A 72,089-nucleotide genomic window follows, 5' to 3' on the forward strand; every position below is an offset into this window, starting at 1 on the left:
CGCTCAAAGCACAAACTCGTAGAGGACTCACTCTTCTTATACTTAAGTCGGCATTGTGGGTTTTGTATTCAATCCCGATGCAATATCTGTGTTTCATGGTCAATGTGAAGGTCCAAGGGATACAGTAAACCTGCACTGGGGCATCGGAATCTAATACTGGTCTCCTAGGAGCCGCTCAAACCACAAACTCTTAGAAAATTCTCTCTTCTTGTACTTAAGTCGGCATTGTCCCTTCTGTATTCAATCCCGATGTAATTTCCCTGTTTCATGGTCAAAGTGAAGGTCAAACGTATACAGAAAACCTGCACTGGTGCGTCGGATTCTAATACTGGTCTCTCATGAGCCGCTCAAAGCACAAATTCTTCGAAGATTCACTCTTATTGTACCTAAGTCGGCATTGTGCATTTTGTATTCAATCCCGATGCTATATCTGTGTCTCATGGTCAATTTGAAGGTCCAAGGGATGCAGTAAACCTGCACTGGTTCATCGGAATCTAATACTGGTCTCCCTGGACCCGCTGAAAACACCAAATCTTGGGAGATTCACTCATCTTGAACATAGGTCGACATTGTGCCTTATGTGTTCAATCCCGATGCAATTTCTATGTTTCATGGTCGATGTGAAGGTCCAGGGGATAAGTGAAACCTGCACTGGTGCATCGGAATCTAATACTGGTATCCCAGGAGCCGCTCAAAGCACAAACTAACAGATGAGTCACTCTTCTTGTACTTAAGTGGGCATTGTCCCTTTTGGTTTCAATCCCGATGCAATTTCCGTCTTTCGTGGTCAATGTGAAGGTCCAAGGGATACAGTAAACCTGGACTGGTGCATCGGAATCTAATACTGGTCTCCTAGGAGCCGCTCGAAGCACAAACTCTTAGAAGATTATCTCTTCTTGTACTTCTGTCGGCATTGTGCATTTTGTATTCAATCCCGATGCAATTTCTGTGTTTCATCGTCAATGTGACTGTTCAAGGGATACAGAAAACCTGCACTGGTGCATCGGAATCTAATACTGAACTCCCAGGAGCCGCTCAATACACAAACTCTTGGAAGATTCACTCTTCTTGTACTTAGGTCGGCGTTGTCCTTTTCGTAATCAATCCCGATGCAATTTCTGTGTTTCATGGTCAATGTGAAGGACAAACTTACACAGAAAACCCGCACTGGTGCATATGAATCTAATACTGGTCTCCCATGACCCGCTCAAAGTAAAAACTCTTAGAAGATTCACTCTTCCTGTAGTTAAGTCGTCATTGTGACTTTAGTATTCAATCCCGATGCAATTTCTACACTACATGGTCAAAGTGAAGGTCAAACGGATGCAGAAAACCTGCACTGGTGTGTCTGAATCTAATACTGGTCTCCCATGACCCGATCAAAGCACAAATTATAAACAGATTCACTCTTCTTGTACTTCAGTCGGCATTGTGCATTTTGTATTCAATCCCGATGCAATTTCTGTATTTCATCGTCAATGTGACGGTTCAAGGGATACAGAAAACCTGCAATGGTGCATCGGAATCTAATACTGGTCTCCCTATAGCCGCTCAAACCACAAACTCTTAGAAGATTCACTTTTCCTGTACTTAAGTCGGCATTGTCCATTTTGTATTCCATCCCGATGCAATTTCTGTGTTTCATGGTCAATGTGAAGGTCCAGGGGATACAGTAAATCTGCACTGGTGCATCGGAATCTAATACTGGTCTCCCAGGAGTCGCTCAAATCACAAAATCTTAGAAGATTCACTCATCTTGTATTTAAGTTGGAATTGTCCCTCTTGTATTTAATCCCGATGCAATATCTGTGTTTTATGGTCAATGTGAAGGTCTAAGAGATACAGTAAACCTGCACTCGTGCATCTGAATTTAATACTGGTCTCCCAGGAGCCGCTCAAAGCACAAACCCTTAGAAGATTCACTCTTCTTGTAATTAAGCCGGATTTGTGCCTCTTGTATTCAACCCCAATGCAATTTCTGTTCTTCATGGTCAATGTGCAAGTCCAAGGGATACAATAAACCTGCACTGGTGCATCGGAATCTAATACTGGTCTCCCAAGGAGCCGCTCAAAACACAAAATCTTAGAAGATTCACTCTTCTTGAACTTATGTCGCCATTGTGCCTTTTGTATTCAATGACGATGCAATTTCTATGTTTCATGGTCGATGTGAACGTCCAAGGGATACGTTAAATATGCACTGGTGCATCGAAATCTATTACTGGTATCCCAAAAGCCGCTCAAAGCACAAATTCTCAGAAGATTCGCTCTTCTTGTACTTAAGCCGGCATTGTCCCTTTTGATTTCAATCCCGATGCAATATCTGTCTTTCATGGTCAATGTGAAAGTCCAAGGGATACTGTAAACCTGCACTGCTGCATCGGAATGAATTACTAGTCTCCCAGGAGATGCTCAAAGCACAATCTCTTAGAAGATTCACTCTTCTTGTACTTCAGTCGGCATTGTGCATTTTGTATTCAATCCGAATGCAATTTCTGTGTTTCATGGTCAATGTGATGATCCAAGGGTTACAGTAAACTTGCACTGGTGCATCGGGATCTAATACTGGTCTCCCTGGACCCGCTCAAAACACAAAATCTTGGGTGATTCACTCATCTTGTACTTAGTTCGTCATTGTGCCTTTTGTGTTCAATCCTGATGCAATTTCTGTGTTTCATTGTCAATGTGAAGGTCCATGGGATACAGTAAACGTGCACTGGTGCTTCGGAATCTAATACTGATCTCTCAGGAGCCACTCAACGCACAAACTCGTAGAAGACTCACTCTTCTTATACTTAAGTCGGCATTGTGCGTTTTGTATTCAATCCCGATGCAATATCTGTGTTTCATGGTCAATGTGAAGGTGCAAGGGATACAGTAAACCTGCACTGGTGCATCGGAATCTAATACTGGTCTCCCATGAGCCGCTCAAAGCACAAACTCTTAGAAGATTCACTCTTCTTGTACGTAAGTCGGCATTGTGCCTTTTATATTTAATCCCGATGCGATTTCTGTGTTTCATGGTCAATGTGAAGGTCCAAGGGATACAGTAAACCTGCACTGGTGCATTGGAATCTAATACAGGTCTCCTAGGAGCCGCTCAAACCACAAACTCTTAGAAAATTCGCTCTTCTTGTACTTAAGTCGGCATTGTCCCTTCTGTATTCAATCCCGATGCAATTTCCGTGTTTCATGGTCAAAGTGAAGGTCAAACGTATACAGAAAACCTGCACTGGTGCGCCGGATTCTAATACTGGTCTCTCATGATCCGCTCAAAGCACAATTTCTTAGTAGATTCACTCTTCTTGTACCTAAGTCGGCATTGTGCATTTTGTATTCAATCCCGATGCAATTTTTGTACTTCATGGTCAAAGTGAAGGTCAAACGTATGCAGAAAACCTGCACTGGTGTGTCTGAATCTAGTACTAGTCTCCCATGACCCGCTTAAAGCACAAATTATAAATAGATTCACTCTTCTTGTACTTCAGTCGGCATTGTGCATTTTGTATTCAATCCCGATGCAATATCTGTATTTCATCGTCAATTTGACGGTTCAAGGGGTACAGAAAACTGCCATTGGTGCATCGAAATAATACTGGTCTCCTTGTTGCCGCTCAGACCACAAACTCTTAGAAGATTCACTTTTCTTGTACTTAAGTCGGCATTGTCCATTTTGTATTCCATCCCGATGCAATTTCTGTGTTTCATGGTCAATGTGAAGGATCAAGGGATACAGTAAACCTGCACTGGTGCATCAGAATCAAATACTCGTCTCCCAGGAGCCGCTCTAAGCACAAAGTCGTAGAAGACTCTCTCTTCTAGTACTTAAGTCGGCATTGTGCGTTTTGTATTCAATCCCGATGCAATATCTGTGTTTCATGGTCAATGTGAAGGTGATAGGGATACAGAAACAATGCACTGCTGCATCGGAATCTAATACTGGTCTCCCATGAGCCGCTGAAAGCACAACCCCTTAGAAGATTCAGTTTTCTTGTACTTAAGTCGGCATTGTGCCTTTGTTATTCAATCCCGATTCAATTTCTGTGTTTCATGGTCAATGTGAGGGTCCAAGGGATACTGAAAACCTGCACTGCTGCATCGTAATCAAATACTGGTGTCCCAGGAACCGCTCAAAGCACAAACTCTTAGAAGATACACTCTTCTTGTAATTAAGCCGGATTTGTGCCTTTTGTATTCAACCCCAATGCAATTTCTGTGTTTCATGGTCAATGTGAAAGTCCAAGGGATACAGTAAACCTGCACTGGTGCATCGGAATCTAATACTGGTCTCCCAAGGAGCCGCTCAAAACACAAAATCTTAGAAGATTCACTCTTCTTGTACTTATGTCGCCATTGTGCCTTTTGTATTCAATCCCGATGCAATTTCTATGTTTCATAGTCGATGTGAAGGTCCAAGGTATACGTTAAATATCCCTGGTGCATCGAAATCTATTACTGGTATCCCAAAAGCCGCTCAAAGCACAAATTCTCAGAAGATTCACTCTTCTTGTACTTAAGCCGGCATTGTCCTTTTTGATTTCAATCCCGATGCAATATCTGTCTTTCATGGTCAATGTAAAAGTCCAAGGGATACTGTAAACATGCACTGCTGCGTCGGAATCAAATACTGGTCTCCCAGGAGCCGCTCAAAGCACAATCTCTTAGAAGATTCACTCTTCTTGTACTTCGGTCGGCATTGAGCATTTTGTATTCAATCCGAATGCAATTTCTGTGTTTCATGGTCAATGTGATGGTCCAAGGGTTACAGTAAACCTGCACTGGTGCACCGGAATCTAATACTGGTCTCTCAGGAGCCACTCAAAACACAAACTCAAAGAAGACTCACTCTTCTTATACTCAAGTCGGCATTGTGCGTTTTGTATTCAATCCCGATGCAATATCTGTGTTGCATGGTCAATGTGAAGGTGCAAGGGATACAGTAAACCTGCACTGGTGCATCGGAATCTAATACTCGTCTCCCATGAGCCGCTCAAAGCACAAACTCTTAGAATATTCACTCTTCTTGTACTTAAGTAGGCATTGTGCCTTTTCTATTTAATCCCGATGCGATTTCTGTGTTTCACGGTCAATGTGAAGGTCCAAGGGATGCAGTAAACCTGCACATCTGCATAGGAATCAAATTCTGGTCTCCCAGGAGCCGCTCAAAGAACAAACTCTTAGAACATTCTTTCTTCTTGTAAGTAAGCCGGATTTGTGCCTTTTGTATTCAACCCCAATGCAATCTCTGTGCTTCATGGTCAATGTGAAAGTCCAAGGGTTACAATAAACCTGCACTGGTGCATCGGAATCTAATACTGGTCTCAGAAGGAGCCGCTCAAAGCAAAAACTCTTAGAAGATTCACTCTTCTTGTGCTTGAGTCGCTATTGTGCCTTTTGTATTCAATCCCGATGCAATTTCTATGTTTCGTGGTCGATGTGAAGGTCCAAGGGATACGTTAAATATGCACTCGTGCATCGGAATCTAATACTGGTATCCCAAAAGCCGCTCAAAGCACAAATTCTCAGAAGATTCACTCTTCTTGTACATAAGTCGGCATTGTCCCTTTTGATTTCAATCCCGATGCAATATCTGTCTTTCATGGTCAATGTGAAAGTCCAAGGGATACTGTAAACCTGCACTGCTGCATCGGAATCAAATACTGGTCTCCCAGGAGCCGCTAAGAGCACAATCTGTTAGAAGATTCACTCTTCTTGTACTTCAGTCGGCATTGTGCCTTTTTTGTCCAATCCAGATGCAATTTCTGCGTTTAATTGTCAATGTGTAGGTCCATGGGATGCAGTAAACATGCACTGGTGCATGGGAATCTAATACTGTACTCTCAAAAGCCGCTCAAAGCACAAACTCTTAGAAGAATCACGCTTCTCTTAACTAAGTCGGCAATGTGCTTTTTGTATTCAAATTCCGAAGCAATTTCTTTCTTTCATGGTCAATGCGAAGGTCCAAAAGATACAGCAAACCTGCACTGGTGCATCGGAATGTAACACTCGTCTCCCAGGAGACGCTCAAAGCACAAACTCGTAGAAGACTCACTCTTCTTATACTTAAGTCGGCATTGTCCCTTCTGTATTCAATCCCGATGCAATTTCCGTGTTTCACGGTCAAAGTGAAGGTCAAACGGATACAGAAAACCTGCACTGGTGCGTCGGAATGTAATACTGGTCTCTCATGAGCCGCTCAAAGCACAAATTCTTAGAAGATTCACTCTTCTTGTACCTAAGTCCACATTGTGCATTTTGTATTCAATCCCGATGCAATTTCTGTGTTTCATGGTCAATGTGAAGAACCAAGGGATACAGTAAACCTGCACTGGTGCATCGGAATCTAATACTGGGCTCCCAGGAGCCACTCAAACCACAACATCTTAGAAAAGTCACTCTTCTTGTTATTAAGTCGGCTTTGTGCTTTTTGTATTCTAATCCGATGCAAGTTCTGTGCTTCATGGTCAATGTGAAAGTCGAAGGGACACAGTAAACCTGCACTGGTGCATCGGAATCTAATATTGGTCTCACAATTATCCGCTCAAAGCAAAAACTCTTAGAAGATTCACTCTTCTTGTACTTAAGTCGCCATTGTGCCTTTTGTATTCAATCCCGATGCAATTTCTATGTTTCATGGTCGATGTGAAGGTCCAGGGGATAAGTGAATCCTGCACTGGTGCATCGGAATCTAATACTGGTATCCCAGGAGCCGCTCAAAGCAGAAACCCTCAGAAGATTCACTCTTGTTGTACTCAAGTCGGCATAGTCCCTTTTGATTTATATCCCGATGCAAGTTCTGTCTTTCATGGTCAATGTGAGGGTTCAAGGGATGCAGTAAACCTGCACAGCTGCATAGGAATCATATACTGGTCTCCCAGGAGATGCTCGAAGCACAAACTTTCAGATGATTCACTCTCCTTGTACTTAAGTCGGCCTTGTGCCTTTTGTATTCAACCCCGATGCAATTTCTTTGTATCATGGTCAATGTGAAGGTCCAAGGGATACAGTAAACCTGCACTGGTGCATCGGAATCTAATACTGGTCTCCCAGGAGCCGCCCAAAGCACAAACTCTTAGAAGATTCACTCTTCTTGTAATTAAGCCGGATTTGTGCCTTTTGTATTCAACCCCAATGCGATTTCTGTGCTTCATGGTCAATGTGAAAGTCCAAGGGATACAGTAAACTTGCACTGGTGCATTGGAATCTAATACTGGTCTCCCAAGGAGCCGCTCAAACCACAACATCTTAGAAAAGTCACTCTTCTTGTTATTAAGTCGGCTTTGTGCTTTTTGTATTCTAATCCGATGCAAGTTCTGTGCTTCATGGTCAATGTGAAAGTCGAAGGGACACAGTAAACCTGCACTGGTGCATCGGAATCTAATACTGGTCTCACAATTATCCGCTCAAAGCAAAAACTCTTAGAAGATTCACTCTTCTTGTACTTATGTCGCCATTGTGCCTTTTGTATTTAATCCCGATGCAATATCTGTCTTTCATGGTCGATGTGAAGGTCCAAGGGATACGTTAAATATGCACTGGTGCATCGGAATCAAATACTGGTATCCCAAAAGCCGCTCAAAGCACAAATTCTCAGAAGATTCACTCTTCTTGTACTTATGTCGGCATTGTCCCTTTTGATTTCAATCCCGATGCAATATCTGTCTTTCATGGTCAATGTGAAAGTCCAAGGGATAGTGTAAACCTGCACTGCTGCATCGGAATCAAATACTGGTCTCCCAGGAGCCGCTCAAAGCACAATCTCTTAAAAGATTCACTCTTCTTGTACATCAGTCGGCATTGTGCATTTTGTATTCAATCCGAATGCAATTTCTGTGTTTCATGGTCAATGCGATGGTCCAAGGGTTACAGTAAACCTGCACTGATGCATCGGAATCTAATACTGGTCTCCCTGGACCCGCTCAAAAAACAAAATCTTGGGAGATTCACTGAAATGGCTGTGAGGACTATGGGACTCAACATCTTAGTCATGTCCCCTGGAACTTAGAACTACTTAAACCTAACTAACCTAAGGACATCACACACACCCATGCCCGAGGCAGGATTCGAACCTGCGACCGTAGCAGTGCCGCGGTTCCGGACTGCAGCGCCAGAACCGCTAGACCAACGCGGCCGGCCGGGAGATTCACTCATCTTGTACAGGTCGTCATTGTGCCATTTGTATTCAATCCTGATGTAATTTCTGTGTTTCATTGTCAATGTGAAGGTCCATGGGATACAGTAAACATGCAATGGTGCATCGGAATCTAATACCGATCTCCCAGGAGCCGCTCAAAGCACAAACTCTTAGAAGAATCACTCTTCTCTTAAATAAGTGGGCAATGTGCTTTTTGTATTCAAATTCCGAAGCAATTTCTTTCTTTTATGCTCAATGTGAAGGTCCAAGGGATACAGTAAACCTGCACTGGTGCATCGGAATCTAATACTCGTCTCCCATGAGCCGCTCAAAGCACATACTCTTAGAAGATTCACTCTTCTTGTACGTAAGTCGGCATTGTGCCTTTTATATTTAATCCCGATGCGATTTCTGTGTTTCATGGTCAATGTGAAGGTCCAAGGGATACAGTAAACCTGCACTGGTGCATTGGAATCTAATACAGGTCTCCTAGGAGCCGCTCAAACCACAAACTCTTAGAAAATTCGCTCTTCTTGTACTTAAGTCGGCATTGTCCCTTCTGTATTCAATCCCGATGCAATTTCCGTGTTTCATGGTCAAAGTGAAGGTCAAACGTATACAGAAAACCTGCACTGATGCGCCGGATTCTAATACTGGTCTCTCATGATCCGCTCAAAGCACAATTTCTTAGTAGATTCACTCTTCTTGTACCTAAGTCGGCATTGTGCATTTTGTATTCAATCCCGATGCAATTTTTGTACTTCATGGTCAAAGTGAAGGTCAAACGTATGCAGAAAACCTGCACTGGTGTGTCTGAATCTAGTACTAGTCTCCCATGACCCGCTTAAAGCACAAATTATAAATAGATTCACTCTTCTTGTACTTCAGTCGGCATTGTGCATTTTGTATTCAATCCCGATGCAATATCTGTATTTCATCGTCAATTTGACGGTTCAAGGGGTACAGAAAACTGCCATTGGTGCATCGAAATAATACTGGTCTCCTTGTTGCCGCTCAAACCACAAACTCTTAGAAGATTCACTTTTCTTGTACTTAAGTCGGCATTGTCCATTTTGTATTCCATCCCGATGCAATTTCTGTGTTTCATGGTCAATGTGAAGGATCAAGGGATACAGTAAACCTGCACTGGTGCATCAGAATCAAATACTCGTCTCCCAGGAGCCGCTCTAAGCACAAAGTCGTAGAATACTCTCTCTTCTAGTACATAAGTCGGCATTGTGCCTTTTGTATTCAATCCCGATGCAATATCTGTGTTTCATGGTCAATGTGAAGGTGATAGGGATACAGAAACAATGCACTGCTGCATCGGAATCTAATACTGGTCTCCCATGAGCCGCTGAAAGCACAACCCCTTAGAAGATTCAGTTTTCTTGTACTTAAGTCGGCATTGTGCATTTGTTATTCAATCCCGATTCAATATCTGTGTTTCATGGTCAATGTGAGGGTCCAAGGGATACTGAAAACCTGCACTGCTGCATCGTAATCAAATACTGGTGTCCCAGGAGCCGCTCAAAGCACAAACTCTTAGAAGATACACTCTTCTTGTAATTAAGCCGGATTTGTGCCTTTTGTATTCAACCCCAATGCAATTTCTGTGTTTCATGGTCAATGTGAAAGTCCAAGGGATACAGTAACCTGCACTGGTGCATCGGAATCTAATACTGGTCTCCAAAGGAGCCGCTCAAAACACAAAATCTTAGAAGATTCACTCTTCTTGTACTTATGTCGCCATTGTGCCTTTTGTATTCAATCCCGATGCAATTTCTATGTTTCATAGTCGATGTGAAGGTCCAAGGGATACGTTAAATATCCCTGGTGCATCGAAATCTATTACTGGTATCCCAAAAGCCGCTCAAAGCACAAATTCTCAGAAGATTCACTCTTCTTGTACTTAAGCCGGCATTGTCCATTTTGATTTCAATCCCGATGCAATATCTGTCTTTCATGGTCAATGTAAAAGTCCAAGGGATACTGTAAACATGCACTGCTGCGTCGGAATCAAATACTGGTCTCCCAGGAGCCGCTCAAAGCACAATCTCTTAGAAGATTCACTCTTCTTGTACTTCGGTCGGCATTGAGCATTTTGTATTCAATCCGAATGCAATTTCTGTGTTTCATGGTCAATGTGATGGTCCAAGGGTTACAGTAAACCTGCACTGGTGCACCGGAATCTAATACTGGTCTCTCAGGAGCCACTCAAAACACAAACTCAAAGAAGACTCACTCTTCTTATACTCAAGTCGGCATTGTGCGTTTTGTATTCAATCCCGATGCAATATCTGTGTTGCATGGTCAATGTGAAGGTGCAAGGGATACAGTAAACCTGCACTGGTGCATCGGAATCTAATACTCGTCTCCCATGAGCCGCTCAAAGCACAAACTCTTAGAATATTCACTCTTCTTGTACTTAAGTAGGAATTGTGCCTTTTCTATTGAATCCCGATGCGATTTCTGTGTTTCATGGTCAATGTGAAGGTCCAAGGGATGCAGTAAACCTGCACAGCTGCATAGGAATCAAATTCTGGTCTCCCAGGAGCCGCTCAAAGCACAAACTCTTAGAAGATTCACTCTTCTTGTAAGTAAGCCGGATTTGTGCCTTTTGTATTCAACCCCAATGCAATCTCTGTGCTTCATGGTCAATGTGAAAGTCCAAGGGTTACAATAAACCTGCACTGGTGCATCGGAATCTAATACTGGTCTCAGAAGGAGCCGCTCAAAGCAAAAACTCTTAGAAGATTCACTCTTCTTGTACTTGAGTCGCTATTGTGCCTTTTGTATTCAATCCCGATGCAATTTCTATGTTTCGTGGTCGATGTGAAGGTCCAAGGGATACGTTAAATATGCACTCGTGCATCGGAATCTAATACTGGTATCCCAAAAGCCGCTCAAAGCACAAATTCTCAGAAGATTCACTCTTCTTGTACATAAGTCGGCATCGTCCTTTTTGATTTCAATCCCGATGCAATATCTGTCTTTCATGGTCAATGTGAAAGTCCAAGGGATACTGTAAACCTGCACTGCTGCATCGGAATCAAATACTGGTCTCCCAGGAGCCGCTAAAAGCACAATCTGTTAGAAGATTCACTCTTCTTGTACTTCAGTCGGCATTGTGCATTTTGTATTCAATCCGAATGCAATTTCTGTGTTTCATGGTAAATGTGATGGTCCAAGGGTTACAGTAAACCTGCACTGGTGCATCGGAATCTTATACTGGTCTCCCTGCACCCGCTCAAAGCACAAAATCTTGGGAGATTCACTCATCTTGTACTTAGGTCGTCATTGTGCCTTTTGTGCCCAATCCAGATGCAATTTCTGCGTTTCATTGTCAATGTGTAGGTCCATGGGATGCAGTAAACATGCACTGGTGCATCGGAATCTAATACTGTACTCTCAAAAGCCGCTCAAAGCACAAACTCTTAGAAGAATCACGCTTCTCTTAACTAAGTCGGCAATGTGCTTTTTGTATTCAAATTCCGAAGCAATTTCTTTCTTTCATGGTCAATGCGAAGGTCCAAAAGATACAGCAAACCTGCACTGGTGCATCGGAATGTAACACTCGTCTCCCAGGAGACGCTCAAAGCACAAACTCGTAGAAGACTCACTCTTCTTGTACTTAAGTCGGCATTGTGCGTTTTGTATTCAATCCCGATGCAATATCTGTGTTTCATGGTCAATGCGAAGGTGCAATGGATACAGTAAACCTGCACTGGTGCATCGGAATCTAATACTGGTCTCCCATGAGCCGCTCAAAGCACAAACTCTTAGAAGATTCACTCTTCTTGTACTTAAGTCGGCATTGTGCCTTTTCTATTTAATCCCGATGTGATTTCTGTGTTTCACGGTCAATGTGAAGGTCCAATTGATACAGTAAACCTGCACTGGTGCATTGGAATCTAATACAGGTCTCCTAGGAGCCGCTCAAAACACAAACTCTTAGAAAATTCACTCTTCCTTTACCTAAGTCGGCATTGTCCCTTCTGTATTCAATCCCGATGCAATTTCTATGTTTCATGGTCGATGTGAAGGTCCAGGGGATAAGTGAATCCTGCACTGGTGCATCGGAATCTAATACTGGTCTCTCATGAGCCGCTCAAAGCACAAATTCTTAGAAGATTCACTCTTCTTGTACCTAAGTCCACATTGTGCATTTTGTATTCAATCCCGATGCAATTTCTGTGATTCATGGTCAATGTGAAGGTCCAAGGGATACAGTAAACCTGCACTGGTGCATCGGAATCTAATACTGGGCTCCCAGGAGCCGCTCAAACCACAACATCTTAGAAAAGTCACTCTTCTTGTTAATAAGTCGGCTTTGTGCTTTTTGTACTCTAATCCGATGCAAGTTCTGTGCTTCATGGTCAATGTGAAAGTCGAAGGGACACAGTAAACCTGCACTGGTGCATCGGAATCTAATACTGGTCTCACAATTATCCGCTCAAAGCAAAAACTCTTAGAAGATTCACTCTTCTTGTACTTAAGTCGCCATTGTGCCTTTTGTATTCAATCCCGATGCAATTTCTATGTTTCATGGTCGATGTGAAGGTCCAGGGGATAAGTGAATCCTGCACTGGTGCATCGGAATCTAATACTGCTATCCCAGGAGCCGCTCAAAGCAGAAACCCTCAGAAGATTCACTCTTGTTGTACTCAAGTCGGCATTGTCCCTTTTGATTTATATCCCGATGCAAGTTCTGTCTTTCATGGTCAATGTGAAGGTTCAAGGGATGCAGTAAACCTGCACAGCTGCATAGGAATCATATACTGGTCTCCCAGGAGCCGCTCGAAGCACAAACTTTCAGATGATTCACTCTTCTTGTACTAAAGTCCGCCTTGTGCCTTTTGTATTCAACCCCGATGCAATTTCTTTGTATCATGGTCAATGTGAAGGTCCAAGGGATACAGTAAACCTGCACTGGTGCATCGGAATCTAATACTGGTCTCCCAGGAGCCGCCCAAAGCACAACTCTTAGAAGATTCACTCTTCTTGTAATTAAGCCGGATTTGTGCCTTTTGTATTCAACCCCAATGCGATTTCTGTGCTTCATGGTCAATGTGAAAGTCCAAGGGATACAGTAAACTTGCACTGGTGCATCGGAATCTAATACTGGTCTCCCAAGGAGCCGCTCAAAACACAAAATCTTAGACGATTCACTCTTCTTGTACTTATGTCGCCATTGTGCCTTTTGTATTTAATCCCGATGCAATATCTGTCTTTCATGGTCGATGTGAAGGTCCAAGGGATACGTTAAATATGCACTGGTGCATCGGAATCTAATACTGGTATCCCAAAAGCCGCTCAAAGCACAAATTCTCAGAAGATTCACTCTTCTTGTACTTAAGTCGGCATTGTCCCTTTTGATTTCAATCCCGATGCAATGTCTGTCTTTCATGGTCAATGTGATAGTCCAAGGGATAGTGTAAACCTGCACTGCTGCATCGGAATCAAATACTGGTCTCCCAGGAGCCGCTCAAAGCACAAATTCTCAGAAGATTCACTCTTCTTGTACTTAAGTCGGCATTGTCCCTTTTGATTTCAATCCCGATGCAATATCTGTCTTTCATGGTCAATGTGAAAGTCCAAGGGATAGTGTAAACCTGCACTGATGCATCGGAATCTAATACTGGTCTCCCTGGACCCGCTCAAAGAACAAAATCTTGGGAGAATCACTCAAATGGCTCTGAGCACTATGGGACTCAACATCTTAGGTCATGTCCCCTGGAACTTAGAACTACTTAAACCTAACTAACCTAAGGACATCACACACACCCATGCCCGAGGCAGGATTCGAACCTGCGACCGTAGACGTCCCGCGGTTCCGGACTGCAGCGCCAGAACCGCTAGACCAACGCGGCCGGCCGGGAAATTCACTCATCTTGTACTTAGGTCGTCATTGTGCCATTTGTATTCAATCCTGATGTAATTTCTGTGTTTCATTGTCAATGTGAAGGTCCATGGGATACAGTAAACATGCAATGGTGCATCGGAATCTAATACCAATCTCCCAGGTGCCGCTCAAAGCACAAACTCTTAGAAGAATCACTCTTCTCTTAAATAAGTGGGCAATGTGCTTTTTGTATTCAAATTCCGAAGCAATTTCTTTCTTTTATGCTCAATGTGAAGGTCCAAGGGATACAGGAAACCTGCACTGGTGCATCGGAATCTAATACTCGTCTCCCATGAGCCGCTCAAAGCACAAACTCTTAGAAGATTCACTCTTCTTGTACGTAAGTCGGCATTGTGCCTTTTATATTTAATCCCGATGCGATTTCTGTGTTTCATGGTCAATGTGAAGGTCCAAGGGATACAGTAAACCTGCTCTGGTGCATTGGAATCTAATACAGGTCTCCTAGGAGCCGCTCAAACCACAAACTCTTAGAAAATTCGCTCTTCTTGTACTTAAGTCGGCATTGTCCCTTCTGTATTCAATCCCGATGCAATTTCCGTGTTTCATGGTCAAAGTGAAGGTCAAACGTATACAGAAAACCTGCACTGGTGCGCCGGATTCTAATACTGGTCTCTCATGATCCGCTCAAAGCACAATTTCTTAGTAGATTCACTCTTCTTGTACCTAAGTCGGCATTGTGCATTTTGTATTCAACCCCGATGCAATTTTTGTACTTCATGGTCAAAGTGAAGGTCAAACGTATGCAGAAAACCTGCACTGGTGTGTCTGAATCTAGTACTAGTCTCCCATGACCCGCTCAAAGCACAAATTATAAATAGATTCACTCTTCTTGTACTTCAGTCGGCATTGTGCATTTTGTATTCAATCCCGATGCAATGTCTGTATTTCATCGTCAATTTGACGGTTCAAGGGGTACAGAAAACTGCCATTGGTGCATCGAAATAATACTGGTCTCCTTGTAGCCGCTCAAACCACAAACTCTTAGAAGATTCACTTTTCTTGTACTTAAGTCGGCATTGTCCATTTTGTATTCCATCCAGATGCAATTTCTGTGTTTCATGGTCAATGTGAAGGATCAAGGGATACAGTAAACCTGCACTGGTGCATCAGAATCAAATACTCGTCTCCCAGGAGCCGCTCTAAGCACAAAGTCGTAGAAGACTCTCTCTTCTAGTACTTAAGTCGGCATTGTGCCTTTTGTATTCAATCCCGATGCAATATCTGTGTTTCATGGTCAATGTGAAGGTGATAGGGATACAGAAACAATGCACTGCTGCATCGGAATCTAATACTGGTCTCCCATGAGCCGCTGTAAGCACAACCCCTTAGAAGATTCAGTTTTCTTGTACTTAAGTCGGCATTGTGCCTTTGTTATTCAATCACGATGCAATTTCTGTGTTTCATGGTCAATGTGAGGGTCCAAGGGATACTGAAAACCTGCACTGCTGCATCGTAATCAAATACTGGTGTCCCAGGAGCCGCTCAAAGCACAAACTCTTAGAAGATACACTCTTCTTGTAATTAAGCCGGATTTGTGCCTTTTGTATTCAACCCCAATGCAATTTCTGTGTTTCATGGTCAATGTGAAAGTCCAAGGGATACAGTAAACCTGCACTGGTGCATCGGAATCTAATACTGGTCTCCCAAGGAGCCGCTCAAAACACAAAATTTTAGAAGATTCACTCATCTTGTACTTATGTCGCCATTGTGCCTTTTGTATTCAATCCCGATGCAATTTCTATGTTTCATGGTCAATGTGAAGGGCCAAGGATTACAGTAAACCTGCTCTGATGCATCGGAATCTAATTCTGGTATCCCAGCATCCGCTCAAAGCACAAACTCTTACAAGATTCCTCTTCTTGTACTTAAGCCGGCATTGTGCCATTTATATTCAATCCCGATGCAATTTCTGTATTCCATGGTGAATGTGAAGGCCTAAGGGATACGGTAAACCTGCACTGCTGGATCGGAATCTAATACTGGTCTCCCAGGAGCCGCTGAAATCACAAACTCATGGAAGATTCACTCTACTTGTACTTAAGTCGGCATTGGGCCTTTAGTATTCAATCCCGATACAATTTCTGTGTTTCATGGTCAATGTGAAGGTCCGTGGGATGCAGTAAACCAGCACTGGTGCATCGGATTCTAATACTGGTCTCCCAGGAGCCGCTCAAAGCACACAGTCTTACAAGATTCACTCTTCTTGTACTTAAGTCGGCAATGTGCTTTGTATTCAATCCCAATGAAATTTCTGGGTTTTTATGGTCAATGTGACGGTCCAAGGGATGCAGTAAACCAGCACTGGTGCATCGGAATCTGATACTGGTCTCCCAGGAGCCGCTCAGAGCACACACTACTAGTAGATTCACTCTTCTTGTACTTAACTCATCATTGTGCCTTTTGTATTCAATCCCGATGCAATTTCTGTGTTTCATGGTCAATGTGATGGTCCAAGGGTTTCAGTAAACCAGCACTGGTGCATCGGAATCTAATTTTGGTCTCCCAGGAGCCGCTCAAAGCACAAATTCTTAGAAGATTCACTATTCTTGTACTTAAGACAGCATTGTGCCTCTTGTATTCAATCCCAATGCAACTTATGTGTTTCATGGTCAATGTGAAGTTCGAGGGGATACAGTAAACCTGCACTTATGCATCGGAATCTATTACTGGTCTCCGAGGAGACGCTCAAAGCACAAACTCTTAGAAGATTCACTCTTGTTGTACTTCAGAGAGCAATTAGCATTATGTATTCATTCTCGTTGCCATTCCTGTGATTCATGGTCAATGTGACGGTCCAAGGGATACAGTAAACCTGCACTCGTGCATCGGAATCTAATACTGGCCTCCCAGGAGCCGCTCAAAGCACAAATTCTTGGAAGATTCACTCTACTTGTACTTAAGTCGGCATTGTGCCATTAGTATTCAATCCCGAAAAATTTCAGTGTTTCATGGGCAATGTGAAGGTCCATGGGATGCAGTAAACCAGCACTGGTGCATCGGATTCTAATACTGGTGTCCCAGGAGCCGCTCAAAGGACACACTCTAACGAGATTCACTCTTCTTGTACTTAAGTCGGTATTGTGTTTTGTATTCAATCCCGATGCAATTTCTGGGTTCTTATGGTCAATGTGAAGGTCTAAGGGATACAGTATACATACACTGGTGCATCGGAATCTAATACTGGTCTCCCAGGAACCGCTCAAAGCACAAACCCTTAGAAGATTCACTCTTCTTGTACTTAAGTCGGCATTGTGAATATTGTATTCAATCCCGATGCGATTTCTGTGCTTCACGGCGTATGTGAAGATCCATGGGATGCAGTAAACGAGGACTGGTGCATCGGTTTCTAATTCTGGTCTCCCAGGAGCCGCTCAAAGCACACTTTCTTAGATGATTCACTTTCTTGTACTTAAGTCGGCATTGTGCATTTTGTATTCAACCCAGATGCAATTTCTGTGGTTCATGGTCAATGTGAAGGTCCATGGGATGCTGTAAACCTGCACTGGTGCATCGGAATCTAATACTGGTCTCCCAGGAGATGCTCAAACACAAACTCTTAGAAGATTCACTCTTCTTGTACTTATGTCGGCATTGTGCCTTTTGTACTCAATCCCGATACAATTTCTGTGTTTCATGGTCAATGTGAACTACCATGGGAAGTAGTAAACAAGCACTGGTGCATCGGAATCTGATACTGGTCTCCCAGGAGCCGTTCAAAGCACACACTCTTAGATGATTCAATCTTCTTGTACTTAAGTCAGCATTGTGGCTTTTGTATTCCATCCCGATGCAGTTTCTGTGTTTCATGGTCAATGTGAAGGTCCATGGGATGCAGTAAACGTGGACTGGTGCATCGGTATCTAATTATGGTCTCCCAGGAGCCGCTCAAAACACACTTTCTTAGATGATTAACTCTTCTTGTACTTAAGTCAGTATCGTGCATTTTGTATACAATCCCGACACGATTTTTGTGTGTCATGGTCAATGTGAAGGTGCAAGGGATGCAGTAAACCTGTACTGGTGCATCGGAATCTAATACTGGTCTCCCAGGATCCGCTCAAAGCACAAACGCTTGGTAGATTCACTCTTCTTATACTTAAGTCGGCACTGTGCCTTTTGTATTCAATCCCGATGCGATTTCTGTGTTCCATGGTCAATGTGAATGTCCAAGGGATAAAGTAAACCTGCACTGGTGCATCGGAATCTAGTACTGGGCTCCCAGGAGCCGCTCAGATCATAAACGCTTAGAAGATTCACTCTTCTTGTACTTAAGTCGGCATTGTGCTTTTTGTATTCAATCCCGATGCAATTTCTGTGTTTCATGCTCAATGTGAAGGTCCAAGGGATACAGTAAACCTCCACTGGTGCATCGGAATCTACTACTGGTCTCCCGGCAGCCGCTCAAACCACAAACTCTTATAAGATTCTCTCCTCTTGTACTTTAAACGTCATGGTCCTTTTGTATTCAATCCAAATGAAATATCTGTGTTTCATGGTCATTGTGAAGGTCCAAGGGAAACAGAAATCCTGCACTGGGGCATGGGAATCTAATACTAGTCTCCCAGGAGCCGCTCAAACCACAAACTCTACGAAGATACACTCTTCTTGTACTTAAGTCGGTATTGTGACTTTAATATTGAATCACGATGCAATTTCTGTGTTTCATGGTCAATGTGAATGTCCAAGTGACACGGTAAACTTGCTCTGGTGCATCGGAATCTAATACTGGTCTCCCAGGAGCGGCTCTAAGAACAAAGTCTAAGAAGTTTAACTCTTCTTGTACTTAAGTCGGTATTGTGACTAATATTGAATCACGATGCAATTTCTGTGTTTCATGGTCTATGTGAAGGTCCAAGGGACACGGTAAACTTGCAGTGGTGCATCGGAATCTAATACTGGTCTCCCAGAAGCCGCTCAAAACACAAACTCTTAGAAGATTCACTCTTCTTGTACTTAAGTCGGCATTGTCCCTTATGTATTCCATCCCGATGCAATTTCTGTGTTTCATGATCAATGTGAAGGTCCAAGGGATACAGTAAACCTGCACTGGTGCATCGGAGTCTAATACTGGTCTCGCAGCAGACGCACATAGCACAAATTCTTAGAAGATACACTCTTCTTGTACTTAAATCGGCATTGTACTATTTGTATGTAATCCCTATTCAATTTCTGTGTTTCATGATCAATGTGAAGGTCCAAGGGAAACAGTAAACCTGCAGCTGTGCATCGGAACATAATACTGGTCTCCCAGGAGCAGCTCTAAGCTCAAACTCTTAGAAGATTCACTCTTCTTGTACTTAAGTCAGCATTGTGCCTTTTGTATTGAATCCCGATGCAATTTCTGTGTTTCATGGCCAATGTGAAGGTCCAACGGATACAATAAAATTGCACTGGTGCATCGGAATCTAATGCTGGTCTCCCGGCAGCCACACAAACCACAAACTCTTAGAAGATTCACTCTTCTTGTACTTAAGTCGGCATTGTCCCATTGGTATTCAATCCCGATGCAATTTCTGTGTTTCATGGTCAATGTGAAGGTCCACATGACACGGTAAACTTGCATTGGTGCATCGGAATCTAGTACTGGTCTCCCGGCGGCCGCTCAATCCACAAACTCTTATAAGATTCTCTCCTCTTGTACTTAAGTCGGCATTGTCTCTTTTGTATTCAATCCCGATGCAATTTCTGTGTTTCATGGTCAATGTGAAGGTCCAAGGGATACAGTAAACCTGCACTGGTGCATCGGAATCTACTACTGGTCTCCCGGCAGCCGCTCAAACCACAAACTCTTATAAGATTCTCTCCTCTTGCACTTAAGTCGGCATTGTCCCTTTTGTAATCAATGCCGATGCAATTTCTGTGACTCATGGTCAATGTGAAGGTCCAAGGGATACAGTAAACCTGCACTGGCGCATCGGAATCTAATACTGGTCTCCCAGGAGCCGCTCTAAAAACAAACTCTAAGAAGTTTCACTCTTCTTGTACTTAAGTCGGTATTGGGACTTTAATATTGAATCACGATGCAATTTATGTGTTTCATCGTCAATGTGAAGGTCCAAGGGACACGGTAAACTTGCTGTGGTGCATCGGAATCTAATGCTGGTCTCCCAGGAGCCGCTCAAAACACAAACTCTTAGAAGATTCACTCTTCTTGCACTTAAGTCGGCATTGTCCATTTTGTATTCAGTCCCGATGCATTTTCTGTGTTTCATGGTCAATGTGATGGTCCAAGGGATACAGTTAACCTGCACTGGTGCATCGGAATCGAATACTGGTCTCCCGGCAGCCACTCAAATCATAAACTCTTAGAAGATTCACTCTTCTTGTACTTAAGTCGGCATTGTCACTTTTGTATTCAATCTTTATGCAATTTCTGTGTTTCATGGTCAATGTGAAGGTCCAAGGGATTCAGTAAACCTGCACTTGTGCATCGGAATGCAATAGTGGTCTCCTAGGTCACGCTCAAAGCACGAACTCTTAGAAGATTCACTCTTTTTGTACTTACGTTGGCATTGTGCCGTTTGTATTCAATCCCGATGCAATTTCTGTGATTCATGATCAATGTGAAGGTCCAAGGGATACAGTAAACCTGCACTGGTGCATCGGAATCTAATACTGGTCTCCCAGGAGCCGCTCAGATCATAAACGCTTAGAAGATTCACTCTTCTTGTGTTTAAGTCGGCATTGTGCTTTTTGTATTCAATCCAGATGCAATTTCTGTGTTTCATGGTCATCGTGAAGGTCCAAGGGATACAGTAAACCTGCACTGGTGCATCGGAATCTAGTACTGGTATCCCGGCAGCCGTTCAAACCACAAACTCTTATAAGATACTCTCCTCTTGCACTTAAAACGTCATGGTCCTTTTGTATTCAATCCAAATGCAATTTCTGTGTTACATGGTCATTGTGAAGGTCCATGCGTTACAGTAATCCTGCACTGGGGCATCGGAATCTAATTATGGTCTTCCAGTAGCCGCTCAAAACACAAACTCTTAGAAGATTCACTCTTTTTGTACTTACGTTGGCATTGTGCCTTTTGTATTCAATCCCGATGCAATTTCTGTGTTTCATGATCAATGTGAAGGTCCAAGGGATACAGTAAACTTGCACTGGTGGATCGGATTCTAGAACTGGTCAGCCAGGAGCCGCTCAAAGCAAAGACTCTTAGAAGATTGACTCTTCTTGAACTTAAGTTGGCATTGTCCTTTTTGTATTCATTACCGATGCAATTACTGTGTTTCATGGTCAATGTGAAGGTCCAAGGGATACAGTAAAATTGCACTGGTGCATCGGAATCTAATACTGGTCTCCCAGAAGCCGCTCAAAGCACAGACTCTAAGAAGTTTCGCTCTTCTTGTACTTAAGTCGGCATTGTGCCTTTAATATTGAATCACGATGCAATTTCTGTGTTTCATGGTCAATGTGAAGGTCCAAGGGACACGGTAATCTTGCACTGGTGCATCGGAATCTAATACTGGTCTCCCAGTAGCCGCTCAAAACACAAACTCTTAGAAGATTCACTCTTCTTGCACTTATGTCGGCATTGTCCATTTTGTATTCAATCCCGATGCAATTTCAGTGTTTCATGGTCAATGTGAGGGTCCAAGGGATACGGTAAACCTGCACTGGTGCATCGGAGTCTAATACTGGTCTCGCAGCAGACGCTCCTAGCTCATATTCTTAGAAGATTCACTCTTCTTGTACTTAAGTCGGCATTGTGCCTTTTGTATTCAATCCTGATGCAATTTCTGTGTATCATGGTCAATTTGAAGGTCCAAGGGATACAGTAAACCTGCACTGGTGCATCGGAATCCAATTCTGGTCTCCCAGGAGCCGCTCAGAGCATAATCTATTAGAAGATTCACTCTTCATGTACTTAAGTCGGCATTGTCCATTTTGTATTGAATCACGATGCAATTTCTGTTTCTCATGGTCAATGTGAAGGTCCAAGGGATACAGTAAAACTGCACTGGTGCATCGGAATGTAATGCTGGTCTCCCGGCAGCCACACAAACCACAAACTCTTAGAAGCTTCCCTCTTCTTATACTTAAGTCGGCATTGTCCCTTTTGTATTTAATCCCGATGCGATTTCTGTGTTCCATGGTCAATGTGAATGTCCAAGGGATAAATTAAACCTGCACTGGTGCATTGGAATCTAGTACTGGTCACCCAGGAGCCGCTCAGAGCATAAACGCTTAGAAGATTCACTCTTCTTGTACTTAAGTCGGCATTGTGCTTTTTGTATTCAATCCCGATGCAATTTCTGTGTTTCATCGTCAATGTGAAGGACCAAGGGATACAGCAAACCTGCACTGGTGCATCGGAATCTACTACTGGTCTCCCGGCAGCCGCTCAAACCACAAACTCTTATAAGATTCTCTCCTCTTGTACTTAAAACGTCATGGTCCTTATGTGTTCAATCCAAATGCGATATCTGTGTTTCGTGGTCATTGTGAAGGTCCAAGGGAAACAGTAATCCTGCACTGGGGCATCGGAATCTAATACTAGTCTCCCAGGAGCCGCTCAAACCACAAACTCTAAGAAGATACACACTTCTTGTACTTATGTCGGCATTGTCCCTTTTGTTTCAATGCCGATGCAATGTCTGTGACTCATGGTCAATGTGAAGGTCCAAGGGATACAGTAAACCTGCACTGGCGCATCGGAGTCTAATACTGGTTTCCTAGAAGCCGCTCTAAACACAAACTCTAAGATGTTTCACTTTTCTTGTACTTAAGTCGGTATTGTGACTTTAATATTGAATCACGATGCAAGTTCTGTGTTTCATGGTCAATGTGAAGGTCCAAGGGACACGGTAAACTTGCACTGGTGCATCGGAATCTAATACTGGTGTCCCAGGAGCTGCTCAAACCACAACCTCTTAGAAGATTCACTCTTCTAGTACTTAAGTCGGCATTGTAAATATTGTATTCATTCCCGATGCAGTTTCTGTGTTTCATGGTCAATGTGAAGGTCCATGGGATGCAGTAAACGTGGACTGGTGCATCGGTATCTAATTATGGTCTCCCAGGAGCCGCTCAAAACACACTTTCTTAGATGATTAACTCTTCTTGTACTTAAGTCGACATTGTGAAATTTGTATTCAATCCCGATGCAATTTCTGTGTTTCATGGTCATTAGGAAGGTCTGAGGGGGTAGAGTAAACCTGCACTGGTGCATCGGAATCTAATACTGGTCTTCCAGGAGCCGCTCAAAGAAAAAATTCGTAGAAGATTCACTCTTCTTGTACTTAAGTCGGTGTTGTGCTTTCAGTATTCAATCCCGATGCAATTACTGTGTTTCATGGTCAATGTGACAGTCCATAGGATACAGTAAACCTGCACAGATGAGTCGCAAACTAACACAGGCCTCCCAGGAGCCGCTCAAAGCACATATTCTTAGAAGATTCACTCTACATGTACTTAAGTCGGCATTGTGCCTTTTGTATTCAATCCCGATACAATTTCTGTGTTTCATGGTCAATGCGATTGACCATGGGATGCAGTAAACGTGGACTGGTGCATCGGTATCTAATTCTGGTCTCATAGGAGCCGCTCAAAGCACAAACTCTTAGAAGATTCACTCTCCTAGTACTTAAGACAGCATTTAGCCTTTTGTATACAATCCCGACGCAATTCCTGTGATTCATAGACAATGTGACGGTCCAAGGGATGCGGTATATCTGCACTGGTGCATCGGACTCTAATACCGGTCTTCCAGGAGTCGCTCAAAGCACACACTCTTAGAGGATTCACTCTTCTTGTACTTATATCGGCATTGTGCATTTTGTATTCAGTCGCGATGCAATTTCTGTGTTTCATGGTTAATGTGAAGGGCCAAGGATTGCAGTAAACCTGCACTGGTGCATCGGAATCTAATTCTGGTCCCAAGCATCCACTCAAAGCACAAACTCTTACAAGATTCCACTTCTTGTATTTAAGCCGGCATTAAGCCTTTTGTATTCAATCCCGATGCAATTTCTGTATTTTATGGTCAATTAGAATGCCCAAGGGATACGGTAAACCTGCACTGCTGCATCGGAATCTAGTACTGGTCTCCCAGGAGCCGCTGAAATCACAAACTCTTGGTGGATTCACTCTTCTTGTACTTAAGACGGCATTTTGCCTTTTGTATTCAATCCCGATGCGATTCCTGTGATTCATGGTCAATGTGACGGTCCAAGGAATACAGTAAGCCAGCACTGGTGCATCGGAATCTAATACTGGAATCCAAGGACCCGTTAAAAACCCAAAGGCTTGGAAGATTCACTCTACTTGTACTTAAGCCGTCATTGTGCCTTTAGTATTCAATCCCGATACAATTTCTGTGTTTCATGGTCAATGTGAAGGTCCATGGGATGCTGTAAACGTGCACTGGAGCATCGGATTCTATTACTGGTCTCCCAGGAGCCGCTCAAATCACACACTCTTACAAGATCCACTCTTCTTGTACTTAAAACGGCAATGAGCCTTATGCATTCAATCCCGAAGCAATTCCTATGATTCATGGGCAATGTGAAGGTCCAAGGGATACAGTATACCTACATTGGTGCATCGGAATGTAATACTGGTGTCCCAGGAGCCGCTCAAAGATCAAACTCTTAGAACATTCACTCTTCTTGTACTTCAGTCGGCATTGTACCTATTGTATTCAATCCCATTGCGATTTCTGTGTTTCATGGCCAATGTGAAGGTCCATGGGATGCAGTAAACCTGCACTGGTGCATCGGAATATTGGTGTCCCTGGAGTCGCTCAAATCACACACTCTTAGAAGATTCACTCTTCTTGTACTTAAGTCGGCATTGTGCTTTTGTATTCAATCCCTATGCAATTCCTCTGCTTCATGGTCAATGTGAAGGTCTAAGGGATACAGTAAACCTGCACTGATGCATCGAAATCTAATACTGGTCTCCCAGAGACCGTTCAAATCACGAACGCTTAGAGGATTCACTCTTCTTGTACTTAAGTCGGCATTGTTCCGTATGTATTCAATCCCGATGCAATTTCTGTGTTTCATGGTCAATGTGGAGGTCCAAGGTTTATAGTAAACCTGCACTGGTGCATCGGAATGTAATACAGGTCTCCCAGGAGCCGCTCAAACCACAAACTCTTAGAAGATTCAGTCTTCTTTTACTTAAGTCGGCATTGTGCATTTTGTATTCAATCCCGATGCAATTACTGTGTTTCATGGACAATGTGAAGGTCCAAGGGACACAGTAAACCTGCACTGGTGCATCGGAATCTAATTCTGGTCTCCCAGGAGCCGTTCAAAGCAAAAACTCATAGAATATTCACTCGTCTTTTCCTTAAGTCGGCATTGTGCTCTTTGTATTCAATGCCGATGGAATTTCTGTGTTTCATGGTCAATGTGAAGGGCCATGGGATACAATAAACCTGCACTGGGGCATCGGAATCTAATACTGGTCTCCCAGGAGCCGCTCAAAGCACAAACTCTTAAAAGATTCAGTCTTCTTTTACTTAAGTCGGCATTGTGCCTTTTGTATTCAATCCCTATGCAATTCCTGTGTTTCATGGTCAATGTGAAGGTCCAAGGGATACAGTAAACCTGCACTGATGCATCGGAATCTAATACTGGTCTCCCAGATACCGTTCAAATCACGAACGCTTAAAGGATTCACTCTTCCCGTACTTAAGTCGGCATTGTGCCTTTTGTATTCAATCCCGATGCAATTTCTGTGATTCGTGGTCAATGTGAAGGTCCAAGTGATGCAGTTAACCTGCACTGATGCATCCGAATCTAATACTGAACCCCCAGGAGCCGCTCATAGCACACAGTCTTAGAGGATTCAGTCATCTTGTACTTATGTCGTCATTGTGTTTTTGAATTCAATCCCGATGCAATTTCTGTGTTTCATGGTCAATGTGAAGGTCCGAGGGTTACAGTAAACCTGCACTGGTGCATCGGAATCTATTTCTGGGCTCCCAGGAGCCGCTCAAAGCACAAATTCTTAGATGATTCACACTTTTTGTACTTAAGACGGCATTTAGCCTTATGTATTCAATCCCGATGCAATTCCTGTGATTCATGGTCAATGTGAATGTCCAAGGGATACAGTATACCTACACTGGTGCATCGGAATCTAATACTGGTCTCCCAGGAGCCGTTCAAAGCACAAACTCTTACAATATTCACAGTTCGTGTACTTATGTCGGCATTGTGCTTTTTGTATTCAATCCCGATGTAATATCTGTGATTGATGGTCAATGTGAAGGTCCAAGTTTTACAGTAAACCTGCACTGGTGCATCGGAATCTAATACTTGTCTCCCAGGAGCCGCTCAAAGCACTATTTTTTAGAAGATTCACTCTTCCTGTACTTAAGTCGGCATTGTGCCGTTTTTATTCGATCCCGATGCATATTATGTGTATCATGGTAAATGCGTAGGTCCCAGGGATACAGTAAACCTGCACTGGTGCTTCGGAGTGTAATACTGGTCCCCCAGGAGCCGCTCATTGTTCAAACACTTAGGAGATTCACACATCTTGTACTTAAGTCGGCATTGTGCATTTTGTATCCAATCCCGACGCAATGTCTGTGTTTCATGGTCAATGTTAAGTTCCAAAGGGTACCGTAAAAATGCACTGCTGTATCGGATACTAATAGTGGTCTCGCAGGAGACCCTCAAAGCACAGACACTTCGAAGATTAACTCTTCTTGTACTTAAGACGGCATTTAGCCTTACGTATTCAGTCCCGATGCAATTCCTGAAACTCGTAGTCAATGTGAAGCTCCAAGGGATACAGTATACCTACACTGGTCCATCGGAATCTAATATTGGTCTTCCAGGAGTCGCTCAAAGCACTAACTCTTAGAAGATTCACTCTTCTTGTACTTAAGTATTCATTCTGAATTTTGTATTGAATCCCGATGCAATTTCTGTGTTTCATTATAAATGTGAAGGTCCAAGGGATACAGTAAACCTGCACTGATGCATCGGAATCTAATACTGGTTTGCCAGGTGTTGCTCAATGCACAAACTCTTAGAAGACTCACTCTACTTGTACTTAAGTTGGCATTGTGTCTTTTGCATTCAATCCCGATGCAATATCTGTGTTTTATGGTCAATGTGAAGGTCCTAGGCTTACAGTAAACCTGCACTGGTGCATCGGAATCTAATACTGGTCTCCAAGGAGCCGCTCAAATCACTAACTCTTAGAAGTATCACTCTTATTGTACTTAAGTATGCACACTGCCTTTTATATTCAATCCCGATGCAATTTCTGTGTTTCATCGTCAATAAGAATGTCAGAGGGATACAGTAACCCTGAAGTGAAGCATCGGAATCTATAACTAGTGTCACAGGAATGGTTCAAAACATAGACAGTAAGAAATGTCAGTTTTCTTGTACTTGAGTCGGCATTGTGCCTTTTGTATTTAATTCCGATGCAATTTCTGTGTTTCGTCGTCAAAAAGAAGGTCCAAGGGATACAGTAAACCTGAAGTGAAGCATCGCAATCTAAAACCGGTCTCACAGGAAAGGTTCAAAGCATAGTCAGTAAGAAGAGCCAGTCCTCTTGTACTTGAGTCGGCATTGTGCCTTTTGTATTTAATTCCGATGCAATTTCTGTGTTTTGTCATCAATAATAAAATCAGAGGGATACAGTGAACCTGAAGTGAAGCATCGGAATCTATAACTAGTGTCACAGGAATGGTTCAAATCATAGACAGAAAGAAGAGCCAGTCTTCTTGTACTTGAGTCGGCATTGTGCCTTTTGTATTTAATTCCGATGCAATATCTGTGTTTCATCGTCAATAAGGAGGTCAGAGGGATACAGTAAACCTGAATTGAAGCATCGGAATCTAAAACTAGTGTCACAGAAATGGTTCAAAACATAGACTGTAAGAAGAGTCAGTTTTCTTGTACTTAAGTCGGCATTGTGCCTTTTCTAATTAATTCCGATGCAATTTCTGTGTTTCATCGTCAATAAGAAGGTCAGAGGGATACAGTAAACCTGAAGTGAAGCATCGGAATCTACAACTAGTGTCACAGACATGGTTCAAAACATAGACAGTAAGAAGAGTCAGTTTTCTTGTACTTAAGTCGGCATTGTGCCTCTTCTATTTAATTCTAATTCAATTTCTGTGTTTCATCGTCAATAAGAAGGTCAGAGGGATACAGTAAACCTGAAGTGAAGCATCGGAATCTATAACTAGTGTCACAGGAATGGTTCAAAACATAGACAGTAAGAAGAGTCAGTTTTCTTGTACTTAAGTCAGCATTGTGCCTTTTCTATTTAATTCCAATGCAATTTCTGTGTTTCATCGTCAATAATGAGGTCCAAGGGATACAGTAAACCTGAAGTGAAGCGTCGGAATCAAAAACCGGTATCCCAGGAAAGGTTCAAAACATAGACAGTAAGAAGAGCCAGTCCTCTTGTACTTGAGTCGGCATTGTGCCTTTTGTACATCATTCCGATGCAATTTCTGTGTTTCATCGTCAATAAGAAGGTCAGAGGGATACAGTAAACCTGAAGTGAAGCATCGGAATTTATAACTAGTGTCACAATAATGGTTCAAAACATAGACAGTAAGAAGAGTCAGTTTTCTTGTACTTAAGTCGGCATTGTGCCTTTTGTATTTAAATCCGATGCAATTTCTGTGTTTCATCGTCAATAAGAAGGTCAGAGAAATACAGTAAACCTGAAGTGAAGCATCGGAATCTGTAACTAGTGTCACAGGAATGGTTCTAAACATAGACAGTAAGAAGAGACAGTTGTCTTGTACTTATGTCGGCATTGTGCCTTTTCTATTTAATTCCGATGCTAATTCTGTGTTTCATCTTCAATAAGGAGGTCAGAGGGATACAGTAAACATGAAGTGAAGCATCGGAATCTATAATTAGTGTCACAGGAATGGTTCAAAACGTAGACAGTAAGAAGAGTCAGTCTTCTTGTACTTAAGTCGGCATTTTGCCTTTTCTATTTAATTCCAATGCAATTTCTGTGTTTCGTCGTCAATAAGAAGGTGCAAGGGATACAGTAAACTTGAAGTGAAGCATCGGAATCTAAAACCGGTCTCACAGGAAGGGTTCAAAACATAGACAGTAAGAAGAGCCGGTCCTCTTGTACTTGAGATGGTATTGTGCCTTTTGTATATAATTCCGATGCAGTTTCTGTGTTTCATCGTCCATAAGCAGGACAGAGGGATACAGTAAACCTGAAGTGAAGCATCGGAATCTATAACTAGAGTCACAGGAATGGTTCAAAACATTGACAGTAAGAAGAGTCAGTTGTCATGTACTTGAGTCGGCATTGTGCCTTTTCTATTTAATTCCGATGCAATTTCTGTGTTTCTTCGTCAATAAGAAGGTCAGAGGGATACAGTAAACCCGAAGTGAAGCATCGGAATCTGTAACTAGTGTCACAGGAATGGTTCAAAACATAGACAGTAAGAATAGTCAGTCATCTTGTTTTTAAGTCGGCATTGTGCCTTTTGTATTTAATTCCGATGCAATTTCTGTGTTTCGTCGTCAATAAGAAGGTCCAAGGGATACAGTAAACCTGAAGTGAAGCATCGCAATCTAGAACCGGTCTCACAGGAAAGGTTCAAAACATAGACAGTAAGAAGAGCCAGTCCTCTTGTACTCGAGTCGGCATTGTGCCTTTTGTATTTAATTCCGATGCAATTTCTGTGTTTCATCGTCAATAAGGAGATCAGAGGGATACAGTGAACCTGAAGTGAAGCATCGGAATCTATAACTAGTGTCACAGGAATGGTTCAAATCATAGACAGAAAGAAGAGCTAGTCTTCTTGTACTTGAGTCGGCACTGTGCCTTTTGTATTTAATTCCGATGCAATTTCTGTGTCGTCGTCAATAAGAAGGTCCAAGGGATACAGTAAACCTGAAGTGAAGCATCGCAATCTAAAACCGGTCTCACAGGAAAGGTTCAAAACATAGACAGTAAGATGAGCCAGTCCTCTTGTACTTGAGTCGGCATTGTGCCTTTTGTATATAATTCCGATGCGATTTCTGTGTTTCATCGTCAATAAGGAGGTCAGAGGGATACAGTAAACATGAAGTGAAGCATCGGAATCTATAACTAGTGTCACAGAAATGGTTCAAAACATAGACAGTAAGAAGAGTCAGTTTTCTTGTACTTAAGTCGGCATTGTGCGTTTTCTATTTAATTCCGATGCAATTTCTGTGTTTCATCGTCAATAAGAAGGTCAGAGGGATACAGTAAACCTGAAATGAAGAATCGGAAAATATAACTAGTGTCACAGAAATGGTTCAAAAGATAGACAGTAAGAAGAGTCAGTTTTCTTGTACTTAAGTCGGCATTGTGCCTTTTCTATTTAATTCTGATGCAATTTCTGTGTTTCATCGTCAATAAGAAGGTCAGAGGGATACAGTAAACCTGAAGTGAAGCATCGGAATCTGTAACTAGTGTCACAGAAATGGTTCAAAGCATAGACAGTAAGAAGAGTCAGTTTTCTTGTACTTGAATCGGCATTGTGTCTTTTCTATTGAATTCCGATGCAATGTCTGTGTTTCATCGTCAATAGGAATGTCAGAGGGATACAGTACATCTGAAGTGAACCATCGGAATCTATAACTAGTGTCACAGGAATGGTTCAAAACATAGACAGTAAGAAGGGTGAGTTCTCTTGTACTTAAGTCAGCATTGTGCCTTTTGTATTTAATTCCAATGCAATATCTGTGTTTCATCGTCAATAATGAGGTCCAAGGGTTACAGTAAACCTAAAGTGAAGCGTCGGAATCAAAAACCGGTCCCACAGGAAAGTTTCAAAACATAGACAGTAAAAAGAGCCAGTCCTCTTGTACTTGAGTCGGCATTGTGCTTTTTGTATATCATTCCGATGCAATTTCTGTGTTTCATCGTCAATGAGAAGGTCAGAGGGACATAGCAAACCTGAAGCGAAGCATCGAAATTTATATCTAGTGTCACAGGAATGGTTCAAAACATAGACAGTAAGAAGAGTCAGTTTTCTTGTACTTAAGTCGGCATTGTGCCTTTTGTATTTCATTCCGATGCAATTTCTGTGTTTCATCGTCAATAAGAAGGTCAGAGGGATACAGTAAACATGAAGTGAAGCATCGGAATCTATAACTAGTGTCACAGGAATGGTTCAAAACATAGAGAGTAAGAAGAGTCAGTTGTCTTGTACTTAAGTCGGCATTGTGCCTTTTCAATTTAATTCCGATGCAATTTCTGTGTTTCTTCGTCAATAACAAGGTGCAAGGGGTGCAGTAAACCTGAAGTGAAGCATCGGAATCTAAAACCGGTCTCACAGGAAGGGTTCAAAACATAGACAGTAAGAAGAGTCAGTTTTCTTGTACGTAAGTCGGCATTGTGCCTTTTCTATTTAATTCTGATGCAATTTCTGTAATTCATCGTCAATAAGAAGGTCAGAGGGATACAGTTAACCTGAAGTGAAGCATCGGAATCTGTAACTAGTGTCACGGGAATGGTTCAAAACATAGACAGTAAGCAGAGTCAGTTTTCTTCTACTTGAATCGGCATTGTGTCTTTTCTATTTAATTCCGATGCAATGTCTGTGTTTCATCGTCAACAAGAATGTCAGAGGGATACAGTAAACCTGAAGTGAACCATCGGAATCTATAACTAGTGTCACAGGAATGGATCAAAACATAGACAGTAAGAAGAGTCAGTTTTCTTGTACTTAAGTCAGTATTGTGCCTTTTGTATTTAATTCCAATGCAATATCTGTGTTTCATCGTCAATAAGAAGGTCAGGAAGATACAATAAACCTGAAGTGAAGCATCGGAATCTGTAACTAGTGTCACAGGAATGGTTCAAAACATAGACAGTAAGAAGGGTCAATTGTCTTGTACTTAAGTCGGCATTGTGCATTTTCTATTTAATTCCGATGCAATTTCTGTGTTTCATCGTCAATAAGGAGGTCAGAGGGATACAGTAAACCTGAAGTGAAGCATCGGAATCTATAACTAGTGTCACAGGAATGGTTCAAAACATAGACAGTAAGATGAGTCAGTTGTCTTGTACTTAAGTCGGCATTGTTCCTTTTCTATTTAATTACGATGCAATTTCTGTGTTTCATCTTCAATAAGGAGGTCAGAGGGATACGGTAAACCTGAAGTGAAGCATCGGAATCTATAACTAGTGTCACAGGAATGGTTCAAAACGTAGACAGTAAGAAGAGTCAGTCTTCTTGTACATAAGTCGGCATTGTGCCTTTTCCATTTAATTCCGATGCAATTTTTGTGTTTCGTCGTCAATAAGAAGGTCCAAGGGATACAGTAAACCTGAAGTGAAGCATCGGAATCTAAAACCGGTCTCACAGGAAGGGTTCAAAACATAGACAGTAAGAAGAGCCGGTCCTCTTGTACTTGAGATGGCATTGTGCCTTTTGTATATAATTCCGATGCAATTTCTGTGATTCATCGTCAATAAGGAAATCAGAGGGATACAGTGAACCTGAAGTGAAGCATCGGAATCTATAACTAGTGTCACAGGAATGGTTCAAAACATAGACAGTAAGAAGAGCCAGTTTTCTTGTACTTAAATCGGCATTGTGCCTTTTCTAATTAATTCCGATGCAATTTCTGTGTTTCATCGTCGATAAGAAGGTCAGAGGGACACAGTAAACCTGAAGTGAAGCATCGGAATCTACAACTAGTGTCACAGAAATGGTTCAAAACATAGGCAGTAAGAAGAGTCAGTTTTCTTGTACTTAAGTCGGCATTGTGCCTTTTCTATTTAATTCTGATGCAATTTCTGTGTTTCATCGTCAATAGGAAGGTCAGAGGGATACAGTAAACCTGAAGTGGAGCATCGGAATTTACAACTAGTGTCACAGGAATGGTTCAAAACATAGGCAGTAGGAAGAGTCAGTTTTCTTGTACTTAAGTCGGCATTGTGCCTTTTGTATATCATTCCGATGCAATTTCTGTGTTTCATCGTCAATAGGAAGGTCAGAGGGATACAGTAAACCTGAAGTGGAGCATCGGAATTTATAACTAGTGTCACAGGAATGGTTCAAAGCATAGGCAGTAGGAAGAGTCAGTTTTCTTGTACGTAAGTCGGCATTGTGCCTTTTGTATTTAATTCCGATGCAATTTCTGTGTTTCGTCGTCAATAAGAAGGTCCAAGGGATACAGTAAACCTGAAGTGAAGCATCGCAATCTATAACCGGTCTCACAGGAAAGGTTCAAAACATAGACAGTAAGAAGAGCCAGTCCTCTTCTACTCGAGTCGGCATTGTGCCTTTTGTATTTAATTCCGATGCAATTTCTGTGTTTCATCGTCAATAAGGAGATCAGAGGGATACAGTGAACCTGAAGTGAAGCATCGGAATCTATAACTAGTGTCACAGGAATGGTTCAAATCATAGACAGAAAGAAGAGCTATTCTTCTTGTACTTGAGTCGGCATTGTGCCTTTTGTATTTAATTCCGATGCAATTTCTGTGTTACGTCGTCAATAAGAAGGTCCAAGGGATATTGTAAACCTGAAGTGAAGCATCGCAATCTAAAACCGGTCTCACAGGAAAGGTTCAAACATAGACAGTAAGATGAGCCAGTCCTCTTGTACTTGAGTCGGCATTGTGCCTTTTGTATATAATTCCGATGCGATTTCTGTGTTTCATCGTCAATAAGGAGGTCAGAGGGATACAGTAAACATGAAGTGAAGCATCGGAATCTATAACTAGTGTCACAGAAATGGTTCAAAACATAGACAGTAAGAAGAGTTAGTTTTCTTGTACTTAAGTCGGCATTGTGCGTTTTCTATTTAATTCCGATGCAATTTCTGTGTTTCATCGTCAATAAGAAGGTCAGAGGGATACAGTAAACCTGAAGTGAAGCATCGGAAAATATAACTAGTGTCACAGAAATGGTTCAAAAGATAGACAGTAAGAAGAGTCAGTTTTCTTGTACTTAAGTCGGCATTGTGCCTTTTCTATTTAATTCTGATGCAATTTCTGTGTTTCATCGTCAATAAGAAGGTCAGAGGGATACAGTAAACCTGAAGTGAAGCATCGGAATCTGTAACTAGTGTCACAGAAATGGTTCAAAGCATAGACAGTAAGAAGAGTCAGTTTTCTTGTACTTGAATCGGCATTGTGTCTTTTCTATTCAATTCCGATGCAATGTCTGTGTTTCATCGTCAATAAGAATGTCAGAGGGATACAGTACACCTGAAGTGAACCATCGGAATCTATAACTAGTGTCACAGGAATGGTTCAAAACATAGACAGTAAGAAGGGTGAGTTCTCTTGTACTTAAGTCAGCATTGTGCCTTTTGTATTTAATTCCAATGCAATTTCTGTGTTTCATCGTCAATAATGGGGTCCAAGGGTTACAGTAAACCTAAAGTGAAGCGTCGGAATCAAAAACCGGTCTCACAGGAAAGGTTCAAAACATACACAGTAAGAAGAGCCAGTCCTCTTGTACTTGAGTCGGCATTGTGTTTTTTGTATATCATTCCGATGCAATTTCTGTGTTTCATCGTCAATAAGAAGGTCAGAGGGATATAGTAAACCTGAAGCGAAGCATCGAAATTTATATCTAGTGTCACAGGAATGGTTCAAAACATAGATTGTAAGAAGATTCAGTTTTCTTGTACTTAAGTCGGCATTATGCCTTTTGTATTTCATTCCGATGCAGTTTCTGTGTTTCATCGTCAATAAGAAGGTCAGAGGGATACAGTAAACATGAAGTGAAGCATCGGAATCTATAACTAGTGTCACAGGAATGGTTCAAAACATAGACAGTAAGAAGAGTCAGTTGTCTTGTACTTAAGTCGGCATTGTGCCTTTTCTATTTAATTCTGAATGCAATTTCTGTGTTTCATCGTCAATAGGAAGGTCAGAGGGATACAGTAAACCTGAAGTGAAGCATCGGAATCTGTAACTAGTGTCACAGGAATGGTTCAAAACATAGACATTAAGAAAAGTCAGTATTCTTGTACTTGAATCGGCATTGTGCCTTTTCTATTTAATTCCGATGCATTGTCTGTGTTTCATCGTCAATAAGAATGTCAGAGGTATACAGTAATCCTGAAGTGAACCATCGGAATCTATAACTAGTGTCACAGGAATGGTTCAAAACATAGACAGTAAGAAGAGTCAGTTTTCTTGTACCTAAGTCAGCATTGTGCCTTTCTATTTAATTCCAATGCAATTTCTGTGTTTCATCGTCAGTAATGAGGTCCAAGGGATACAGTAAACCTGAAGTGAAGCGTCGGAATCAAAAACCGGTCTCACAGGAAAGGTTCAAAACATAGACAGTAAGAAGAGCCAGTCCTCTTGTACTTGAGTCGGCATTGTGCCTTTTGTATATCATTCCGATGCAATTTCTGTGTTTCATCGTCAATAGGAAGGTCAGAGGGATACAGTAAACCTGAAGTGGAGCATCGGAATTTATAACTAGTGTCACAGGAATGGTTCAAAACATAGGCAGTAAGAAGAGTCAGTTTTCTTGTACTTAAGTCGGCATTGTGCCTTTTGTATTTAATTCCGATGCAATTTCTGTGTTTCATCGTCAATAAGAAGGTCAGAGATTTACAGTAAACCTGAAGTGAAGCATCGGAATCTGTAACTAGTGTCACAGGAATGGTTCAAAACATAGACAGTAAGAAGAGTCAGTCTTCTTGTACTTAAGTCGGCATTTTGCCTTTTCTATTTAATTCCAATGCAATTTCTGTGTTTCGTCGTCAATAAGAAGGTGCAAGGGATACAGTAAACTTGAAGTGAAGCATCGGAATCTAAAACCGGTCTCACAGGAAGGGTTCAAAACATAGACAGTAAGAAGAGCCGGTCCTCCTGTACTTGAGATGGCATTGTGCCTTTTGTATATAATTCCGATGCAGTTTCTGTGTTTCATCGTCCATAAGAAGGTCAGAGGGATACAGTAAACCTGAAGTGAAGCATCGGAATCTATAAATAGTGTCACAGGAATGGTTCAAAACATAGACAGTAAGAAGAGTCAGTTGTCATGTACTTGAGTCGGCATTGTGCCTTTTCAATTTAATTCCGATGCAATTTCTGTGTTTCTTCGTCAATAAGAAGGTCAGAGGGATACAGTAAACCCGAAGTGAAGCATCGGAAACTGTAACTAGTGTCACAGGAATGGTTCAAAACATAGACAGTAAGAAGAGTCAGTCATCTTGTTTTTAAGTCGGCATTGTGCCTTTTGTATTTAATTCCGATGCAATTTCTGTGTTTCGTCGTCAATAAGAAGGTCCAAGGGATACAGTAAACCTGAAGTGAAGCATCGCAATCTAGAACCGGTCTAACAGAAAAGGTTCAAGACATAGACAGTAAGAAGAGCCAGTCCTCTTGTACTCGAGTCGGCATTGTGCCTTTTGTATTTAATTCCGATGCAATTTCTGTGTTTCATCGTCAATAAGGAGATCAGAGGGATACAGTGAACCTGAAGTGACGCATCGGAATCTATAACTAGTGTCACAGGAATGGTTCAAATCATAGACAGAAAGAAGAGCTAGTCTTCTTGTACTTGAGTCGGCATTGTGCCTTTTGTATTCAATTCCGATGCAATTTCTGTGTTACGTCGTCAATAAGAAGGTCCAAGGGATACAGTCAACCTGAAGTGAAGCATCGCAATCTAAAACCGGTCTCACAGGAAAGGTTCAAAACATAGACAGTAAGATGAGCCAGTCCTCTTGTACTTGAGTCGGCATTGTGCCTTTTGTATATAATTCCGATGCGATTTCAGTGTTTCATCGTCAATAAGGAGGTCAGAGGGATACAGTAAACATGAAGTGAAGCATCGGAATCTATAACTAGTGTCACAGAAATGGTTCAAAACATAGACAGTAAGAAGAGTCAGTTTTCTTGTACTTAAGTCGGCATTGTGCGTTTTCTATTTAATTTCGATGCAATTTCTGTGTTTCATCGTCAATAAGAAGGTCAGAGGTATACAGTAAACCTGAAGTGAAGCATCGGAAAATATAACTAGTGTCACAGAAATGGTTCAAAAGATAGACAGTAAGAAGAGTCAGTTTTGTTGTACTTGAATCGGCATTGTGTCTTTTCTATTGAATTCAGATGCAATGTCTGTGTTTCATCGTCAATAAGAATGTCAGAGGGATACAGTACACCTGAAGTGAACCATCGGAATCTATAACTAGTGTCACAGGAATGGTTCAAAACATAGACAGTAAGAAGGGTGAGTTCTCTTGTACTTAAGTCAGCATTGTGCCTTTTGTATTTAATTCCAATGCAATTTCTGTGTTTCATCGTCAATAATGGGGTCCAAGGGTTACAGTAAACCTAAGGTGAAGCGTCGGAATCAAAAACCGGTCTCACAGGAAAGGTTCAAAACATACACAGTAAGAAGAGCCAGTCCTCTTGTACTTGAGTCGGCATTGTGCTTTTTGTATATCATTCCGATGCAATTTCTGTGTTTCATCGTCAATAAGAAGGTCAGAGGGATATAGTAAACCTGAAGCGAAGCATCGAAATTTATATCTAGTGTCACAGGAATGGTTCAAAACATAGACAGTAAGAAGAGTCAGTTTTCTTGTACTTAAGTCGGCATTATGCCTTTTGTATTTCATTCCGATGCAATTTCTGTGTTTCATCGTCAATAAGAAGGTCAGAGGGTACAGTAAACCTGAAGTGAAGAAACAGAATCTATAACTAGTGTCACAGGAGTGGTCCAAAACATAGACAGTAAGAAGAGTCAGTTGTCTTGTACTTAAGTCGGCATTGTGCCTTTTCAATTTAATTCCGATGCAATTTCTGTGTTTCGTCGTCAATAACAAGGTGCAAGGGATGCAGTAACCTGAAGTGAAGCATCGGAATCTAAAACCGGTCTCACAGGAAGGGTTCAAAACATAGACAGTAAGAAGAGCCGGTCCTCTTGTACTTGACTTGGCATTGTGCCTTTTGTATATAATTCCGATGCAATTTTTGTGTTTCGTCGTCAATAAGAAGGTCCAAGGGATACAGTAAACCTGAAGTGAAGCATCGCAATCTAAAACCGGTCTCACAGGAAAGGTTCAAAATATAGGCAGTAAGAAGAGCCAGTCCTCTTGTACTTGAGTCGGCATTGTGCCTTTTGTATATAATTCCGATGCAATTTCTGTGTTTCATCGTCAATAAGGAGGTCAGAGGGTACAGTAAACCTGAAGTGAAGAAACAGAATCTATAACTAGTGTCACAGGAGTGGTCCAAAACATAGACAGTAAGAAGAGTCAGTTGTCTTGTACTACAGTCCGCAATGTGCCATTTCTATTTAATTCCGATGCAAAATCTGTGTTTCATCGTCAATAAGGAGGTCAGGGGGATACAGTGAACCTGAAGTGAAGCGTCGGAATCTAAAACCGGTCTCACAGGAAGGGTTCAAAACATAGACAGTAAGAAGAGCCGGTCCTCTTGTACTTGACTTGGCATTGTGCCTTTTGTATATAATTCCGATGCAATTTCTGTGTTTCGTCGTCAATAAGACGGTCCAAGGGATACAGTAAACCAGAACTGAAGCATCGCAATGTAAAACCGGTCTCTCAGGAAAGATTCAAAACATAGACAGTAAGTAGAGCCAGTCCTCTTGTACTTGAGTCGGCATTGTGCCATTTGTATATAATTCCGATGCAATTTCTGTGTTTCATCGTCAATAAGGAGGTCAGAGGGATACAGTAAACCTGAAGTGAAGCAACGGAATCTATAACTAGTGTCACAGGAGTGGTCCAAAGCATAGACAGTAAGAAGATTCAGATGTCTTTTACTTCAGTCCGCAATGTGCCTTTTCTATTTCATTCCGATGCAAATTCTGTGTTTCATCGTCAATAAGGAGGTCAGGGGGATACAGTAAACCTGAAGTGAAGCATCGGAATCTATAACTAGTGTCACAGGAATCGTTCAAATCATAGACAGGAAGAGGAGCCAGTCTTCTTGTACTTGACTCGACATTGTGCCTTTTGTATTTAATTCCGATGCAATTTCTGTGTTACGTCGTCAATTAGAAGGTCCAAGGGATATAGTAAACCTGAAGTGAAGCATCGCAATCTAAAACCGGTCTCACAGGAAAGGTTCAAAACATAGACTGTAAGTAGAGCCAGTCCTCTTGTACTTGAGTCGGCATTGTGCCATTTGTATATAATTCCTATGCAATTTCTGTGTTTCATCGTCAATAAGGAGGTCAGAGGGATACAGTAAACCTGAAGTGAAGCATCGGAATCTATAACTAGTGTCACAGGAATGGTTCAAATCATAGACAGTAAGAAGAGTCAGTTTTCTTGTACGTATGTCGGCATTGTGCCTTTTCTATTTAATTCTGATGCAATTTCTGTAATTCATCGTCAATAAGAAGGTCAGAGGGATACAGTAAACCTGAAGTGAAGCATCGGAATCTGTAACTAGTGTCACGGGAATGGTTCAAAACATAGACAGTAAGAAGAGTCAGTTTTCTTCTACTTGAATCGGCATTGTGTCTTTTCTATTTAATTCCGATGCAATGTCTGTGTTTCATCGTCAATAAGAATGTCAGAGGGATACAGTAAACCTGAAGTGAAACATCGGAATCTATAACTAGTGTCACAGGAATGGTTCAAAACATAGACAGTAAGCAGAGTCAGTTTTCTTGTACTTAAGTCAGTATTGTGCCTTTTGTATTTAATTCCAATGCAATTTCTGTGTTTCATCGTCAATAAGAAGGTCAGAGAGATACAATAAACCTCAAGTGAAGCATCGGAATCTGTAACTAGTGTCACAGGAATGGTTCAAAACATAGACAGTAAGAAGGGTCAATTGTCTTGTACTTAAGTCGGCATTGTGCCTTTTCTATTTAATTCCGATGCAATTTCTGTGTTTCATCGTCAATAAGGAGGTCAGAGGGATACAGTAAACCTGAAGTGAAGCATCGGAATCTATAACTAGTGTCACAGGAATGGTTCAAAACATAGACAGTAAGATGAGTCAGTTGTCTTGTACTTAAGTCGGCATTGTGTCTTTTCTATTTAATTACGATGCAATTTCTGTGTTTCATCTTCAATAAGGAGGTCAGAGGGATACAGTAAACCTGATGTGAAGCATCGGAATCTATAACTAGTGTCACAGGAATGGTTCAAAACGTAGACCGTAAGAAGAGTCAGTCTTCTAGTACGTAAGTCGGCATTGTGACTTTTCTATTTAATTCCGATGCAATTTCTGTGTTTCTTCGTCAATAAGAAGGTCAGAGGGATACAGTAGACCCGAAGTGAAGCATCGGAATCTGTAACTAGTGTCACAGGAATGTTTCAAAACATAGACAGTAAGAAGAGTCAGTCTTCTTGTTTTTAAGTCGGCATTGTGCCTTTTGTATTTAATTCCGATGCAATTTCTGTGTTTCGTCTTCAATAAGAAGGTCCAAGGGATACAGTAAACCTATAGTGAAGCATCGCAATCTAGAACCGGTCTCACAGGCAAGATTCAAAACATAGACAGTACGAAGAGCCAGTCCTCTTGTACTCGAGTCTGCATTGTGCCTTTTGTATTTAATTCCGATGCAATTTCTGTGTTTCATCGTCAATAAATAGATCAGAGGGATACAGTGAACCTGAAGTGAAGCATCGGAATCTATAACTAGTGTCACAGGAATGGTTCAAATCATAGACAGAAAGAAGAGCTAGTCATATTGTACTTGAGTCGGCATTGTGCCTTTTGTATTTAATTCCGATGCAATTTCTGTGTTACGTCGTCAATAAGAAGGTCCAAGGGATACAGTAAACCTGAAGTGAAGCATCGCAATCTAAAACTGGTCTCACAGGAAAGGTTCAAAACATAGACAGTAAGAAGAGCCAGTCCTCGTGTACTTGCGTCGGCATTGTGCCTTTTGTACATAATTGCGATGCGATTTCTGTGTTTCATCGTCAATAAGGAGGTCAGAGGGATACAGTAAACATGAAGTGAAGCATCGGAATCTATAACTAGTGTCACAGAAATGGTTCAAAACATAGACAGTAAGAAGAGTCAGTTTTCTTTTACTTAAGTCGGCATTGTGCCTTTTCTATTTAATTCTGATGCAATTTCTGTGTTTCATCGTCAATAAGAAGGTCAGAGGGATACAGTAAACCTGAAGTGAAGCATCGGAATCTGTAACTAGTGTCACAGGAATGGTTCAAAACATAGACAGTAAGAAGAGTGAGTTTTCTTGTACTTGAATTGGCATTGTGTCTTTTCTATTTAATTCCGACGCAATGTCTGTGTTTCATCGTCAATAAGAATGTCAGAGGGATACAGTACACCTGAAGTGAACCATCTGAATCTATAACTAGTGTCACAGGAATGGTTCAAAACATAGACAGTAAGAAGGGTCAGTTCTCTTGTACTCAAGTCAGCATTGTGCCTTTTGTATTTTATTCCAATGCAATTTCTGTGTTTCATCGTCAATAATGAGGTCCAAGGGATACAGTAAACCTAAAGTGAAGCGTCGGAATCAAAAACCGGTCTCACAGGAAAGGTTCAAAACATAGACAGTAAGAAGAGCCAGTCCTCTTGTACTTGAGTCGGCATTGTGCTTTTTGTATATCATTCCGATGATATTTCTGTGTTTCATCGTCAATAAGAAGGTCAGAGGGATACAGTAAACATAAAGTGAAGCATCGGAATCTATAACTAGTGTCACAGGAATGGTTCAAAACATAGACAGTAAGAAGAGTCAGTTGTCTTGTACTTAAGTCGGCATTGTGCCTTTTCTATTTAATTCCGATGCAATTTCTGTGTTTCGTCGTCAATAAGAAGGTGCAAGGGATGCAGTAAACCTGAAGTGAAGCATCGGAATCTAAAACCAGTCTCACAGGAAGGGTTCAAAACATAGACAGTAAGAAGAGCCGGTCCTCTTGTACTTGACTTGGCATTGTGCCTTTTGTATATAATTCCGATGCAATTTTTGTGTTTCGTCGTCAATAAGAAGGTCCAAGGAATACAGTAAACCTGAAGTGAAGCATCGCAATCTAAAACCGGCCTCACAGGAAAGGTTCAAAATATAGACAGTAAGAAGAGCCAGTCCTATTGTACTTGAGTCGGCATTGTGCCTTTTGTATATAATTCCGATGCAATTTCTGTGTTTCATCGTCAATAAGGAGGTCAGAGGGATACAGTAAACCTGAAGTGAAGAAACGGAATCTATAACTAGTGTCACAGGAGAGGTCCAAAACATAGACAGTAAGAAGAGTCAGTTGTCTTGTACTTCAGTCCGCAATGTGCATTTTCTACTTAATTCCGATGCAAATTCTGTGTTTCATCGTCAATAAGGAGGTCAGGGGGATACAGTAAACCTGAAGTGAAGCATCGGAATCTATAACTAGTGTCACAGGAATGGTTCAAATCATAGACAGGAAGAAGAGCCAGTCTTCTTGTACTTGAGTCGGTATTGTGCATTTTGTATTTATTTCCGATGCAATTTCCGTGTTACGTCGTCAATAAGAAGGTCCAAGGGATATAGTAAACCTGAAGTGAAGCATCGCAATCTAAAAACGGTCTCACAGGAAAGGTTCAAAACATAGACAGTAAGAAGAGCCAGTCCTCTTGTACTTGAGTCGGCATTGTGCCTTTTGTAGATAATTCCGATGCAATTTCTGTGTTTCATCGTCAATACGGAGGTCAGAGGGATACAGTAAACCTGAAGTGAAGCATCGGAATCTATAACTAGTGTCACAGAAATGGTTCAAAACATAGACAGTAAGAAGAGTCAGTTTTCTTGTACTTAAGTCGGCATTGTGCGTTTTCTATTTAATTCCGATGCAATTTCTGTGTTTCATCGTCAATAAGCGGGGCAGAGGGATACAGTAAACCTGAAGTGAAGCATCGGAACCTATAACTAGTGTAACAGAAATGGTTCAAATCATAGACAGTAAGAAGAGTCAGTTTTCTTGTACTTAAGTCGGCATTGTGCCTTTTCTATTTAATTCTGATGCAATTTCTGTATTTCATCGTCAATAAGAAGGTCAGAGGGATACAGTAAACCTGAAGTGAAGCATCGGAATCTGTAACTAGTGTCACGGGAATGGTTCAAAACATAGACAGTAAGAAGAGTCAATTTTCTTGTACTTGAATCGACATTGTGTCTTTTCTATTTAATTCCGATGCAATGCCTGTGTTTCATCGTCAATAAAAATGTCAGAGGGATACAGTAAACCTGAAGTGAACCATCGGAATCTATAACTAGTGTCACAGGAATGGTTCAAAACATAGACAGTAAGAAGAGTCAGTTTTCTTGTACTTAAGTCAGTATTGTGCCTTTTGTATTTAATTCCAATGCAATTTCTGTGTTTCATCGTCAATAAGAAGGTCAGAGAGATACAATAAACCTGTAATGAAGCATCGGAATCTGTAACTAGAGTCACAGGAATGGTTCAAAACATAGACAGTAAGAAGGGTCAATTGTCTTGTACTTAAGTCGGCATTGTGCCTTTTCTATTTAATTCCGATGCAGTTTCTGTGTTACATCGTCAATAAGGAGGTCAGTGGGATACAGTAAACCTGAAGTGAAGCATCGGAATCTATAACTAGTGTCACAGGAATAGTTCAAAACATAGACAGTAAGATGAGTCAGTTGTCTTGTACTTAAGTCGACATTGTGCGTTTTCTATTTAAATACGATGCAATTTCTGTGTTTCATCTTCAATAAGGAGGTCAGAGGGATACAGTAAACCTGAAGTGAAACATCGGAATCTATAACTAGTGTCACAGGAATGGTTCAAAACGTAGACATTAAGAAGAGTCAGTCTTCTTGTATGTAAGTTGGCATTGTGACTTTTCTATTTAATTCCGATGCAATTTCTGTGTTTCGTCGTCAATAAGAAAGGCCAAGGGATACAGTAAACCTGAACTGAAGCATCGGAATCTAAAACGGGTCTCACAGGAGAGGTTCAAAACACAGACAGTAGGAAGAGCCAGTCCTCTTTTACTTGAGTCGGCATTGTGCCTTTTGTATATAATTCCGATGCAATTTCTGTGTTTCATCGTCAATAAGAAGGTCAGAGGGATACAGTAAACATGAAGTGAAGAATCGGAATCTATAACTAGTGGCACAGGAATGGTTGAAAACATAGACAGTAAGAAGAGTCAGTTGTCTTGTACTTAAGTCGGCATTGTGCCTTTTCTGTTTAATTCCGATGCAATTTCTGTGTTTCATCGTCACCAAGAAGGTCAGAGGGATACAGTACACCTCAAGTGGAGCAACGGAATCTATACCTGGTGTCACAGGAGTGGTCCAAAACATAGACAGTAAGAAGAGTCAGTTGTCTCTTACTTCAGTCGGCATTGTGCCTTTTCTATTTAATTCCGATGCAAGTTCTGTGATACATCGTCAATAAGGAGGTCAGGGGAATACAGTAAACCTGAAGTGAAGCATCGGAATCTATAACTAGTGTCACAGGAATGGTTCAAAACGTAGACAGTAAGAAGAGTCAGTCTTCTTGTACTTAAGTCGGCATTGTGCCCTTTCTATTTAATTCCAATGCATTTTCTGTGTTTCGTCGTCAATAAGAAGGTGCAAGGGATACAGTAAACCTGAAGTGAAGCATCGGAATCTAAAACCGGTCTCACAGGAAGGGCTCAAAACATAGACAGTAAGAAGAGGCGGTCCTCATGTACTTGAGTTGGCATTGTGCCTTTTGTATATAATTCCGATGCAGTTTCTGTGTTTCATCGTCAATAAGAAGGTCAGAGGGATACAGTAAACCTGAAGTGAAGCATCGGAATCTATAACTAGTGTCACAGGAATGGTTGAAAGCAAATGCAGTAAGAAGAGTCAGTTTTCATGTACTTGAGTCGTCATTGTGCCTTTTCTATTTAATTCCGATGCAATTTCTGTGTTTCATCGTCAATAAGAAGGTCAGAGGGATACAGTGAACCCGAAGTGAAGCATCGGAATCTGTAACTAGTGTCACAGGAATGGTTCAAAACATAGACAGTAAGAAGAGTCAGTCTTCTTGTTTTTAAGTCGGCATTGTGCCTTTTCTATTTAATTCCAATGCAATTTCTGTGTTTCGTCGTCAATAAGAAGGTCCAAGGGATACAGTAAACCTGAAGTGAAGCATCAGAATCTAAAGTCGGTCTCAAGGGAAGGGTTCAAAACATAGACAGTAAGAAGAGCCAGCCCTCTTGAACTTAAGTCGGCATTGTGCCTGTTCTATTTAATTCTGATGCAATTTCTGTGTTTCATCGTCAATAAGAAGGTCAGAGGGATACAGTAATCCTGAAGTGAAGCAACGGAATCTATAACCAGTGTCACAGGAATGGTTCGAAAGATAGACAGTAAGATGAGCCAGCCTTCTTGTAGTTGAGTCGGCATTGTGCCTTTTGCATTTAATTCCGATGCAATTTCTGTGTGTCATCGTCAATAAGGAGGTCAGAGGGATACAGTGAACCTGAAGTGAATCATCGGAATCTATAACTAGTATCACAGGAATGGTTCAAAACATAGACAGAAAGAAAAGCCAGTCTTCTTGTACTTGAGTCGGCATTGTGCTTTTTGTATTTAATTCCGATGCAATTTCTGTGTTTCGTCGTCAATAAGAAGGTCCAAGAGATACAGTAAACCTGAAGTGAAGCATCGCAATTTAAAACCGGTCTCACAGGAAAGGTTCAAAACATAGACAATAAGGAGAGCCAGTCCTCTCGTACTTGAGTCGGCATTGTGCTTTTTGTATTTAATTCTGATGCAATTTCTGTGTTTCATCGTCAATAAGGAGGTCAGAGGGATACAGTAAACCTGAAGTGAAGCAACGGAATCTATAACTAGTGTCACAGGAGTGGTCCAAAACATAGACAGTAAGAAGAGTCAGGCGTCTTGTACTTCAGTCCGCAATGTGCCTTTTCTATTTAATTCCGATGCAAATTCTGTGTTTCATCGTCAATAAGGAGGTCAGGGGGATACAGTAAACCTGAAGTGAAGCATCGGAAACTATAACTAGTGTCACAGGAATGGTTCAAATCATAGACAGGAAGAAGAGCCAGTCTTCTTGTACTTGAGTCGGCATTGTGCCTTTTGTATTTAATTCCGATGCAATTTCTGTGTTACGTCGTCAATAAGAAGGTCCAAGGGATATAGTAAACCTGAAGTGAAGCAACCCAATCTAAAACCGGTCTCACAGGAAAGGTTCAAAACATAGACAGTAAGAAGAGCCAGTCCTCTTGTACTTGAGTCGGCATTGTGCCTTTTGTATATAATTCCGATGCAATTTCCGTGTTTCATCGTCAATAAGGAGGTCAGAGGGATACAGTAAACCTGAAGTGAAGCATCGGAATCTATAACTAGTGTCACAGGAATGGTTCAAAACGTAGACAGGAAGAAGAGTCAGTCTTCTTGTACTTAAGTCGGCATTGTGCCCTTTCTATTTAATTCCAATGCATTTTCTGTGTTTCGTCGTCAATAAGAAGGTGCAAGGGATACAGTAAACCTGAAGTGAAGCATCGGAATCTAAAACCGGTCTCACAGGAAGGGCTCAAAACATAGACAGTAAGAAGAGCCGGTCCTCATATACTTGAGTTGGCATTGTGCCTTTTGTATATAATTCCGATGCAGTTTCTGTGTTTCATCGTCAATAAGAAGGTCAGAGGGATACAGTAAACCTGAAGTGAAGCATCGGAATCTATAACTAGTGTCACAGGAATGGTTCAAAGCATAGACAGTAAGAAGAGTCAGTTTTCATGTACTTGAGTCGTCATTGTGCCTTTTCTATTTAATTCCGATGCAATTTCTGTGTTTCATCGTCAATAAGAAGGTCAGAGGGATACAGTGAACCCGAAGTGAAGCATCGGAATCTGTAACTAGTGTCACAGGAATGGTTCAAAACATAGACAGTAAGAAGAGTCAGTCTGCTTGTTTTTAAGTCGGCATTGTGCCTTTTCTATTTAATTCCAATGCAATTTCTGTGTTTCGTCGTCAATAAGAAGGTCCAAGGGATACAGTAAACCTGAAGTGAAGCATCAGAATTTAAAATCGGTCTCAAGGGAAAGGTTCAAAACATAGACAGTAAGAAGAGCCAGCCCTCTTGAACTTAAGTCGGCATTGTGCCTGTTCTATTTAATTCTGATGCAATTTCTGTGTTTCATCGTCAATAAGAAGGTCAGAGGGATACAGTAAACCTGAAGTGAAGCATCAGAAACTATAACTAGTGTCACAGGAATGGTTCAAATCATAGACAGGAAGAAGAGCCAGTCTTCTTGTACTTGAGTCGGCATTGTGCCTTTTGTATTTAATTCCGATGCAATTTCTGTGTTACGTCGTCAATAAGAAGGTCCAAGGGATATAGTAAACCTGAAGTGAAGCATCGCAATCTAAAACCGGTCTCACAGGAAAGGTTCAAAACATAGGCAGTAAGAAGAGCCAGTCCTCTTGTACTTGAGTCGGCATTGTGCCTTTTGTATATAATTCCGATGCAATTTCTGTGTTTCATGGTCAATAAGGAGGTCAGAGGGATACAGTAAACCTGAAGTGAAGCATCGGAATCTATAACTAGTGTCACAGAAATGGTTCAAAACATAGACAGTAAGAAGAGTCAGTTTTCTTGTACTTAAGTCGGCATTGTGCGTTTTCTATTTAATTACGATGCAATTTCTGTGTTTCATCGTCAATAAGAAGGTCAGAGGGATACAGTAAACCTGAAGTGAAGCATCGGAATCTATAACTAGTGTCACAGAAACGGTTCAAATCATAGACAGTAAGAAGAGTCAGTTTTCTAGTACTTAAGTCGGCATTGTGCCTTTTCTATTTAATTCTAATGCAATTTCTGTATTTCATCGTCAATAAGAAGGTCAGAGGGATACAGTAAACCTGAAGTGAAGCATCGGAATCTGTAACTAGTGTCACAGGAATGGTTCGAAAGATAGACAGTAAGATGAGCCAGCCTTCTTGTACTTGAGTCGGCATTGTGCCTTTTGCATTTAATTCCGATGCAATTTCTGTGTGTCATCGTCAATAAGGAGGTCAGAGGGATACAGTGAACCTGAAGTGAATCATCGGAATCTATAACTAGTGTCACAGGAATGGTTCAAAACATAGACAGAAAGAAAAGCCAGTCTTCTTGTACTTGAGTCGGCATTGTGCCTTTTGTATTTAATTCCGATGCAATTTCTATGTGTCATCGTCAATAAGGAGGTCAGAGGGATGCAGTGAACCTGAAGTGAAGCATCGCAATCTAAAACCGGTCTCACAGGAAAGGTTAAAAACATAGACAGTAAGAAGAGCCAGTCCTCTTGTACTTGAGTCGGCATTGTGCCTTTTGTATATAATTCCGATGCAATTTCTGTGTTTCATCGTCAATAAGGAGGTCAGAGGGATACAGTAAACCTGAAGTGAAGCATCGGAATCTATAACTAGTGTCACAGAAATGGTTCAAAACATAGACAGTAAGAAGAGTCAGTTTTCTTGTACTTAAGTCGGCATTGTGCGTTTTCTATTTAATTCCGATGCAATTTCTGTGTTTCATCGTCAATAAGAAGGTCAGAGGGATACAGTAAACCTGAACTGAAGCATCGGAATCTATAACTAGTGTCACAGAAATGGTTCAAAACATAGACAGTAAGAAGAGTCAGTTTTCTTGTACTTGAATCGGCATTGTGTCTTTTCTATTTAATTCCGATGCAATGTCTGTGTTTCATCGTCAATAAGAATGTCAGAGGGATACAGTAAACCTGAAGTGAACCATCGGAATCTATAACTAGCGTCAGAGGAATGGTTTAAAACATAGACAGTAAGAAGAGTCAGTTTTCTTGTACTTAAGTCAGCATTGTGCCTTTTGTATTTAATTCCAATGCAATTTCTGTGTTTCATCGTCAACAATGGGGTCCAAGGGTTACAGTGAACCTGAAGTGAAGCGTCGGAATCAAAAACCGGTCTCACAGGAAAGGTTCAAAACATAGACAGTAAGAAGAGTCAGTTGTCTTGTTCTTAAGTCGACATTGTGCCTTTTCTATTTAATTCCGATGCAATTTCTGTGTTTCATCGTCAATAAGGAGGTCAGAGGGATACAGTAAACCTGAAGTGATGCATCGGAATCTATAACTAGTGTCACAGGAATGGTTCAAAACATAGACACTAAGAAGAGTCAGTTTTCTTGTTCTTAAGTCGGAATTGTGCCTTTTCTATTTAATTCCGATGCAATTTCTGAGTTTCATCGTCAATAAGAAGGTCAGAGGGATACAGTAAACCTAAAGTGAAGCAACGGAATCAATAACTAGTGTCACAGGAATGGTTCAAAACATAGACAGTATGATGAGCCAGCCTTCTTGTACTTGAGTCGGCATTGTGCCTTTTGTATTTAATTCCGATGCAATTTCTGTGTTTCATCGTCAATAAGGAGGTCATAGTGATACAGTGAACCTGAAGTGAATCATGGGAATCTATTACTAGTGTCACAGGAATGGTTCAAAACGTAGACAGTAAGAAGAGCCAGTCTTCTTGTACTTGAGACGGCATTGTGCCTTATGTGTTTAATTCCGATGCAATTTCTGTGTTTCATCGTCAATAAGAAGGTAAGAGGTATACAGTAAACCTAAAATGAAGCATCGCAATCTAAAACTAGTGTCACAGGAATGGTTCAAAACATAGACAGTAAGAAGAGTCAGTCTTCTCGTACTTAAGTCGGCATTGTGGCTATTGCATTTAATTGCGATGCAATTTCTGTGTTTCATCGTCAATAAGAAAGTCAGAGTTATACAGTAAACATGAAGTGAAGCATCTGAATCTGTAACTAGTGTCACAGGAATGGTTCAAAACATAGACAGTAAGAAGAGTCAGTTTTCATGTACTTAAGTCAGCATTGTGAATTTTGTATTTAATTCTGATGGAATTTCTGTGTCTCATCGTCAATAAGAAGGTCAGAGGGATACAGTAAACCTGAAGTGAAGCATCGGAATCTATAACTAGTGTCACAGGAATGGTTCAAACCATAGACAGTAAGAAAAGTCAGTTTTCTTTTACTTAAGTCGGCATTGTGCCTTTTGTATTTAATTCCGATGCAATTTCTGTGATCCATCGTCATTATGAGGGTCAGAGTGATACAGTAAACCTGAAGTGAAGCATCGGAATCTATAACCAGTGTCACAGGAATGGTTCAAAACATAGACAGTAAGAAGAGTCAGTTTTCTTGTACTTAAGTCGGCATTGTGCCATTTGTATTTAATTCCGATGCAATATCTGTGTTTCATCGTCAATAAGAAGGTCAGAGGGATACAGTAAACATGAAGTGAAGCATCGGAATCTATAACTAGTGTCACAGGAATGGTTCAAATCATAGACAGTAAGAAGAGTCAGTTTTCTTGTACTTAAGTCGGCATTGTGCCTTTTGTATTTAATTCCGATGAAATTTCTGTGTTTCATCGTCATTAAGAAAGTCAGAGGGATACAGTAGACCTAAAGTGAAGCATCGGAATCTATAACTAGTGTCACAGGAATGGTTCAAAACATAGACAGTAAGAAGAGTCAGTTTTCTTCTACTTAGGTCGGCATTGTGCCTATTGTATTTAATTCCGATGCAATTTCTGTGTTTCGTCGTCAATAAGAAGGTCAAAGGGATACAGTAAACCTGAAGTGAAGTATCGGAATCTATAACTAGTGTCACAGGAATGGTTCAGATCATAGACAGTAAGAAGAGTCAGTTTTCTTGTACTTAAGTCGGCATTGTGCCTTTTCTATTTAAATACGATGCAATTTCTGTGTTCCATCGTCATTACGAAGGTCAGAGGGATACAGTAAACCTGAAGTGAAGCATCGGAATCTATAACTAGTGTCACAGGAATGGTTCAAAACATAGACAGTAAGAAGAATCAGTCTTCCTTTACATAAGTCGGCGTTGTGCCTTTTGTATTTAATTACAATGCATTTTCTGTGTTTCATCGTCAATAAGAAGGTCAGAGGGATACAGTAAACCCGAAGTGTAGCATCGGAAACTATAACTAGTGTCACAGGAATGGTTCAAAACATAGACAGTAAGAAGAGTCAGTTTTCTTGTACTTAAGTCGGCATTGTGCCTTTTGTATATAATTCCGATGCAATTTCTGTGTTTCATCGTCAATAAGAACGTCAGAGGGATGCAGTAATCCTGAAGAGAAGCATCGGAATCTGTAACTAGTGTCACAGAAATGGTTCAAAACATAGACAGTAAGAAGAGTCAGTTTTCTTGTTCTTAAGTCGGCTTTGTGCCTTTTGTATTAAATTCCGATGCAATTTCTGTGTTTCATCGTCAATACGGAGGTCAGAGGGATACAGTAAACCTGAAGTGAAGCATCGGAATCTGTAACTAGTGTCACAGGAATGGTTTAAAACATAGACATTAAGAAGAGTCAGTTTTCTTGTACTTGAGTCGGCATTGTGCCTTTTCTATTTCTTTTTGATTCAAATTCTGTGTTTCATCGTCAGTACGAATGTCAGAGGGATACAGTAAACCTGAAGTGAACCATCGGAACCTATAACTAGTGTCACAGGAATAATTCAAATCATAGACAGTAGGAAGAGTCAGTTTTCTTGTACTTAAGTCGGCATTGTGCCTTTTCTATTTAATTCCGATGCAATTTCTGTGTTTCATCGTCAATAAGATGGTCAGAGGGGAGGGATACAGTAAACCTGAAGTGAAGTATGGGATTCTATAACTAGTGTCACAGCAGTGGTTCAAAACATAGACAGTAAGAAGAGTCAGTTTTCTTGTTCATAAGTCGGCATTGTGCCTTTTGTATTTAATTCCGATGCAATTTCTGTGTTTCATCGTCAATAAGAAGGTCAGAGGGATACAGTAAACCTGAAGTGAAGCATCGGAAACTATAACTACTGTCACAGGAATGTTTCAAAACATAGACAGTAACAAGAGCCAGTCTTCTTGTACTTGAGTCGGCATTGTGCCTTTTGTATTTAATTCCGATGCAATTACTGTGTTTTATCGTCAATAAGAAGGTCAGAGATTTACAGTAAATCTATAGTGAAGCATCGGAATCTAAAACTAGTGTCACAGGAATGGTTCAAAACATAAACAGTAAGAAGAATCAGTCTTCCTTTACATAAGTCGGCGTTGTGCCTTTTGTATTTAATTACAATGCATTTTCTGTGTTTCATCGTCAATAAGAAGGTCAGAGGGATACAGTAAACCCGAAGTGTAGCATCGGAAACTATAACTAGTGTCACAGGAATGGTTCAAAACATAGACAGTAAGAAGAGTCAGTTTTCTTGTACTTAAGTCGGCATTGTGCCTTTTGTATATAATTCCGATGCAATTTCTGTGTTTCATCGTCAATAAGAACGTCAGAGGGATGCAGTAATCCTGAAGAGAAGCATCGGAATCTATAACTAATGTCACAAGAATGGTTCAAAACATAGACAGTAAGATGAGTCAGTTTTCTTGTACTTAAGTCGGCATTGTGCCTTTTGTATTTAATTCCGATGCGATTTCTGTGTTTCGTCGTCAATAAGAAGGTCGGAGGGATACAGTAAACCTGAAGTGAAGCATCGGAATCTATAACTAGTGGCACAGGAATGGTTCAAACATAGACATTAAGAAGAGTCAGCTCTCTTGTACGTAGGTCGGCATTGTGCCTATGTATTTAAATCCGATGCAATTTCTGTGTTTCGTCGTCAATAAGAAGGTCCAAGGGATACAGTAAACCTGAAGTGAAGCATTGGAATCTAAAACCGGTCTCACAGGAAAGGTTCAAAACGTAGACAGTAAGAAGAGCCAGTCTTCTTGTACTTGAGTCGGCATTGTGCCTTATCTATTAAATTCCGATGCTATTTCCGTGTTTCATCGTTAATAACAAGGTCAGAGGGATACAGTAAACCTGAAGTGAAGCATCGGAAACTATAACTAGTGTCACAGGAATGGTTCAAAACATAGACACTAAGAAGAGTCAGTTTTCTTGTACTTAAGTCGGCTTTGTGCCTTTTGTATTTATTTCCGATGCAATTTCTGTGTTATATTGTCTATAAGAAGGTCAGAGGGATACAGTAAACCTGAAGTGAACCAACGGAATCAATAACTAGTGTCACAGGTATGGTTCAAAACATAGACAGTATGATGAGCCAGCCTTCTTGTACATGAGTCGGCATTGTGCCTTTTGTGTTTAATTCCGATGCAATTTCTGTGTTTCATCGTCAATAAGGAGGTCAGAGTGATACAGTGAACCTGCAGTGAAGCATGGGAATCTATTACTAGTGTCACAGGAATGGTTTAAAACATAGACAGTAGGAAGAGCCAGTATTCTTGTACTTGAGACGGCATTGTGCCTTTTGTATTTAATTCCGATGCAATTTCTGTGTTTCATCGTCAATAAGAAGGTAAGAGGGATACAGTAAACCTGAAGTGAAGTATCAGAATCTATAACTAGTGTCACAGGAATGGTTCAAATCAGAGACAGTAAGAAGAGTCAGTTTTCTTGTACTTAAGTCAGCATTGTGCCTATTGTATTTAATTCCGATGCAATTTCTGTGTTTCATCGTCAATAAGAAAGTCAGAGGGATACAGTAGACCTGAAGTGAAGCATCGGAATCTATAACTAGTGTCACAGGAATGGTTCAAAACATAGACAGTAAGAAGAGTCAGTTTTCTTCTACTTAGGTCGGCATTGTGCCTATTGTATTTAATTCCGATGCAATTTCTGTGTTTCGTCGTCAATAAGAAGGTCAAAGGGATACAGTAAACCTGAAGTGAAGCATCGGAATCTATAACTAGTGTCACAGGAATGGTTCAAATCATAGACAGTAAGAAGAGTCAGTTTTCTTGTACTTAAGTCGGCATTGTGCCTTTTCTATTTAAATACGATGCAATTTCTGTGTTCCATCGTCAATACGAAGGTCAGAGGGATACAGTAAACCTGAAGTGAAGCATCGGAATCTATAACTAGTGTCACAGGAATGGTTCAAAACATAGACAGTAAAAAGAGCCAGCTCTCTTGTACTTGAGTCGGCATTGTGAATTTTGGATTTATTTCCGATGCAATTTATGTGTTTCATCGTCAATAAGAAGGTCAGATGGATACAGTAAACCTGAAGTGAAGCATCGGAATCTGTAACTAGTGTCACAGAAATGGTTCAAAACATAGACAGTAAGAAGAGTCAGTTTTCTTGTACTTAAGTCGGCTTTGTGCCTTTTGTATTATATTCCGATGCAATTTCTGTGTTTCATCGTCAATACGGAGGTCAGAGGGATACAGTAAACCTGAAGTGAAGCATCGGAATCTGTAACTAGTGTCACAGGAATGGTTTAAGACATAGACAGTAAGAAGAGTCAGTTTTCTTGTACTTGAGTCGGCACTGTGCCTTTTCTATTTCTTTTTGATTCAAATTCTGTGTTTCATCGTCAGTACGAATGTCAGAGGGATACAGTAAACCTGAAGTGAACCATCGGTACCTATAACTAGTGTCACAGGATTAATTCAAATCATAGACAGTAGGAAGAGTCAGTTTTCTTGTACTTAAGTCGGCATTGTGCCTTTTCTATTTAATTCCGCTGCAATTTCTGTGTTTCATCGTCAATAAGGAGGTCCGAGGGATATAGCAAACCTGAAGTGAAGCATCGGAATCTATAACTAGTGTCACAGAAATGGTTCAAAACATAGACAGTAAGAAGAGTCAGTTTTCTTGTACTTAAGTCGGCATTGTGATTTTTCTAATTAATTCCGATGCAATTTCTGTGTTTCATCGTCAATAAGATGGTCAGAGGGATACAGTAAACCTGAAGTGAAGTATGGGATTCTATAACTAGTGTCACAGCAGTGGTTCAAAACATAGACAGTAAGAAGAGTCAGTTTTCTTGTTCATAAGTCGGCATTGTGCCTTTTGTATTTAATTCCGATGCAATTTCTGTGTTTCATCGTCAATAAGAAGGTCAGAGGGATACAGTAAACCTGAAGTGAAGCATCGGAAACTATAACTAGTGTCACAGGAATGTTTCAAAACATAGACAGTAACAAGAGCCAGTCTTCTTGTACTTTAGTCGGCATTGTGCCTTTTGTATTTAATTCCGATGCAATTTCTGTGTTTTATCGTCAATAAGAAGGTCAGAGGGATACAGTAAATCTATAGTGAAGCATCGGAATCTAAAACTACTGTCACAGGAATGGTTCAAAACATAAACAGTAAGAAGAATCAGTCTTCTTGTACATAAGTCGGCGTTGTGCCTTTTGTATTTAATTACAATGCAATTTCTGTGTTTCATCGTCAATAAGAAGGTCAGAGGGATACAGTAAACCCGAAGTGTAGCATCGGAAACTATAACTAGTGTCACAGGAATGGTTCAAAACATAGACAGTAGGAAGAGTCAGTTTTCTTGTACTTAAGTCGGCATTGTGCCTCCTGTATATAATTCCGATGCAATTTCTGTGTTTCATCATCAATAAGAAGGTCAGAGGGATGCAGTAATCCTGAAGAGAAGCATCGGAATCTATAACTAATGTCCCAAGAATGGTTCAAAACATAGACAGTAAGATGAGTCAGTTTTCTTGTACTTAAGTCGGCATTGTGCCTTTTGTATTTAATTCCGATGCGATTTCTGTGTTTCGTCGTCAATAAGAAGGTCGGAGGGATACAGTAAACCTGAAGTGAAGCATCGGAATCTATAACTAGTGGCACAGGAATGGTTCAAGTATAGACATTAAGAAGAGTCAGCTCTCTTGTACGTAGGTCGGCATTGTGCCTATGTATTTAAATCCGATGCAATTTCTGTGTTTCGTCGTCAATAAGAAGGTCCAAGGGATACAGTAAACCTGAAGTGAAGCATTGGAATCTAAAACCGGTCTCACAGGAAAGGTTCAAAACGTAGACAGTAAGAAGAGCCAGTCTTCTTGTACTTGAGTCAGCATTGTGCCTTATCTATTGAATTCCGATGCTATTTCTGTGTTTCATCGTCAATAACAAGGTCAGAGGGATACAGTAAACCTGAAGTGAAGCATCGGAAACTATAACTAGTGTCACAGGAATGGTTCAAAACATAGACACTAAGAAGAGTCAGTTTTCTTGTACTTAAGTCGGCTTTGTGCCTTTTGTATTTAATTCCGATGCAATTTCTGTGTTTCATTGTCAATAAGAAGGTCAGAGGGATACAGTAAACCTGAAGTGAAGCATCGGAATCTATAACTAGTGTCACAGGAATGGTTCAAACATAGACAGTAAGAAGTGTCAGACTTCTTTTACTTAGGTCGGCATTGTGCCTATCGTATTAATTCCCGCTGCAATTTCTGTGTTTCATCGTCAATAAGAGGGTCAGAGGGATACAGTAAACCTGAAGTGAAGCATCGTAATCTATAACTAGTGGCACAGGAATGGTTCAAAACATAGACTCTAAGAAGAGTCAGTTTTCTTGTCCTTAAGTCGGAATTGTGCCTTTTCTATTTAATTCCGATGCAATTTCTGAGTTTCATCGTCAATAAGAAGGTCAGAGGGATACAGTAACCTGAAGTGAACCAACGGAATCAATAACTAGTGTCACAGGAATGGTTCAAAACATAGACAGTATGATGAGCCAGCCTTCTTGTACTTGAGTCGGCATTGTGCCTTTTGTGTCTAATTCCGATGCAATTTCTGTGTTTCATCGTCAATAAGGATGTCAGAGTGATACAGTGAACCTTGCAGTGAAGCATGGGTATCTATTACTAGTGTCACAGGAATGGTTCAAAACATAGACAGTAGGAAGAGCCAGTATTCTTGTACTTGAGACGGCATTGTGCCTTTTGTATTTAATTCCGATGCAATTTCTGTGTTTCATCGTCAATAAGAAGGTAAGAGGGATACAGTAAACCTGAAATGAAGCATCCCAATCTAAAACTAGTGTCACAGGAATGGTTCAAAACATAGACAGTAAGAAGAGTCAGTCTTTTCGTACTTAAGTCGGCATTGTGCCTATTGCATTTAATTCCGATGCAATTTCTGTGTTTCATCAACAATAAGAAAGTCAGAGTTATACAGTAAACATGAAGTGAAGCATCTGAATCTATAACTAGTGTCACAGGAATGGTTCAAAACATAGACAGTAAGAAGAGTCAGTGATCTTGTACTTAAGTCGGCATTGTGAATTTTGTATTTAATTATGATGCAATTTCTGTGTTTCATCGTCAATAAGAAGGTCAGAGGGAAGCAGTAATCCTGAAGAGAAGCATCGGAATCTATAACTAATGTCACAAGAATGGTTCAAAACATAGACAGTAAGATGAGTCAGTTTTCTTGTACTTAAGTCGGGATTGTGCCTTTTGTATTTAATTCCGATGCGATTTCTGTGTTTCGTCATCAATAAGAAGGTCGGAGGGATACGGTAAACCTGAAGTGAAGCATCGGAATCTATAACTAGTGGCACAGGAATGGTTCAAACATAGACATTAAGAAGAGTCAGCTCTCTTGTACGTAGGTCGGCATTGTGCCTATGTATTTAAATCCGATGCAATTTCTGTGTTTCGTCGTCAATAAGAAGGTCCAAGGGATACAGTAAACCTGAAGTGAAGCATTGGAATCTAAAACCGGACTCACAGGAAAGGTTCAAAACGTAGACAGTAAGAAGAGCCAGTCTTCTTGTACTTGAGTCGGCATTGTGCCTTATCTATTGAATTCCGATGCTATTTCTGTGTTTCATCGTCAATAACAAGGTCAGAGGGATACAGTAAACCTGAAGTGAAGCATCGGAAACAATAACTAGTGTCACAGGAATGGTTCAAAACATAGACACTAAGAAGAGTCAGTTTTCTTGTACTTAAGTCGGCTTTGTGCCTTTTGTATTTAATTCCGATGCAATTTCTGTGTTTCATTGTCAATAAGAAGGTCAGAGGGATACAGTAAACCTGAAGTGAACCAACGGAATCAATAACTAGTGTCACAGGAATGGTTCAAAACATAGACAGTATGATGAGCCAGCCTTCTTGTACTTGAGTCGGCATTGTGCCTTTTGTGTTTAATTCCGATGCAATTTCTGTGTTTCATCGTCAATAAGGAGGTCAGAGTGACACAGTGAACCTGCAGTGAAGCATGGGAATCTATTACTAGTGTCACAGGAATGGTTCAAAACATAGACAGTAGGAAGAGCCAGTATTCTTGTACTTGAGACGGCATTGTGCCTTTTGTATTTAATTCCGATGCAATTTCTGTGTTTCATCGTCAATAAGAAGGTAAGAGGGATACTGTAAACCTGAAACGAAGCATCCCAATCTAAAACTAGTGTCACAGGAATGGTTCAAAACATAGACAGTAAGAAGAGTCAGTCTTTTCGTACTTAAGTCGGCATTGTGCCTATTGCATTTAATTCCGATGCAATTCCTGTGTTTCATCGTCAATAAGAAAGTCAGAGTTATACAGTAAACATGAAGTGAAGCATCTGAATCTATAACTAGTGTCACAGGAATGGTTCAAAACATAGACAGTTAGAAGAGTCAGTTTCCTTGTACTTAAGTCGGCATTGTGATTTTTGTATTTAATTCCGATGCAATTTCTGTGTTTCATCGTCAATAAGAAGGTCAGAGGGATACAGTAAACCTGAAGTGAAGTATCGGAATCTATAACTAGTGTCACAGGAATGGTTCAAATCAGAGACAGTAAGAAGAGTAGGTTTTCTTGTACTTAAGTCAGCATTGTGCCTATTGTATTTAATTCTGATGCAATTTCTGTGTTTCATCGTCAATAAGAAAGTCAGAGGGATACAGTAGACCTGAAGTGAAGCATCGGAATCTATAACTAGTGTCACAGGAATGGTTCAAAACATAGACAGTAAGAAGAGTCAGTTTTCTTCTACTTAGGTCGGCATTGTGCCTATTGTATTTAATTCCGATGCAATTTCTGTGTTTCGTCGTCAATAAGAAGGTCAAAGGGATACAGTAAACCTGAAGTGAAGTATCGGAATCTATAACTAGTGACACAGGAATGGTTCAAATCATAGACAGTAAGAAGAGTCAGTTTTCTTGTACTTAAGTCGGCATTGTGCCTTTTCTATTTAAATACGATGCAATTTCTGTGTTCCATCGTCAATACGAAGGTCAGAGGGATACAGTAAACCTGAAGTGAAGCATCGGAATCTAAAACTAGTGTCACAGGAATGGTTCAAAACATAGACAGTAAAAAGAGCCAGCTCTCTTGTACTTGAGTCGGCATTGTGAATTTTGGATTTATTTCCGATGCAATTTATGTGTTTCATCGTCAATAAGAAGGTCAGATGGATACAGTAAACCTGAAGTGAAGCATCGGAATCTGTAACTAGTGTCACAGAAATGGTTCAAAACATAGACAGTAAGATGAGTCAGTTTTCTTGTACTTAAGTCGGCATTGTGCCTTTTGTATTTAATTCCGATGCGATTTCTGTGTTTCGTCGTCAATAAGAAGGTCGGAGGGATACAGTAAACCTGAAGTAAAGCATCGGAATCTATAACTAGTGGCACAGGAATGGTTCAAACATAGACATTAAGAAGAGTCAGTTCTCTTGTACGTAGGTCGGCATTGTGCCTATGTATTTAAATCCGATGCAATTTCTGTGTTTCGTCGTCAATAAGAAGGTCCAAGGGATACAGTAAACCTGAAGTGAAGCATTGGAATCTAAAACCGGTCTCACAGGAAAGGTTCAAAACGTAGACAGTAAGAAGAGCCAGTCTTCTTGTACTTGAGTCGGCATTGTGCCTTATCTATTGAATTCCGATGCTATTTCTGTGTTTCATCGTCAATAACAAGGTCAGAGGGATACAGTAAACCTGAAGTGAAGCTTCGGAATTTATAACTAGTGTCACAGGAATGGTTCAAAACATAGACACTAAGAAGAGTCAGTTTTCTTGTACTTAAGTCGGCTTTGTGCCTTTTGTATTTAATTCCGATGCAATTTCTGTGTTTCATTGTCAATAAGAAGGTCAGAGGGATACAGTAAACCTGAAGTGAACCAACGGAATCAATAACTAGTGTCACAGGAATGGTTCAAAACATAGACAGTATGATGAGCCAGCCTTCTTGTACTTGAGTCGGCATTGTGCCTTTTGTGTTTAATTCCGATGTAATTTCTGTGTTTCATCGTCAATAAGGAGGTCAGAGTGATACAGTGAACCTGCAGTGAAGCATGGGAATCTATTACTAGTGTCACAGGAATGGTTCAAAACATAGACAGTAGGAAGAGCCAGTATTCTTGTACTTGAGACGGCATTGTGCCTTTTGTATTTAATTCCGATGCAATTTCTGTGTTTCATCGTCAATAAGAAAGTCAGAGGGATACAGTAGACCTGAAGTGAAGCATCGGAATCTATAACTAGTGTCACAGGAATGGTTCAAAACATAGACAGTAAGAAGAGTCAGTTTTCTTCTACTTAGGTCGGCATTGTGCCTATTGTATTTAATTCCGATGCAATTTCTGTGTTTCGTCGTCAATAAGAAGGTCAAAGGGATACAGTAAACCTGAAGTGAAGTATCGGAATCTATAACTAGTGTCACAGGAATGGTTCAAATCATAGACAGTAAGAAGAGTCAGTTTTCTTGTACTTAAGTCGGAATTGTGCCTTTTCTATTTAAATACGATGCAATTTCTGTGTTCCATCGTCAATACGAAGGTCAGAGGGATACAGTAAACCTGAAGTGAAGCATCGGAATCTAAAACTAGTGTCACAGGAATGGTTCAAAATATAGACAGTAAAAAGAGCCAGCTCTCTTGTACTTGAGTCGGCATTGTGAATTTTGGATTTATTTCCGATGCAATTTATGTGTTTCATCGTCAATAAGAAGGTCAGATGGATACAGTAAACCTGAAGTGAAGCATCGGAATCTGTAACTAGTGTCACAGAAATGGTTCAAAACATAGGCAGTAAGAAGAGTCAGTTTTCTTGTACTTAAGTCGGCTTTGTGCCTTTTGTATTAAATTCCGATGCAATTTCTGTGTTTCATCGTCAATACGGAGGTCAGAGGGATACAGTAAACCTGAAGTGAAGCATCGGAATCTGTAACTAGTGTCACAGGAATGGTTTAAAACATAGACAGTAAGAAGAGTCAGTTTTCTTGTACTTGAGTCGGCACTGTGCCTTTTCTATTTCTTTTTGATTCAAATTCTGTGTTTCATCGTCAGTACGAATGTCAGAGGGATACAGTAAACCTGAAGTGAACCATCGGTACCTATAACTAGTGTCACAGGAATAATTCAAATCATAGACAGTAGGAAGAGTCAGTTTTCTTGTACTTAAGTCGGCATTGTGCCTTTTCTATTTAATTCCGATGCAATTTCTGTGTTTCATCGTCAATAAGGAGGTCAGAGGGATATAGCAAACCTGAAGTGAAGCATCGGAATCTATAACTAGTGTCACAGAAATGGTTCAAAACATAGACAGTAAGAAGAGTCAGTTTTCTTGTACTTAAGTCGGCATTGTGCCTTTTCTAATTAATTCCGATGCAATTTCTGTGTTTCATCGTCAATAAGATGGTCAGAGGGATACAGTAAACCTGAAGTGAAGTATGGGATTCTATAACTAGTGTCACAGCAGTGGTTCAAAACATAGACAGTAAGAAGAGTCAGTTTTCTTGTTCATAAGTCGGCATTGTGCCTTTTGTATTTAATTCCGATGCAATTTCTGTGTTTCATCGTCAATAAGAAGGTCAGAGGGATACAGCAAACCTGAAGTGAAGCATCGGAAACTATAACTAGTGTCACAGGAATGTTTCAAAACATAGACAGTAACAAGAGCCAGTCTTCTTGTACTTTTGTCGGCATTGTGCCTTTTGTATATAATTCCGATGCAATTTCTGTGTTTCATCATCAATAAGAAGGTCAGAGGGATGCAGTAATCCTGAAGAGAAGCATCGGAATCTATAACTAATGTCACAAGAATGGTTCAAAACATAGACAGTAAGATGAGTCAGTTTTCTTGTACTTAAGTCGGCATTGTGCCTTTTGTATTTAATTCCTATGCGATTTCTGTTTTTCGTCGTCAATAAGAAGGTTGGAGGGATACAGTAAACCTGAAGTGAAGCATCGGAATCTATAACTAGTGGCACAGGAATGGTTCAAACATAAGCATTAAGAAGAGTCAGCTCTCTTGTACGTAGGTCGTCATTGTGCCTATGTATTTAAATCCGATGCAATTTCTGTGTTTCGTCGTTAATAAGAAAGTCCAAGGGATACAGTAAACCTGAAGTGAAGCATTGGAATCTAAAACCGGTCTCACAGGAAAGGTTCAAAACGTAGACAGTAAGAAGAGCCAGTCTTCTTGTACTTGAGTCGGCATTGTGCCTTATCCATTGAATTGCGATGCTATTTCTGTGTTTCATCGTCAATAACAAGGTCAGAGGGATACAGTAAACCTGAAGTGAAGCATCGCAAACTATAACTAGTGTCACAGGAATGGTTCAAAACATAGACACTAAGAAGAGTCAGTTTTCTTGTACTTAAGTCGGCTTTGTGCCTTTTGTATTTAATTCCGATGCAATTTCTGTGTTTCATTGTCAATAAGAAGGTCAGAGGGATACAGTAAACCTGAAGTGAAGCATCGGAATCTATAACTAGTGTCACAGGAATGGTTCAAACATAGACAGTAAGAAGTGTCAGACTTCTTTTACTAGGGCGGGATTGTGCCTATCGTATTAATTTCCGATGCAATTTCTGTGTTTCATCGTCAATAAGAGAGTCAGAGGGATACAGTAACCCTGAAGTGAAGCATCGTAATCTATAACTAGTTGCACAGGAATGGTTCAAAACATAGACTCTAAGAAGAGTCAGTTTTCTTGTCCTTAAGTCGGAATTGTGCCTTTTCTATTTAATTCCGATGCAATTTCTGAGTTTCATCGTCAATAAGAAGGTCAGAGGGATACAGTAAACCTGAAGTGAAGCAACGGAATCAATAACTAGTGTCACAGGAATGGTTCAAAACATAGACAGTATGATGAGCCAGCCTTCTTGTACTTGAGTCGGCATTGTGCCTTTTGTGTCTAATTCCGATGCAATTTCTGTGTTTCATCGTCAATAAGAAGGTAAGAGGGATACAGTAAACCTGAAATGAAGCATCCCAATCTAAAACTAGTGTCACAGGAATGGTTCAAAACATAGACAGTAAGAAGAGTCAGTCTTTTCGTACTTAAGTCGACATTGTGCCTATTGCATTTAATTCCGATGCAATTTCTGTGTTTTATCGTCAATAAGAAAGTCAGAGTTATACAGTAAACATGAAGTGAAGCATCTGAATCTATAACTAGTGTCACAGGAATGGTTCAAAACATAGACAGTAAGAAGAGTCAGTGATCTTGTACTTAAGTCGGCTTTGTGCCTTTTGTATTTAATTCCGATGCAATTTCTGTGTTTCATTGTCAATAAGAAGGTCAGAGGGATACAGTAAACCTGTAGTGACGCATCGGAATCTATAACTAGTGGCACAGGAATGATTCAAAAGATAGACAGTAAGAAGAGTCAGTTTTCTTGAACTTAGGTCGGCATTTTGCCTTTTGTATTTAATTCCGATGCAATTTCTGTGTTTCGTCGTCAATAAGAAGGTCCAAGGGATACAGTAAACCTGAAGTGAAGGATCGGAATCCAAAACCGGTCTCACAGGAAAGGTTCAAAACGTAGACAGTAAGAAGAGCCAGTCTTCTTTTACTTGAGTCGGCATTGTGCCTTTTCTATTGAATTCCGATGCAATTTCTGTGTTTCATCGTCAATAAGAAGGTCAGAGGGATACAGTAAACCTGAAGTGAAGTATCGGAATCTATAACTAGTGTCACAGGAATGGTTCAAATCATAGACAGTAAGAAGAGTCGGTTTTCTTGTACTTAAGTTGGCATTGTGCCTTTTGAATTTAATTCCGATACAATTTCTGTGTTTCATCGTCAATAAGGAGGTCAGAGGGATACAGTAAACCTGAAGGGAAGCATCGGAATCTATAACTAGTGTCACAGGAATGGTTCAAAACATAGACAGTAAGAAGAGTCAGTTTTCTTTTACTTAAGTCGGCATTGTGCCTTTTGTATTTAATTCCGATGCCATTTCTGTGTTTCACCGTCAATAAGAAGATCAGAGGGATACAGTAAACCTGAAGTGAAGCATCGGAATCTCTAACCAGTGCCACAGGAATGGTTCAAAACATAGACAGTAAGAAGAGTCAGTTTTGTTGTACTTTAGTCGGCATTGTGCCATTTGTATTTAATTCCGATGCAATTTCTGTTTTATCGTCAATAAGAAGGTCAGAGGGATACAGTAAACCTGAAGTAAAGCATCGGAATCTATAACTAGTGTCACAGGAATGGTTCAAAACATAGACAGTAAGAAGAATCAGTCTTCTTGTACATAAGGCGGCATTGTGCTTTTTGTGTTTAATTACGATGCAATTTCTGTGTTTCATCGTCAATAAGAAGGTCAGAGGGATACAGTAAACCCGAAGTGTAGCATCGGAAACTATAACTAGTGTCACAGGAATGGTTCAAAACATAGACAGTAGGAAGAGTCAGTTTTCTTGTACTTAAGTCGTCATTGTGCCTTTTGTATATAATTCCGATGCAATTTCTGTGTTTCATCGTCAATAAGAAGGTCAGAGGGATGCAGTAATCCTGAAGAGAAGCATCGGAATCTATAACTAATGTCACAAGAATGGTTCAAAACATAGACAGTAAGATGAGTCAGTTTTCTTGTACTTAAGTCGGCATTGTGCCTTTTGTATTTAATTCCGATGCGATTTCTGTGTTTCGTCGTCAATAAGAAGGTCGGAGGGATACAGTAAACCGGAAGTGAAGCATTGGAATCTAAAACCGATCTCACAGGAAAGGTTCAAAACGTAGACAGTAAGAAGACCCAGTCTTCTTGTACTTGAGTCGGCATTGTGCCTTATCTAATGAATTCCGTTGCTATTTCTGTGTTTCATCGTCAATAACATGGTCAGAGGGATACAGTAAACCTGAAGTGAAGCATCGGAAACTATAACTAGTGTCACAGGAATGGTTCAAAACATAGACACTAAGAAGAGTCAGTTTTCTTGTACTTAAGTCGGCTTTGTGCCTTTTGTATTTAATTCCGATGCAATTTCTGTGTTTCATTGTCAATAAGAAGGTCAGAGGGATACAGTAAACCTGAAGTGAAGCATCGGAATCTGTAACTAGTGTCACAGGAATGGTTCAAAACATAGACAGTAAGAAGAGTCAGTGTTCTTGTACTTAAGTCGGCATTGTGAATTTTGTACTTAATTCTGATGCAATTTCTGTGTTTCATCGTCAATAAGAAGGTCAGAGGGATACAGTAAACCTGTAGTGAAGCATCGGAATCTATAACAAGTGTCACAGGAATGATTCAAAAGATAGACAGTAATAAGTGTCAGTTTTCTTGAACTTCGGTCGGCATTTTGCCTTTTGTATTTAATTCCGATGCAATTTCTGTGTTTCGTCGTGAATAAGAAGGTCCACGGGATACAGTAAACCTGAAGTGATGGATCGGAATCCAAAACCGGTCTCACAGGAAAGGTTCAAAACGTAGACAGTAAGAAGAGCCAGTCTTCTTGTACTTGAGTCGGCATTGTGCCTTTTCTATTGAATTCCGATGCAATTTCTGTGTTTCATCGTCAATAAGAAGGTCAGAGGGATACAGTAAACCTGAAGTGAAGTATCGGAATCTATAACTAGTGTCACAGGAATGGTTCAAATCATAGACAGTAAGAAGAGTCGGTTTTCTTGTACTTAAGTTGGCATTGTGTCTTTTGTATTTAATTCCGATACAATTTCTGTGTTTCATCGTCAATAAGAAGGTCAGAGGGATACAGTAAACCTGAAGGGAAGCATCGGAATCTATAACTAGTGTCACAGGAATGGTTCAAAACATAGACAGTAAGAAGAGTCAGTTTTCTTTTACTTAAGTCGGCATTGTGCCTTTTGTATTTAATTCCGATGCAATTTCTGTGTTTCATCGTCAATAAGAAGATCAGAGGGATACAGTAAACTTGAAGTGAAGCATCGGAATCTCTAACCAGTGCCACAGGAATGGTTCAAAACATAGACAGTAAGAAGAGTCAGTTTTGTTGTACTTTAGTCGGCATTGTGCCATTTGTATTTAATTCCGATGCAATTTCTGTGTTTCATCGTCAATAAGAAGGTCAGAGGGATACAGTAAACCTGAAGTGAAGCATCGGAATCTATAACTAGTGTCACAGGAATGGTTCAAAACATAGACAGTAAGAAGAATCAGTCTTCTTGTACATAAGTCGGCATTGTGCTTTTTGTGTTTAATTACGATGCAATTTCTGTGTTTCATCGTCAATAAGAAGGTCAGAGGGATACAGTAAACCCGAAGTGTAGCATCGGAAACTATAACTAGTGTCACAGGAATGGTTCAAAACATAGACAGTAGGAAGAGTCAGTTTTCTTGTACTTAAGTCGGCATTGTGCCTTTTGTATATAATTCCGATGCAATTTCTGTGTTTCATCGTCAATAAGAAGGTCAGAGGGATGCAGTAATCCCGAAGAGAAGCATCGGAATCTATAACTAATGTCACAAGAATGGTTCAAAACATAGACAGTAAGATGAGTCAGTTTTCTTGTACTTAAGTCGGCATTGTGCCTTTTGTATTTAATTCCGATGCGATTTCTGTGTTTCGTCGTCAATAAGAAGGTCGGAGGGATACAGTAAACCGGAAGTGAAGCATTGGAATCTAAAACCGATCTCACAGGAAAGGTTCAAAACGTAGACAGTAAGAAGACCCAGTCTTCTTGTACTTGAGTCGGCATTGTGCCTTATCTAATGAATTCCGATGCTATTTCTGTGTTTCATCGTCAATAACATGGTCAGAGGGATACAGTAAACCTGAAGTGAAGCATCGGAAACTATAACTAGTGTCACAGGAATGGTTCAAAACATAGACACTAAGAAGAGTCAGTTTTCTTGTACTTAAGTCGGCTTTGTGCCTTTTGTATTTAATTCCGATGCAATTTCTGTGTTTCATTGTCAATAAGAAGGTCAGAGGGATACAGTAAACCTGAAGTGAAGCATCGGAATCTATAACTAGTGTCACAGGAATGGTTCAAAACATAGACAGTAGGAAGAGCCAGTATTCTTGTACTTAAGTCGGCAATGTGCCTATTGCATTTAATTCCGATGCAATTTCTGTGTTTCATCGTCAATAAGAAAGTCAGAGTTATACAGTAAACATGAAGTGAAGCATCTGAATCTATAACTAGTGTCACAGGAATGGTTCAAAACATAGACAGTAAGAAGAGTCAGTGTTCTTGTACTTAAGTCGGCATTGTGAATTTTGTATTTAATTCTGATGCAATTTCTGTGTTTCATCGTCAATAAGAAGGTCAGAGGGATACAGTAAACCTGTAGTGAAGCATCGGAATGTATAACAAGTGTCACAGGAATGATTCAAAAGATAGACAGTAATTAGAGTCAGTTTTCTTGAACTTAGGTCGGCATTTTGCCTTTTGTATTTAATTCCGATGCAATTTCTGTGTTTCGTCGTGAATAAGAAGGTCCACGGGATACAGTAAACCTGAAGTGATGGATCGGAATCCAAAACCGGTCTCACAGGAAAGGTTCAAAACGTAGACAGTAAGAAGAGCCCGTCTTCTTGTACTTGAGTCGGCATTGTGCCTTTTCTATTGAATTCCGATGCAATTTCTGTGTTTCATCGTCAATAAGAAGGTCAGAGGGATACAGTAAACCTGAAGTGAAGTATCGGAATCTATAACTAGTGTCACAGGAATGGTTCAAATCATAGACAGTAAGAAGAGTCGGTTTTCTTGTACTTAAGTTGGCATTGTGTCTTTTATATTTAATTCCGATACAATTTCTGTGTTTCATCGTCAATAAGAAGGACAAAGGGATACAGTAAACCTGAAGTGAAGTATCGGAATCTATAACTAGTGTCACAGGAATGGTTCAAATCATAGACAGTAAGAAGAGTCAGTTTTCTTGTACTTAAGTCGGGATTGTGCCTTTTCTATTTAAATACGATGCAATTTCTGTGTTCCATCGTCAATACGAAGGTCAGAGGGATACAGTAAACCTGAAGTGAAGCATCGGAATCTATAACTAGTGTCACAGGAATGGTTCAAAACATAGACAGTAAAAAGAGCCAGCTCTCTTGTACTTGAGTCGGCATTGTGCCTTTTAGGTTTATTTCCGATGCAATTTCTGTGTTTCATCGTCAATAAGAAGGTCAGATGGATACAGCAAACCTGAAGTGAAGCATCGGAATCTGTAACTAGTGTCACAGAAATGGTTCAAAACATAGACAGTAAGAAGAGTCAGTTTTCTTGTACTTGAGTCGGCATTGTGCCTTTTCTATTTCTTTTTGATTCAAATTCTGTGTTTCATCGTCAGTACGAATGTCAGAGGGATACAGTAAACCTGAAGTGAACCATCGGAACCTATAACTAGTGTCACAGGAATAATTCAAATCATAGACAGTAGGAAGAGCCAGTTTTCTTGTACTTAAGTCGGCATTGTGCCTTTTCTATTTAATTCCGATGCAATTTCTGTGTTTCATCGTCAATAAGGAGGTCAGAGGGATATAGCAAACCTGAAGTGAAGCATCGGAATCTATAACTAGTGTCACAGAAATGGTTCAAAACATAGACAGTAAGAAGAGTCAGTTTTCTTGTACTTGAGTCGGCATTGTGCCTTTTCTATTTCTTTTTGATTCAAATTCTGTGTTTCATCGTCAGTACGAATGTCAGAGGGATACAGTAAACCTGAAGTGAACCATCGGAACCTATAACTAGTGTCACAGGAATAATTCAAATCATAGACTGTAGGAAGAGTCAGTTTTCTTGTACTTAAGTCGGCACTGTGCCTTTTCTATTTAATTCCGATGCAATTTCTGTGTTTCATCGTCAATAAGGAGGTCAGAGGGATATAGCAAACCTGAAGTGAAGCATCGGAATCTATAACTAGTGTCACAGAAATGGTTCAAAACATAGACAGTAAGAAGAGTCAGTTTTCTTGTACTTAAGTCGGCATTGTGCCTTTTCTATTTAATTCCGATGCAATTTCTGTGTTTCATCGTCAATAAGATGGTCAGAGGGATACAGTAAACCTGAAGTGAAGTATGGGATTCTATAACTAGTGTCACAGCAGTGGTTCAAAACATAGACAGTAAGAAGAGTAGAGTTTCGTTGTTCATAAGTCGGCATTGTGCCTTTTGTATTTAATTCCGATGCAATTTCTGTGTTTCATCGTCAATAAGAAGGTCAGAGGGATACAGTAAACCTGGAGTGAAGCATCGGAAACTGTAACTAGTGTCACAGGAGTGTTTCAAAACATAGACAGTAACAAGAGCTAGTCTTCTTGTACATGAGTCGGCATTGTGCGTTTTGTATTTAACTCCGATGCAATTTCTGTGTTTTATCGTCAATACGAACGTCAGAGGGATACAGTAAGTCTATAGTGAAGCATCGGAATCTAAAACTAGTGTCACAGGAATGGTTCAAAGCATAAACAGTACGAAGATGCAGTCATCTTGTACATAAGTCGGCATTGTGCCTTTTGTATTTAATTACAATGCAATTTCTGTGTTTCATCGTCAATAAGAAGGTCAGAGGGATACAGTAAACCCGAAGTGTAGCATCGGAAACTATAACTAGTGTCATAGGAATGGTTCAAAACATAGACAGTAGGAAGAGTCAGTTTTCTTGTACTTAAGTCGGCATTGTGCCTTTTGTATATAATTCCGATGCAATTTCTGTGTTTCATCGTCAATAAGAAGGTCAGAGGGATGCAGTAATCCTGAAGAGAAGCATCGGAATCTATAACTAATGTCACAAGAATGGTTCAAAACATAGACAGTAAGATGAGTCAGTTTTCTTGTACTTAAGTCGGCATTGTGCCTTTTGTATTTAATTCCGATGCGATTTCTGTGTTTCGTCGTCAATAAGAAGGTCGGAGGGATACAGTAAACCTGAAGTGAAGCATCGGAACCTATAACTAGTGGCACAGGAATGGTTCAAAGCATAGACATTAAGAAGAGTCAGTTCTCTTGTACGTAGGTCGGCATAGTGCCTATGTATTTAAATCCGATGCAATTTCTGTGTTTCGTCGTCAATAAGAAGGTCCAAGGGATACAGTAAACCTGAAGTGAAGCATTGGAATCTAAAACCGGTCTCACAGGAAAGGTTCAAAACGTGGCCAGTAAGAAGAGCCAGTCTTCTTGTACTTGAGTCGGCATTGTGCCTTATCTATTGAATTCCGATGCTATTTCTGTGTTTCATCGTCAATAACAAGGTCAGAGGGATACAGTAAACCTGAAGTGAAGCATCGGAAACTATTACTAGTGTCACAGGAATGGTTCAAAACATAGACACTAAGAAGAGTCAGTTTTCTTGTACTTAAGTCGGCTTTGTGCCTTTTGTATTTAATTCCGATGCAATTTCTGTGTTTCATTGTCAATAAGAAGGTCAGAGGGATACAGTAAACCTAAAGTGAAGCATCGGAATCTATAACTAGTGTCACAGGAATGGTTCAAAACATAGACAGTAAGAAGTGTCAGACTTCTTTTACTTAAGTCGGCATTGTGCCTATCGTATTAATTTCCGATGCAATTTCTGTGTTTCATCGTCAATAAGAAAGTCAGAGGGATACAGTAAACCTGAAGTGAAGCATCGGAATCTATAACTAGTGGTACCGGAATGGTTCAAAACATAGACTCTAAGAAGAGTCAGTTTTCTTGTTCTTAAGTCGGAATTGTGCCTTTTCTATTTAATTCCGATGCAATTTCTGAGTTTCATCGTCAATAATAGGGTCAGAGGGATACAGTAAACCTGAAGTGAAGCAACGGAATCAATAACTAGTGTCACAGGAATGGTTCAAATCATAGACAGTATGATGAGCCAGCCTTCTTGTACTTGAGTCGGCATTGTGCCTTTTGTGTTTAATTCCGATGCAATTTCTGTGTTTCATCGTCAATAAGTAGGTCAGAGTGATACAGTGAACCTGCAGTGAAGCATGGGAATCTATTACTAGTGTCACAGGAATGGTTCAAAACATAGACAGTAGGAAGAGCCAGTATTCTTGTACTTGAGACGGCATTGTGCCTTTTGTATTTAATTCCGATGCAATTTCTGTGTTTCATCGTCAATAAGAAGGTAAGAGGGATACAGTAAACCTGAAATGAAGCATCCCAATCTAAAACTAGTGTCACAGGAATTGTTCAAAACATAGACAGTAAGAGGAGTCAGTCTTTTCGTACTTAAGTCGGCATTGTGCCTATTGCATTTAATTCCGATGCAATTTCTGTGTTTCATCGTCAATAAGAAAGTCAGAGTTATACAGTAAACATGAAGTGAAGCATCTGAATCTATAACTAGTGTCACAGGAATGGTTCAAAACATAGACAGTATGAAGAGTCAGTGTTCTTGTACTTAAGTCGGCATTGTGAATTTTGTATTTAATTATGATGCAATTTCTGTGTTTCATCGTCAATAAGAAGGTCAGAGGGATACAGTAAACGTGTAGTGAAGCATCGGAATCTATAACTAGTGTCACAGGAATGATTCAAAAGATAGACAGTAAGAAGAGTCAGTTTTCTTGAACTTAGGTCGGCATTTTGCCTTTTGTATTTAATTCCGATGCAATTTCTGTGTTTCGTCGTCAATAGGAAGGTCCAAGGGATACAGTAAACCTGAAGTGAAGGATCGGAATCCAAAACCGGTCTCACAGGAAAGCTTCAAAACGTAGACAGTAAGAAGAGCCAGTCTTCTTGTACTTGAGTCGGCATTGTGCCTTTTCTATTGAATTCCGATGCAATTTCTGTGTTTCATCGTCAATAAGAAGGTCAGAGGGATACAGTAAACCTGAAGTGAAGTATCGGAATCTGTAACTAGTGTCACAGGAATGGTTCAAATCATAGCCAGTAAGAAGAGTCTGTTTTCTTGTACTTAAGTTGGCATTGTGCCTTTTGTATTTAATTCCGATACAATTTCTGTGTTTCATCGTCAATAAGAAGGTCAGAGGGATACAGTAAACCTGAAGTGAAGCATCGGAATCTATAACTAGTGTCACAGGAATGGTTCAAAACATAGACAGTAAGAAGAGTCAGTTTTCTTTTACTTAAGTCGGCATTGTGCCTTTTGTATTTAATTCCGATGCAATATCTGTGTTTCATCGTCAATAAGAAGGTCAGAGGGATACAGTAAACCTGAAGTGAAGCAACGGAATCTCTAACCAGTGCCACAGG

Source organism: Schistocerca americana, chromosome 5 (genome assembly GCF_021461395.2).
Source record: "Schistocerca americana isolate TAMUIC-IGC-003095 chromosome 5, iqSchAmer2.1, whole genome shotgun sequence".
In the NCBI taxonomy this organism is placed as follows: domain Eukaryota; kingdom Metazoa; phylum Arthropoda; class Insecta; order Orthoptera; family Acrididae; genus Schistocerca; species Schistocerca americana.